The 72089-nt window shown below is 35.7% G+C and overlaps 3 protein-coding genes across 4 annotated transcripts; 1 reads left to right on the top strand and 2 right to left on the bottom strand.

Moving 5' to 3' along the window:
• Positions 1-25783: 25783 nt before the first annotated feature.
• On the bottom strand, positions 25784-29198 carry LOC141663687 (protein trichome birefringence-like 25). Its single transcript, XM_074469478.1, has 3 exons — positions 28515-29198; positions 27987-28264; positions 25784-26706 (listed from the first exon to the last, which is right to left on the bottom strand). Exons 1-3 carry the CDS (start codon positions 28840-28842, stop codon positions 25948-25950), a joined length of 1365 nt encoding a protein of 454 aa, XP_074325579.1. The 5' UTR covers positions 28843-29198; the 3' UTR covers positions 25784-25947.
• A 234-nt stretch (positions 29199-29432) lies between these two features.
• On the bottom strand, positions 29433-35042 carry LOC141665657 (uncharacterized). 2 transcript variants are annotated; one of them, XM_074471644.1, is made up of 5 exons: positions 34503-35036; positions 31599-33903; positions 30679-30739; positions 30355-30578; positions 29433-29818 (listed from the first exon to the last, which is right to left on the bottom strand). In XM_074471644.1, exons 1-5 carry the CDS (start codon positions 34615-34617, stop codon positions 29764-29766), a joined length of 2760 nt encoding a protein of 919 aa, XP_074327745.1. In that variant the 5' UTR covers positions 34618-35036; the 3' UTR covers positions 29433-29763. The 2 variants fall into 2 exon arrangements, with proteins under 2 accessions (XP_074327745.1, XP_074327746.1); XM_074471645.1 differs by lacking the exons at positions 29433-29818; positions 30355-30578; positions 30679-30739 and adding an exon at positions 30746-31231 and having other exon boundaries at positions 34503-35042.
• A 1409-nt stretch (positions 35043-36451) lies between these two features.
• On the top strand, positions 36452-37525 carry LOC141665275 (uncharacterized). Its single transcript, XM_074471257.1, has 2 exons — positions 36452-36878; positions 37002-37525. The coding sequence occupies exons 1-2, from the start codon at positions 36452-36454 to the stop codon at positions 37523-37525; spliced, it is 951 nt and encodes a 316-aa protein (XP_074327358.1).
• Positions 37526-72089: the final 34564 nt, after the last annotated feature.

Raw genomic sequence — 72089 nt, 5'->3', positions numbered from 1 at the left:
TCTCATCATAAAGTCTGATTCAGAATCATCAAGTTCTGATAATGATGATTCAGAAACTGAATGTTTACCTGAAATAGATGTTGATGAAGAGATGATGAAATTGTGTGCTCTTATAGTGAAGGGTATTACAAAGATAGCCTACGGGAAATTCAGAAGGGGAAATAAGTTTTTCAAGAAAGGTGGAAGTACTGATAAGAAGGGTTTCAGAAAATCTAAAGGCAGAGGAGGAAAGTCTGGCAGATGAGATTACTCAAATGTCAAATGCTACAATTATGGTGAAAAATGCTACATATCTCCTGACTGCAAGAAAGGAAAAAGTGACAAAGACAAAGCACTTGTCATAGAGAAGAAAAGCTGGATAGACACTTCAGATTCTGAAGATGAGGAGAACTATGCCTTGATGGCAAATGTTGATGGCAGTCCTGAAACTGCTGAATTAAAGGTATCTCAAACAACTTATGCCTTTCATACTGATGATATTACTGAGTTGAGAATATAACTTAAAACCATGTTTATTAGCTGCAGAGATCAAACTTTAACATGTGAAAGATTAACTTCTGAAAATCTTGCTTATAAGAAAAGGAATGATTATTTAGAAAAAGAGTTAGTTATGTTCCATCAAACTCAGAAAGAGAGAGATGATGCTTTTTATGTTATCGATGAATTGCTAAAATTGAATAAATCTCTCAAAACTGAGTGAGAAAAAGAAAAAGAGATTATCAGGACTTGGACTAACTCTGGCAGAAAAACTCAGAATATATTAAGTAGTGGAAACTGGAAAGAGGGCTTAGGTTATGGAGATGACAGTGAAAAAGGAACTGAACAAATTGAGTCAATTGTTGTTAAACAAACTGTTAAGCCAAAGGTAAATTCTGTTAAGTTTGTAGCTAAAACTGTAAAGTCTGATTCTGAAAAGATGAAAGAGTCTATGACAGAAGTTAAGGAGAAGTCAACTTCTGACAAATTAGAACAAGATAAACCAGCTGAAGTCAGCATAGGCTTAATGACAAAGAAGCAGCTTAAGCATAAGCTGAAAGAAATAAGGAATGTCAACAAGGTTAAGACAACTAGGAAAAAATAGGAATAGAAGGGAAGGTGTGAATAAAAACAATAACTATATGCCTGTTCCTAATGCTCCTAGAAAGAATTGTTATAACTGTGGAAATTCTAACCATCTTGCTTCTTTTTGCAGGAAGAATAAGAATATAAACTCTTTACCTCCTAAGTCAGGAGTTAAGAGTCAGTCTGTTAGGTTTAAGCCACAAAATCCTTGTTTTCATTGTGGTAGTTTATGGCATTCAATTTATACTTGTAAGGAATATCATAGTTTATACGTTGATTATTATCAAATAAAACCTTCTTTGAAGAAAGTTGCTTTAATTCCTTCTGGTGTAAAGTCTGATGCAAAGTCTGATATAAGTTCTGATAAATAACATGTTAGCATAAACTCTGATATTAAATCCGCTACAAATGCTAACAAACTTAAACAGTCCAAAGGATCCAAGCAAGTCTGGGTCCTTAAAACTAACCATTAGTGTCTTTGTGATTGCAGGGCAACAAGAGAAACATCCTAGTACTGGATAGTGGATGTTCAAGACATATGACTGGAAATAAAGCCCTGCTCTCAGACTTTGTGGAGAAAGCTGGCCCAGAAGTTTCTTATGGAGATGGAAACATGGGAAAAACTCTGGGATATGGCAATATTAATCTTGGGAATGTCATCATTGAAACAGTAGCTCTTGTCGCAGGACTTAAACACAATCTGCTGAGTGTGAGTCAAATCTGTGACAGAGGTTGTCATGTGGATTTCTTTAAAGAACACTGTGAAGTTGTAAGCAATTCTACAGGAAAAGTGGTTCTGAAAGGTTACAGGCATGGTAACATTTATGAAGCCAGACTTTCAACAAGTTCTGATGGTTCTGCAATCTGTCTGATGAGTAGAGCATCAATTGAAGAAAGCTGGAATTGGCACAAAAGACTCTCTCATTTAAACTTCAACAACATAAATGAGCTTGTAAAGAAAGATCTTATGAGAGGATTGCCAAAATCAGTATTTGCTCCTAATGGCCTTTGTGATTCATGTCAAAAGGCAAAACAAAGAAAATCTTCTTTCAAGAGCAAAGCCGAGTCATCAATTCTTGAGCCTTATCACCTACTGCATGTTGATCTATTTGGTCCAGTCAATGTCATGTCTATTGTAAAGAAGAAATATGCTATGGTTATAGTGGATGAGTTCACAAGGTACACCCGGGTGTACTTCTTGCATAAGAAGAATGAAACTGCATTTACTCTAACTGATCATGTCAGACAGCTGGATAAGTTGGTCAAAGATTCTATTAAAATTATAAGAAGTGATAATGGCACTGAGTTCAAGAATTCAATCATGGAAGAGTTCTGCAAAGAGAATGGAATCAAACAAGAATTTTCTGCACCTGGAACTCCACAGCAAAATGAAGTTGTAGAAAGAAAGAACAGGACTCTCATTGAAGTTGCACAAACTATGTTTGATGAAGCAAAGCTGCCAACCTACTTTTGAGCTGAAGCTGTGCAAACTGCTTGTTTTACACAGAATGCAACACTCATAAACAAGCATGGAAAAACACCATATGAGATGGTGAAGAAAAAGAAGCCAAATCTGAAATACTTTCATGTATTTCGATGTAAGTGTTTTGTTCTTAAGACTCATCCTAAACAGCTGTCAAAATTTGATCTAAAAGCTGATGAAGGAATTTTTGTTGGATATCCACTTTCCACAAAAGCTTTCAGAGTCTATAATTTAAGAACAAGGGTTGTCATGGAATCTATCAATGTATCTTTTGATGATAAGAAGATTACCAGACTTGAAGATTTCAATGATCACGATCAGCTGAGATTTGAAACTGAAGACTTAAATTCTGATGACTTAAACTCTGAACCTGTAAGTACTGATGTCATTGAATCTGTGGTAACGACTCCAAAGGAAAATGCACCTGTCCAGGGGGAGCAAGCTGAAGATCCTACCACATCTCAAAACTCTAAAGAAGCATCAGAACCTGACACTGCCTCTTCAAACTCTGATTCATCTAGTTCTGATGAGTTAAATTCTGATAATTCTGGAAGCTCTGATACTTCAAATCCTTAAGGATACAAGTCAAATTCTGAAGTCTCAGAGAGCATAACTATAGGGGGAGCATCAGAAAATGCTGATGGAGACAGTATGGATCATGGGGGAGGATCCAGTTCTAGAAGTCAACTTCAATCTGCAAGGAAGTGGACCAAATCACATACACCTGACTTAATTATTGGAGATCCTGAAGCAGGTGTCAGAACTAGAACTGCAACATCAAGTGAATGTCTCTATCATTCTTTTCTATCTCAGAGTGGACCAAAGAAAGTGGAAGAATATCTTCAAGATGCTGATTGGGTGCAAGCAATGCAGGAAGAGTTAAATGAATTTGAAAGAAATAAAGTCTGGACCCTAGTGCTAAGACCAAATAACAGATCAGTTGTTGGCACAAAATGGGTGTTCAGAAACAAAACTGATAGTGATGGCATAATTACAAGGAATAAAGCAAGGTTGGTTGCTAAAGGCTACTCTCAATAGGAGGGTATTGATTATGATGAAACATTTACACCGGTTGCTATATTAGAATCCATAAGGATCTTTTTGGCTTATGCTGCTCATAAAAAGTTTAAAGTCTTTTAAATGGATGTGAAAAGTGCTTTTCTTAATGGAGAATTGAAAGAAGAGGTCTATGTTGAACAACCTCCAGGCTTTGTAGATTCAAAATTTCCAAATCATGTCTACAGGCTTGACAAAGCACTTTATGGCCTTGAGCAAGCTCCTAGAGCATGGTATGAGACTTTAGCTTAATTCCTTCTAGAAAGCGGATTTCACAGAGGTATAATTGATAAAACACTGTTCTACCTCAACCATAGAAAGGACTTACTTTTGGTACAAATATATGTTGATGATATCATATTTGGTTCTACAAATGTCAAACTCTGTGAGAGGTTTGCAAAGCTAATGCAGTCAAAATATCAAATGAGTATGATGGGAGAACTCAACTATTTTCTGGGACTTCAAGTCAAGCAAAATGAAGAAGGTACTTTTATCTGTCAATCCAAGTACACCAGAAATATACTAAGAAGTTTGGAATGCAAGATTGTTCAATATCATCCACTCCCATGGCCACTGCAACCAAGTTAGATAAATATATTGGCTCACCAGTAGATATTACTAACTACAGAGGTATGATTGGTTCTTTACTCTATTTAACAGCAAGTAGACCTGATATCATGTATGCTACCTTTCTTTGTGCAAGATTTCAGGCTGATCCAAGAGAACCTCACTTAATAGTTGTGAAAAGATTTTTCAAGTACCTTAAGGGTACAGCTGATCTGGGATTGTGGTATTCTAGAGAATCAGATTTTAAGCTAATAGGTTACTCAGATGCAGATTTTGCAGGACGCAAAATAGACAGGAAAAACACTAGTGGAAGCTGCCAATTTCTTGGAGGCATTGGTTTAGCAAGAAACAGAAGTCAATTTCCACATCAACTGCAGAAGCAGAATATATTGCTGCAAGAAGCTGTTGTGCACAAATTCTTTGGATGAAGAATCAGTTACTGGATTATAGGTTAGAATTTTCTAAAATCCCTATTTATTGTGATAATCAAAGTGCTATTGCTATGACAGGTAATCCAGTTCAACACTCAATGACAAAGCACATCAGCATTAGGTACCATTTCATAAGGGAACATGTGATGGAAGGTACATTGGAATTACATTTTATTCCAACAGATTAACAACTAGAAGATATCTTCACAAAACCACTATGTGAAGCTACTTTTACAAGACTGGTAAATGAACTTGAAATGGTTTCAGGTTCTTTCTCTAAATCTGCTTAGTTTTTGTTCTCATGCATCAGACTTTATGATCCGTGTTTACAGATTGGTTTATCTTCATGTAATCTGTTCTTTAATTGAAATTCATTAAATACTGATTGTTATCCGATGTGGATCTTTAAACTCTGATAGTGTTTTGAATGTTTTGTGACTATTCAATCCAATGAGGATAACTGTGCTAGATGCTGACCTAGTAGTCTTTAACATACTAGAAATCCTATGTTTGAAGTAGTTGTTTATGTGGAAACTCATTAACACAAGCAAATTCTGATTTTGAGCTTAGTCAAGTTTACTTTGTGTAACTTATTACTAAGTCACAAACTAGATTCTTGCTTCTTATCTGTCAGATTCTGATGTCAGTAAATCTTAAGAATGAACTAAATGCTGATAAGCCTCACTTATCAAAAGAAAAGAAAAGAAAAGTCAGGTAATCCTTTGAGATCTAGAGTAAATATGTGGAAGGGAAGACCCAAGTGCATTGCTGGTATTAAGTAATATGCATTAGAAAAGCAATTAAATATTCTTGGTGACTTTTCACATTCTCTGATTACTGGAGAAATACTATGACAATAACATAAATTCTGATAATCAGTCGTGACTCACTTACACTGAGAAGCCACTGTAAAAAGAAATTTCAAAAGATGCATAAAATGAGTACAAACAGTTGAGGTGGACTCTTGCATAAATTTGTTCTATAGTAGACTTCATGATTGATGATAGATTTTAAGCACTTTTCTTAGTAACGCCTTATTTCTAAGATGTACTGAAGTTTATCAAACTTTAATCTTTATCTGATATCCTGCTGAATACACACACTTTCACTCCATATGAATGATGAAAATTATTGTGGTGATTAAGTTGTTTTTGACAAACAGTTAAGTGTTATTTACATAATTTCTGAGGATAAGTTCTGATGGAAGTTCTGATGATTACACTCTGAAGAATCAAGTCAGTATTTGTTGTGTATATGTTGTGTACTTGATGATTTCATGAACAAAACACCTTAGTAGATTTTACTTAGTGAAATAATGTAGCACTCGACGGATAAGATTTATAGTCCCGACAGATGACTCATTATAGTCCCGACGGATGATGACTTATTATCCATCGAGTGAGTAGCTTATGTAACAATAAGTCTGTAGCACATTTCTGCATTCACCATTGTATAGATTTTGTAAGTAGTATTCAAGTCATGTTGACCTTAACTAGATATGCAGAATAGGTTGATTAATTATACATAGATGATGTCTTGTAATTCTGCATAAATGAAATGAAGTCAAGTGCCAGTTTGCTACCCGACGGATAACCTACAATGAAGTCGACGGATGATCAAATAGATAACCCAACGGATGATCAATAACTCGATGAATGATCATGAACCCGACGGATAAAGAATTCAAATATCTGTTGACAGTGATAACACAGTCACATGCGTAGAGTGGATGCAAATGGAATGCGGTAGCCTATTCAACTGGGTTTTCGAGAACAAAGAAGCATTGCCATTTCCATGCTATTATGAAGATATTCAAAGATGCTGGAATAGAGTAATGAAGTAGCATTATAATAGGCTAAATAGTTTTTGTTTTATTATATTATCTTATTACTTTGTAATCGTGGTGATATATAAACCAAGTAGTAGCAACTAAGACACTATCGATCTAAGCAAGAAAGCAGAGAAATATTTGTAAGCAGGATTCTTAGCATTTCTCTGTAGTCTTAGAAGTTCAATTGTTGTAAGCAACTGTGAGCATTTCTGTAAACAGGGTTCTCTCGATATATAATATATATCTCTGGTGAAATCATTCAAATCCACCAGAAAGTTTTTAAAGACTCTTGTTTTTAATTACTTGTGTTTTGATTCACTTAAGTTTTTATTCCGCATTGTGCTAATCAATACACTTATATTTATATTTGAGTTAGAACATTTTATTTCAAGAAAAAGTTTCAAGAATTCCATTCAACCCCCCTTCTCTAATTCTTGTCATATTGTTAAGGGACTAACAATTGATATCAGAGCAAGCTCTTAACTTACAAAGAGTTTAAAGATCAAAACAATACAGCAAGATGAACAAGAAGGATGTTGGAGTCAAGATCCCTTTTCCGGATAAAGATAATTACCATCATTGGAAGGTAAAGATGCATCTTCATTTGCTTTCTCAAGATGAGGCCTATGTTGACTGCATAGAAAGAGGCCCTCATGTTCCAATGAGAGCAGCAACAGGAAACGAGCCATCAGTCCCCAAGCCAAGGCATGAATGGTCTGATCCTGACATTAAACAAGTCAGGAAGGATAAAAAGGCCATGAACATCCTATTTAATAGAGTTGATGGAGATATGTTTGACAACATTATCAACTGCAAAACTGCCAAGGATGTTTGGGATACAATACAGATAATCTGTGATGGCACTGAGCAAGTTAGAGAAAATAAGATGCAGCTCTTGATTCAGCAATATGAGCATTTTCACAATGAAGAAAGTGAGTCTCTCACTGACATTTTTAGTAGGTTTCAGAAACTAGTAAATGCTCTAAAGTTGCATGGAAGGGTCTATCAGACAAAAGACTCCAATCTGAAATTCCTTAGATCTCTTCTAAAGGAATGGAAACCAATGACAGTCTCATTAAGAAACTCACAAGATCATAAGGAGTTTACTTTGGAGAGACTGTATGGCATCCTGAAAACCTATGAGCTTGAAATAGAGCAGGATGAAAGGATGGAGAGAGGAAAGAAGAAAGGAGGATCCATTGCACTAGTTGCTGAGTTGGAAAAGGAGAAGGAAGTGAAGATGGAAGTTGTTGAATCAACTTCAAGGGTCTGTGAGAACAAGGGCAAGGGGCTTGCAGTAGAAAGTGAAGATTCTTTTAGCCAAGATGACATGGAAGACATTGATGAACACCTAGCATTTCTTTCCAGGAGATTTTCTAAGCTCAAGTTCAAGAAGAACTTTGGAGCAGCCAAGCCAAATAGAAACATGGTGGATAAGTCAAAATTCAAATATTTCAAATGTGGCTTGGCAGGGCATTTTGCCTGAGAGTGTAGAAAGTCAGATTTCAGTAAGAAAAAGTTTGAGGCAGTGGATTATAAGCAAAAATACTTTGAGCTGCTCAAACAAAAGGAAAGGGATTTCATAACACAATAAAATGACTGGGCAGCAGATGGTCTAGATGAAGATGAAGATGTCAGCTATATCAATCTAGCCCTAATGGCCAAGTCAGATGAGACAGAAACAAGTTCTTCAAGTAATCAGGTAATTACTACAAATCTTGCACATTTATCTAAAGCTGAGTGTAATGATGCCATAAATGACATGTCTACAGAGCTATATCATTTGCGTGTTACACTTAAGTCTCTTACTAAAGAAAATGCTAAAATCAAAGAAAACAATTTGTTTTTAAGTGAGAGAAATAATGTGCTTGAGTCTCAGTTCATTGATTTTGAAAAATTAAGAATTGAGTGTAAAATTGCCAAGGAGGAATTAACTGAGTCCTTGAAGAAAGAGGAAATACTAAAGAAGGAGCTCGAGCGTGAACAAGAGGTGATTAAAGCTTGGAAAACATCCAGGTATGTCCATGCTCAAATCCCCAAAGTTCAAGGAATTGAGTCTTTCTGTGATGAAGCCTGGAAAAAGAACAAAGAGAAACTAGAACCTAATTTGGTAGATGGAGTGCTAACAGATGTAGACTCGCCGGATGATGAGGATCATCCGTTGGATAACAAAAAGTATTATCCATTGAATGATGAAAATACTCATCCGTCGGCTGTGAGCAAGCCTATCAGTAAAGCCAAATTTGTTAAGCTGAATGAGAAACATGGGTCTGTTTCCAAGAACTTTGTTTCAGGAGAATCGAGTCAAGTTAAGAAAGTGAAAAAGGCTAATATTGGTCACATGACTGTCAAACAGTTAAGTGACAGACTTGAAAAGATTGAGGTAAAAACAGAGACTAAAAAGAAAAACAATAGGAATGGTAAAGTAGGGATTAACAAACACAATAACTACACACCTGATAAATATGCTCCTAGAAAAATCTGTGTCAAGTGTGGTAGTGTAAATCATTTGTCTGTTAATTACAAATCTGCCATGCCTACTTCCATGTATGTGCAACCTCAATTTCCTAACATGAATGCCATGCCTCCCATGCCTATGAATGCTATGTCTGCACAGAATATGAATGCACAGTTTGCTAACATGTCATTTGCACCTAATCCCTATTATGCTGTATTTAGTATGCCACAAATGCCATTTAGCATGCCATACTGGAATAACATGTTTACTAATAGCATGCCATTCCCTGTTAATAATAATATGCATGATAATTCTGTTGTAATGAATGGTTTCAAAGGCCAAACTCAAATGACCAAGGATGAATCTGATATCCCTAAGTCAAATGAGATAAAGCCTAAGAAACAGAAAAAGAAAGCTAACAAGGCAGGACCCAAGGAAACTTGGGTACCAAAATCAACTTGATTTGATTTTGATGTGTGCAAGGAAACAGAAAGAATCTTTGGTACTTGGATAGTGGTTGTTCAAGACACATGACTGGTGATTCTACCCTGCTCACAGAGTTTAAGGAGAGAGCTGTCCCAAATATTACTTTTGGAGATGACAGCAAGGGTTATACTGTGGGATTTGGCTTGATTTCAAAGGAAAATGTCATCATTGAGGAGGTTGCCTTAGTGGATGGTCTCAAACACAACTTGTTGAGTATCAACCAGCTTTGTGATAAAGGCAACTCAGTAACCTTCAATTCAGAAGCATGTGTTGTGACTAATAAAAGAAGCAACAAAGTGGTTCTCACTGGTGTGAGAAAAGGAAATGTGTACCTAGCTGATTTTAACTCATCAAATGCAGAATCTGTAACTTGTCTTCTCAGTAAAGCAAGTCAGGATGAAAGTTGGCTATGGCACAAGAAGCTATCCCATTTAAACTTCAAGACCATGAATGAGCTAGTGAAGAAAGAACTGGTTAGAGGCATTCCTCTAGTGGAGTTTTCTAAGGATGGGTTGTGTGATGCCTGCTAAAAAGGGAAGCAGATTAAAGCATCATTCATGAAGAAACTTGATTCAATAATTGAAGAGCCTTTGCAACTGCTTCACATGGATTTGTTTGGACCAGTCAATGTATTTTCCATCTCCAGGAAAAAAATTTGCCTAGTAATTGTAGATGATTTCTCAAAGTTCTCTTGGACGTATTTCCTAAAGTCTAAAGATGAGGCTAGTGAAATCATCATCAATCACATAAGGCAAGTCAATAATCATCCTGATTTCAAAGTTAGAAGAATCAGGAGTGACAATAGAACTGAGTTCAAGAATTCTGTCATGAGAGTATTTTGTGAGGAAAATGGGATTCTGCATGAGTTTTCAGCAGCAAGAACTCCACAACAGAATGGAGTAGTGGAAAGGAAGAACAGATCACTTATTGAAGCTGCCAGGACAATGCTTGAAGAATCTAAATTGCCAACATATTTCTGGGCTGAAGCTGTAAATACTGCATGCTACACTCAGAATATTTCTCTGGTTAATCAAGAAATATACATGACTCCCCATCAATTGTTCAAGAACAAGAAGCCAACTCTAAATTTTCTTCATGTCTTTGGCTGCAAATGCTATATTCTGAGAAATCAAACTGATCAAAATGGGAAGTTTGATGCTAAAGCAGATGAAGGAATTTTTGTTGGATATGTTGTTGGTAAAGCATATAGAGTCTACAATATAAGAACCAACATTGTTGTGGAATCAATACATGTTGTGTTTAAATTTTAATGATAAAAAGATTGAAAGACTGAAAGATGGAGATTACCATGAGAACCTCAAATTCGACAATGTGGAGATGGTTAGTGATGGCAGTGATGATGAAAGTGATCAAGAAACAGTGTTTAAGGATAATACAGATAAATCTACTACCAATGAAGCACAAAACTCAACATTTGTCGAGTTGCATAATGCTTCATCCGTCGGGAGGCAATCTGTGTCATCCGTCGGAAGACAACCAGCTTCATCCATCGGCACTCAAAATTCACCATCCGTCGGGTTATCAAAAGGAGCAGGAAGTCAAGGTAGATCACTTATAGAAAGTTCCCCTTTCTCAAATCAAAGATCCACAAACTCAGGGGGAGTTTCTAATAATCAAAACTCAATCACACATCAAGACAACAATGAGGTTTCTTCATCTAGAGCTAATCTACCTCAACAAAGGAAATGGACAAAAGATCACCCATTTGAGCTTATCATTGATGATGTTTCTTCTAGAGTTCAAACAAGAAGAGCAACTCAGGATGAATGTCTATACAACAGCTTTCTTTCCAAGGAAGAACTAAAGAAGGTAGAAGAAGCTTTGTTGGATCCTGATTGGATTTTAGCCATGCAGGAGGAGCTAAACCAATTTGAAAGGAATAAAGTATGGAAGCTGGTGCCCAAGCCTAAAGGAAAGAATCCAATAGATACCAAATGGGTATTCAGAAAAAAGATGGATGAAAATGGCATAGTAGTCAGGAACAAAGCTAGATTGGTTGATAAGGGCTATTTTCAACAAGAAGGAATAGATTTTGATAAAACATTTGCTCCTGTTGCAAGACTTGAAGCCATCAGAATCTTCTTAGCCTATGCAGCCCATGCCAATTTCAAGGTCTATCAGATGGATGTCAAAAGTGCCTTTCTGAATGGAGATTTGGAGGAAGAAGTCTATGTCAGTCAACCTCCTGGCTTTGAAGATCCAAATTTTCCAGAACATGTCTATTATCTTTTGAAAGCACTCTATGGATTGAAGCAAGCAACTAGAGCCTGGTATGACACTTTATCAAAGTTCCTTTTGGAAAATCACTTCACAAGAGGTACTGTAGATAAAACTTTATTTTTCAGAAATGTTAATGGCTCTAGTATACTTGTTCAAATTTATGTAGATGATATTATTTTTGGCTCTACAGATGAGAAACTTTGCAAAAAGTTTGCCAAATTGATGCAAAGTAAGTATGAAATGAGTATGATGGGAGAACTAACTTACTTTCTTGGCTTACAAGTTAAGCAAGTTAGTGATGGAATATTCATTAATCAAACTAAATATATTTTTGATCTTTTAAAGAAGTTTGATCTAATGGATTGCACATCTGCAAAAACTCCCATAGCCACTGCAACTAAGCTTGAATTAAACACTACTGAAAAGTCTATGGATATTTCAAGTTATAGAGGCATAGTTGGCTCACTTCTGTACTTAACAGCTAGTAGGCCAGATATAATGTTTGCTACATGTTTATGTGCTAGATTTCAGGCTGATCCTAGAGAATCTCACTTAATAGCTATTAAGAGAATTTTCAGATATCTCAAGAGAACACCAAATCTTGGCATTTGGTACCCTAGAGATTCTGGTTTTGATCTAACTGGTTATTCAGATGCAGATTATGCAGGTTGTAGAATTGATAGAAAAAGTACAACAGAAACCTGTCAATTTCTAGGAAACAAGCTTGTGTCCTAGTTCAGTAAAAAGCAAAATTCAGTTTCTACTTCTACAGCTGAAGCTGAATATATTACTGCTGGTAGTTACTGTGCACATATATTATGGATGAAAAATCAATTGCTAGACTATGGTTTGCAAGTTGAAAGGATTCCTATTTTCTGTGATAACACAAGTGCAATTGCCATCACTGAAAATCCATTACAACATTCAAGGACAAAGCACATAGATATCAACTACCATTTCATAAGGGAACATGTAATGAATGGTACTGTGGAACTATATTTTGTTCCAAGTGAGAAGCAGCTTACAGATATCTTTACTAAGCCACTGGATGAATCCACCTTTTCAAGGTTGGTAAGTGAGTTAGGTATGATTAATTACTCTTAAATCTATGTGAGTTAATTTGCAAGTTGAAATGCAGCCAAAAATTTAATTGATTTTTCAGTCATAGATGAGATTTTGGCTAAGTCAAAATTTACATCTCGACGGATGATCCTTATCCATCGAGTTTGATCATCCGTCGGTATATTATTTGCTAATAAAAATCAATTATTTTTCTGGAATATTTTATGTCTCGACGGATAACAGTTTATCCTCATCCGTCGAATTGTCTTAATCTCAGCCGTTAATTCCCTGTACATTATCCATCGAGTATACTTACAGTTTGTAAGCATAACACGACGGATAATGGGTGGAATTTTTACAGTTTATTTTTAAACGGCTATTTTAGACAATTTCTATTGGTTACTTTATTTTACTTTATTATTTTTATCAGTTATCTTTGAGATAGTATAAAAGCTTATTTCATTGCAATTGCTTTTCTTTTATCATTCTCAATTCAACTGCTCAAATTTCATTCTCTCTCAAAGCACTTACTCTCTTTCTCTTCAAGCTCTTATTCTCTAACAATGGCACCTATTGTAAAGATTATGTCTCAAACTGGGTTCATTTATTAGAAGAACAATTTCACCGCACTAGTGAACAAGGGTATTCAGCAATCTAGAGACTATCACAAGATGATGGACTTTGTGAAGAGTTGCAAGCTCAACTATGCCATCCTGGAATCACCCACAATCTTCTGTGAAGTTGTTGAAGAGATGTGGACCACTGCTACCTACAACTCTACAGATAAGACTATCACTCTAACCATTAAAGGTAAAGAATTTTGTATCAATAGTGATGTGATAAAAGCATGTTTCAAAATTCCTGATAACAATGTGACTTCACCACACACTAACACTGATATAATCAATATGCTTAATTCCATGTACTATGCACTTCCTACTTCTAAATTGAGTATTATTTGGAGAATGGGTCTTAGGAAAGAGTGGAGTTTCTTGTGTGATGTAGTTACAAAGGTTTTCTCAAGAAAGATCAGTAATTTTGATTCAGTGAATATTTCCATGCTTAACATGCTCTACATGCTAGTTACAGATAAATTCTACAATTTCAGTGACCTTGTCTTGTTGGAGTTAGGTTTTAAATTAGGAGAGTTAAATAAAAGAGGTAAGAATGTGTATTATGCTAGATTTCTTATGTTATTAGCTAACCACCTCTGTGAAGAGATTGTGCTTGAGAACCCTAACAACAAACTAAATTGTTGGGTTCAAGAGAGAAGGCTCATTGCAGTTTTGAACAGGGCCAATCATCACAAGGATGTGCCAATGTTCTATTTTCCTGTAATGCAAGCACCTCAGGTAAGTGAGGTAAGTTCACCTATCCCTACAACTATTCCAACCTCCACAATTTCTTTGAGTTCAAGTATGGCTATGGAAACTGTGTCAATGACCAAACAGTTGCCTACCAAAGCTGCCAAACCTACAATTATTTTAAAATCCAAATCAAAGAAAGCCCCCTTTAGTTCCCAAAAGATGCTAGTTGAAAAATCCACTAAAGTCAAATAGGGGAGTGTGAAGGAGGGTAAGTTAGGTGAGGGAAAGGGTGAACATAAAAGAAACCCCAAGAATAAGGTTGGAGAGTTGAGTGAATCCCAGCCTAACCACACTGCAGTGCTTAAAAAGGACAAAAGCTCGTTTCTAGCTGCTTCCTCCCAAAAGGATGTAGCTATTGAACAAAGCTCTCAACCAAGAGCACAGGCCAAGAGGGTTAGGGACACAAGCTCACCTCAAACTTATGCCAGAAAGAAGAAATCAAAAACCTTTGGGGATGCACAGGGTACACACACTGTGCAAACTGGTGCTAAAGACACAGTCATTGTACCTTCACAAATTCAGTTTGATGTGGCTCCAATAAATATGGAGTCACGGCCAAAATCTCTAGTTATAGAAGCACCTCAAACACCAAACTCACCAACAAATTCTCTGGATGTGGATATGATAAACACATCAATTCCTGATTCCCCTTCTTTAACTCTGTCGGGGAAGCCAAAATCTAGTGCAAGTGAGCATCATCTTTTAGATGATTTGTTGGCTCACTTGCCAATTCTTTCAGGAACTGTTGTGTCATCTGTGCCTAAAATATCTTCAATCAGCACAGAGTCAACAATAGTTTCTATTCCCGGCTCATTCATTTCTACTCTCTCGACGGATATTTCTCATCCATCGAGTAGTGATTGTATCCCGACGGATAAGCCTAACAGCAGTTATCCGTCGGATAGCAAAACCACTCACTAGATGAATATCACTCATCCGTCGAGTATCTCTGCACAGCTTCAAACTTCAATTATTTCAAGTGCAGAAGATTTAGTGTCGTGCAGTCACTCTTAGGATTGAGAGAGAAGAGTGTTTTGAGTGAGAGTCTGGGTTGCTCCCAGGAAAAAGGAGAGGAAATGAGTGAAAATCTGCAATCCATTTCTTCAGGATTTACAAAAGAGAGTGAGAGGAGTCCCACCTTAGTAGGTGAAGGTGAGGGTGTGAGGGTGGGGAGCCAGGGTGAGACCCTGATGTAACAAAAGAGAGAAATGCAGGTACTGGAGCAATAAGGATGGATGTCATTGCTAGTGAGTCAATGAATGTCCAGGATGTAGACAGGGAAGGACTATCTCAGCATCCTAAAGCTGTTATAGATTCTACTTCCCTTGATGCTGAGGCATTTACTCACCCTGTTCCAGCCTATCAAATTCTAGCTGAACAGGGCAATGACAATGCAGAAAGAATGCTCAATCTGATGCATACCACTCAGTCTATGCAAAGGGCTAAGGATGCCATCACAACTTTGCCTTCTACAGCTGGTGATGTGGACTATGAGACTGGTGGTTCAGCTGATTTCTTTGGAGATGTGAGCGGGGATAGTGAAGATGAAGCAATGGACATAGGGGGAGAAGTAGGCTCAAGTTCAAGGTCAGGTATGCCATCATGGGCATTCTCAAAGCACTATGATGAGCATTACTTCAGGACAACCCTGATCCAGTTAATCAATCAGACAAATACTGCTCTTCAAACCACTACCAATGCTAGCACCAAGAAGCTCCTTCAGGCACATCTAGCCTCCCTGCAACTTCAACAAATCCAGGGCTTCCAGCATGTTAGGGATGTGAACACTATAAAGAATGATATTGAGGAGATGAAAAAGGCTATTTCAGACATGATAGATTCTAAACTTCCAGAAGCTACAATGCTTGACATCAAGCGGCAATTAAGGAAAAATTCTGATCTGTCAACCAAGATAGATGCCTTGGACACAAGAATGTCAGCCATGGAAGCATCTTCAACTGCCATTCATCTCCATTAAGCCCAACAGACTGATCTACTTCAAAAACTGGTGGCTCCTCAAACCCCCTCCTCTACTCAACTTGATGATAACAAAAAGGGGGAGAAAGGACCAAGTGAGGGGGAGAGGCTTCAAATTCAAAATAGTAAAGTAATTGTACCTTCAATTACTATCTCAAAGCCATCAGTTACAAATAGTATAGATCTGATCAATGCAGCAGCAGCCAACTTAAGAATAGCTGATAAGGAAAAGTTGAGTTTAGTCAACTGGGAGAAGATTGATGAGGAAATACAGAAGAAGTTTAAACTTGTCAAGGAGCCAGTTAAGTCAGCCATCCATCACTCTCAAGTCAAGCAAATTAGTGTGAATGAGATGAGCATAAACTATCTGAAAAGAGGACAGTCTTCCTGAATCAAATCTCCAAAGGCTGAATTAATTCTTAAACCAAGGGCAAACTACTCAAAATCATCATTGAAGAACCCTTTGGACACTGTGTATGAAACACCTAAGCCTGATGAGAAGAAGCTTCTGTCAAGGTCAATTGCTTTATACAAAGATCCAACTGATTCAGCTTCCAGAAGGAGAATTACCAAGATTTTCAAAAATGGGAAAGAAATTTGTGTGGTGGCTGTACATCCTCAATTTGCTCAAGCAAAGAGAGAAGAAAAGGCTAGATTGAAGCAAGAAAAGAAGCAAGCTGCTCTAAATGCTAAAAAGACTAAACAAAAGAAAGAGCAGATTGCTATCTTGGCCAAACTACAAGCTGTAAATTCATCACAACAAATTCCTTCTCAACCATCTGAAGCTATTGAATCAAATAAGCAAGTTGAACAACAGAAGAAATCTCCAAGGAAGAAGGAATTGGCTAAAAGAACTAAAAGGAAACTGGATATTGTTGACAGGGAATTGGAAGATCAATTTCCTAAGGAATCTACACCATCTACAACTCAAGCATCAAAGCCCTCTGTGGTATTTGAAGATATCAGGGTGGTGGATCCCTACAGGAATATTCATGGTGAACCTATTGTGCCCAAGGATGAGCCAATAGAATGGGAGAACATACCAATTCCTGACTTCAATCAACCAATCCTTAGCAAGCCAAAAAGAACAAAGTCAAGAGCAGTCAAGAAAGTGAAGCTGTCACCACTCAAATCCAAATCTCAAGTCAAAGCTCAATCTAAAGTCAATAAGGGAGACTATCTGTACTTGTGTGACATCAAATAATTTTCTGATCTAAACCTCTATCTGGATGAACTAGATGAAGTGAGAGGAATTGATGCATACAGAAACCTACCTGAAAGGTTAGTGTTCAAGTACAAAGGAGGAAAGGAGATTCAGTGGCCTTTTCACAGGATCCTTCAAGAAAGCCAAGCTCTACTTATTAAAGTTTATTCATCCTTCAAGAAGAACTTTGGGTTCAACATTACTGCAAGAAGATTGGTATTGAAGAAGATTGAAGAACTAAGGAGTGTTAGAGCTAAAGATGCACTCCCAAAGACTCTAATCATCCCTTACACAGGGAGAAAAGTGCATCTAAGGCCCTACTGACTGATGAAGTTCATAGATGATAAAGGTGTGAGAAGATTCTTCAGATTAGAAGACCAATTAAACATCTCTAGCAATGAGACTCTTTTGGAAATGCAAGGAAAGCTAAATCTCTCAGAATCTGATGAACTGGAATTCGACAGGCAGCTCCAAAATCAGATTGAGGAAAACAACAGAAATCTTGGAAAGAGATCCAGACCTTCAAGAAACTAGACAAATCTGCTCAAGCTAGAGGAGCATCTTGAAAAATGACTGTGAGCAAAACTTTGTACATTTTTGTTAATTGAAGCACTTTTCAGTAATATCTACTTTCTCTTAAAGTCATATTTTTAGGGTGTTTTGTTATCATCAAGTATCTCTTAATTTATGGCTACAATTCCAGTAGACATAAATTGGGGGAAATTGTTGTGTATATGTTGTGTACTTGATGATTTCATGAACAAAACACCTTAGTAGATTTTACTTAGTGAAATAATGTAGCACTCAACGGATAAGATTTATAGTCCCGACGGATGACTCATTATAGTCCCGACGGATGATGACTTATTATCCATCGAGTGAGTAGCTTATGTAACAATAAGTCTGTAACACATTTCTGCATTCACCATTGTATAGATTTTGTAAGTAGTATTCAATTCATGTTGACTTTAACTAGATATGCAGAATAGGTTGATTAATTGTACATAGATGATGTCTTGTAATTCTGCATAAATGAAATGAAGTCAAGTGCCAGTTTGCTACCCGGCGGATAACCTACAATGAAATCGACGGATGATCAAATAGACAACCTGACGGATGATCAATAACTCGACGGATGATCATGAACCCGACGGATAAAAAATTCAAATATCTGTTGACAGTGACAACACAGTCACATGCGTCAAGTGGATGCAAATGGAATGTGGTAGCCTATTCAACAGGGTTTTCGAGAACAAAGAAGCATTGCCATTTCCATGCTATTATGAAGATATTCAAAGATGCTGGAATAGAGTAATGAAGTAGCATTGTAATAGACTAGATAGTTTTTGTTTTATTATCTTGTCTTATTACTTTGTAATCTTGGTGATATATAAACCAAGTAGTAGCAACTAAGACACTATCGATCTAAGCAAAAAAGTAGAGAAACATTTGTAAGCAGGATTCTTAGCATTTCTCTGTAGTCTTAGAAGTTCAATTGTTGTAAGCAGCTGTGAGCACTTCTGCACACAGGGTTCTCTCGATATATAATATATATCTCTGGTGGAATCATTCAAATCCACTAGAAAGTTTTTAAAAACTCTTGTTTTTAATTACTTGTGTTTTGATTCATTTAAGTTTTTATTCCGCATTGTACTAATCAATACACTAATATTTATATTTGAGTTAGAACATTTTATTTCAAGAAAAATTTTCAAGAATTCCATTCAACCCCCCTTCTGTAATTCTTGTCATATTGTTAAGGGACTAACAGTATTTGTATGAAGAATCACAGAAAAAGATATTCACTTTTTGAGTTCAGAAGCCATATTCTGATGACTGTTAAAATATGATATAAGTTAAGTTCTGATATTAAATTCTGATGGAATCATTGATGCTTACGTGTCATTATTCTTTACTTGACTTATTTATGATAAAAACTGAAACAATCATGTCAAATTAAAATATATTTGGGTAAGATAAAAACAGTCATAATCATTATGGGTTAGTGATAAACGTGTTTGTCTTGAAAAACTGCATGTGCACAGTAATTATTGTTTATTTTACGTGCTCATTAACTCTTGCTTTAACTTTTTACTGACTGTTATTATTACACATCGGTCTAGGGAGACGAGGCATCATTTATTTTATTTTCAATCCTTAAACAGTCCTCGCGTCCCTTGGTATTTCATTGGCTATTTAAACCGATTATTCATCCCAGCGAAATCATCTTCCATTTTTACACAAACTCACTTTCTCTTTTAATTCTCATCATTTTTCTTCTTCATAAACAAAAATGGTTCGTTTCAACTATGCAACAGGAGTGGCATGTCACCGCCATTCCTGAAGAGCTCTGGAACTCTGTTCCACAAGAGGTTCACACATACCTCTTGTTCTTTTTTATGGACTACCACCTCCATCTTGATCGATTGGAAGAAGAAAGGAGAGAGGCTCTCCGTCAGCAAGAACGGATCATCCGTCTTGCAGTGCTCTTTGTCAGCAGCAGAAAGAACTAGTCGATAGGTTTTCTTAGACTAGGACTAAGGCTGTTGATGTTAAGTATCTTAGAATAGGACTATATTATAATTTTTGCATGTAATCGATAAATTTAATGAAATGTACTCGTTTGATATATTAATGAAATTTCCTTTAATTGCAAAGTTTAGTCTCTGTTTCTCAAATTATGTGTCTGTGCATATTTTAATTGTAATTTGTTAATCTTTACTTCATCTATTTTTAACTTTATCCTTTGATGAATGTTTTGATTACAATTATGGTCAATAATAACTTTTGTTGATTTGAGGAAACATTTGAAGCACGGGTTCATGCATCAGAACCTGTGATAGTTGGAGCTGAGAATGTTACTTCTTAGAAAGAAACTGCAGCTCGAAGTTCTGATACTTTGAAGAAGAAATATGTAAGTTCTGAAGCTGCTAAAGCAACTCCTTCATTGGCAAGGAGATTGAAGAAAATGAAGGCTAGGAGGTATTTGGCTAATGCTCCATCAGAAGATACTGAAGCAGCTGGGGAAGGGGATCAGGAATCTCTGATCTCACAAGAACCAATTGTTATTGAAGCCCTTCCAGCTCAAGCCAAAGAAACTGCTACTGACACAGTTGTAATCCCTCCTGTCTCACCTATCAAAGCTACAGATGATGCTAAAGAACAAACTGAAAATTCTGAAACAGATATTCACAATTTGAATATACCAAATGTTCTTTATCTGGAAGCACCATCTACAGCAGCTCAGCAATTTCCAACTCATTTTCCAATTTTAAATGTTGAGATACCATTGATATCAATCACACCAGCTCTAGAGATAAATTCTGATGTTCAGAATTTAAATGAAGCTGTTCCTGAATCTCCAGTTGCTTCACACACTGTTGTGTTGTCAGAACATAATGAGTCTTCCTCAAGTTCTGAAGAAAGTGTTTCTGCTGAGACTCCAGTTCCTATACTAGGAAAGGAAGAATCGGTGAAGAAATTTGTTGAAAAAGAAGCACCTATTCCTTGGGAGGATACTCACAGAGGTGTGGAGTGGACCAAGAAGTGGAATGACACTGATTTCATTCCAAGTTCTAATATTCTGACAGAGCATATTGCGAAAGCTGATGAGTTGCTCACAAATACTGATTTAAAGACACAACTCAAGATCACTGCTCTATCTACCAAACATCTTCAAGGTCTACATTCTTCTACTCATGAGAAGGTTGATACACTAAAGAAACATGCTGATAAGCTAGATCTACAGCTTGAGCTTGATAAGAATAGATATATCATACCTACTCTTGAAAAAATTGAAGCCATTGAGAAGATTCAAGAGAAGCAACAAGCCCAAATTGATGAGGTCCTGACTAACCAAGTTTCTCAGAAAGCTCAATTGGAAGAAATCCAATCTTCAGTTGAACTTCTTCTTTCACTTTTACTTCCCGATGATGCCAAAAAGGGGGAGAAGGTAGTTAAGTCCAAATGCTCACCTACTGAAATACTGAAGAAAAAGAATGATAAAAGTGATGACCAGGGAAACTCTAATAAGAGTAGAGGTCAAGGAAAAGTTCAAGGAAAATCTTCTACACAGAACAAGTCAAGTTCTGATGCTGTGAATGCTAAAAGTCTGAAGTCAAGTTCTGATAAATAAAGTCTGATGTCAAATTCTGATATTCTGATTCAGTCAGGATCTAAAGACTCTCAGAAGTTTTTACAAACTCTGAAGCTAAAGGGAAAGCAGACTACTGTTTATTACAAAAATCCTAAAATCCAAACACTTGATGAGGAGATAGCTAGAATATTATTTCTGAAACAAAATCCAGGAATGGATTTGGAAACTCTTAAGGAGGAAGAAGTTAGATTTGTTGCTGAGAAGACAAATCTTAAGTCTAAAGCTTCTGATACAAAGAAACCTTCAAGGACTAAGGAAAAGGTATTGTGATCAGGGAAAAGTCAAATTCTGAGACTTTAAAGTTCAAGACTAGATCACAAACTGAGATTGATCCTAATTCAAAAGGGAAAGAAAAGGTTGGTGAACCTTTAAAGATTGAGAAAAAGATAAGTTCTTCCATTTCAGTCTATCAAACTACAGTGCATGATGATGATTTGATAGAAGATGAAACTGTTCAAATTCTGAAGAAAAGAAAGATAATTGAAGAATCTAAAACAACCTCTGACACTGCTCAAGTTGTTCAGAATAGAGAACAACAAGCTACAGAAGAAACAACAAATTCTGATCAAATTAATTTGGAAAAGATGACAATTGCTGATAAGAAGAAGCTGTTATGGAAGAAAGCTACTCCAGTTGAATCAAAATCCAATCTCTTGATGAATCAACTTGCAACATTTGGATTGAGATCCAAGCAACCTAGAGATAAAGCTGGATTAGGTTCTGATGAAGAAAAAATACAAACAGGAGTAGAAGTTACTCTAAGAGATCCTTTCATGTTGACAGACAGCCCATATGAACAAATCAAACAAAAGCACCTTAACAAGGTATTGTCTGTTCAAATCGTGATAGATGCTCATGATAAGGAAAATCTAAAGGAGAAACTGATTTTATTTCTCTATGATGAATTAACTTACAGACTAGCTGATACTGATGTGCTAAAGAAGTCTGTCAGAGAACTTCAACATATTCACTATCTTCTGGAAGTAAAATCTGATGTTACAAGAAGATGGTCAGAATACATTTTGAAGGCTATAAGAGATCTATTTAAAATCTCTGGTACAAAGACTTCTCAGTATATACCAATGATTACTGAAGATGATGGAAGAGAAATTTCTATGCTGAAGAATTCTGCTAAGGTGGAAGTTATTCTGAAAGGAAGATGCTTATGTTATAATGAAAACTCTTCACATCCTAGAGTTATCAGACTTGGTGATGGACTTGAAAGAACATCAATTCAAGCTCTCAGAATAGCTATTTATCAGATTGGATTCTGAGGAAAGCTGAAGACAAGATGGTAAGAGATTTTGTTAAAAATTATTATGGATTCAGATTGATCCAGTGAAGTTGGTAAAACTAAAAGGACTGTAAGTTGTAGTTAATAGTCTTATTAAACTCTTATTACATTTGAACTTAAATGTTTTTGACATCATCAAATCTATTAACTTGTATATTTTTGTACAATTTACAAGTTGGGGGAGATTGTTAGATATATTTGAGATGTCATGTCTAATATATTTCATGTTTAGTTTTCAGATCTTAACAAACAGGAAATATCAGTACTTACTGGAATCAACTTACTGGAAGTCAGAATTTAAGGATATCAGGACTTAGATTATCAGAAGATAATATCAGAAGATGGATATCAGAACTTAAGTACTGGAGGACTAACAGTTAAGGAAGGAAGCTAATTTACAGGAAAGAAGATCGAGACTAATACAAAAAGAAGTTATGCATGGAAAGAGTTAGAGGACTTAAAGAATTGTATAAGATATCTGATTGATATATTTTAGGAGACAGAATTATATTCCATATTAATTAGAAGTTATCTTGTAACTATGTACTATATAAACACAGACCTAGGTTTACACTATATGTGTTATCATTATCGAGAAGATTATACATTGTAACCTAGCAGCTCTCGTGATATTTGTTCATCACTGAGAGAGAACAGTTCCATTGTAACAGAGTTTATTATATCGAATATATCTGTTTACTGTTACCTGTGTTAGAAATCGATTTGATTGTATTATACACTGTATTCAACCTCCTTCTACAGTGTTGTGTGACCTAACATAAGTTATAAACCATTTAGACCACATGTCAATGGCTTCAGTACAGTACACATCACTACAAAACCTTCAACCTGTAAGTCAAATTCAGTGGAGAATAAAAGTTCAAGTATCAGGACAATGCGATGACTATAATAATAACAATGTAGCATATCGAGGTTTGCAGATGATACTTGTTGATGAATATGTAAGATGCTCTAAAAAATTAATCTTGTCAATCACCAAATTTATTTATATGGTTCTCATAAATCTATTCATGGGTTCGTACATCGCAATTGTATGCATGCATGGATACCGTTTGGGGAGGTAGGTCATTTTCATGGTCGAATTGTCGAAGGTCGAACTTATGATATTTCAAATTTTCATGTGACACCCTACGAGGACAATTATAAATGTGTAGAATGGGACATGCACATTATTATTTGTTATTTAACTCAAATTACTGAAGTTCCCGACACTTATGAAGATGTATTTGACTTTGTTGATCTTTCAACAGTTAATAAGGTTCACTTCCAAGATGATCACTGCATTGGTAATTGTTATACTCCATTTCCATTGTACTTTTTTGTATTACATTTTGTTATATATTAACATTTTTTATTTTTTTGGGTTGTAGATGTGGTTGGATTAATTGTTGACCGGGGAAATGTACAACAAGTTACAATAGCAAGAAATGTACAACAAAGGTATTTGGAAATGGTTATTGGTGATGAAATGTAAGAAAAACAAGTTAAATCCATCCCAATGCAAAGAATTTTCAAAATTTGTATTATATTTCCTCAAAATTGTTACTGTATTGCAGTAACAAATTCAAAGTTATTTTTTTGGAAGAAAATGTTGTACCAGCTAATAAGGCATTGAACTTCGCTGCTCTGCAATGTCTACACCCATATACCATCGCCATTTCTGGCTGCAAAATGAACCTTGATACTGATACTGGCAAGATATGGCTAACAGATGCACCTTTAACCAGATTTTACGTTAATCGCCAGAGTGCGGAAGACGGTGATTTACAATGTAGATTTAGGGTTAACAATACACCTATTATGTGAACACAAAGTATTGGTGACCAATGATCATGGTGATGTTGAACCTGGATCACAGCATGTTGCTCGGAATCATTGTATTTTGATTTTGCAGCCTGAATTTTTCCATTTCGTATTTTGTATTTGCATTATTTTTTCCATTTCATATTTTCTGTTTTCATTTATGCATTCCATATCTATATTAGTTGTATCTTTCTTTACTGTATTGTTATTATCATTAATAATTATGTGTTATTTTCAACTATGAGTCGAATTACTGTTTTTTATTAATTTTTACTTAGTTTATCATGAATTTATACTAACATTTTTGGACAGTCAAAAATCAAAGATTTTCAATTTTTTTGTTTCTTAAAATATAAAGTAATCAAAGTAATTTAATTGGCCCCATAACGCCAATTCTTACGGATTTTAGTGGCAGAACCTGTGTGTGTCATTTTTGTCCAAAAATGAATGACCGTGCCATAAAAATGAATCATTCGTCAAACGTCCGATAAAAGCGATGGGGCCAATTAAATTACTACTCCCTGCCCCATTTTTATTTTCGATTAATAAATTTATTATAGTTTAACTCTGAAATAAAAATTATTTGTTTATATTTTAATAAATTGAAAAAAAATTAATATTATATCTCATAAACTTTTTATGATATTTTTGTTGTAATTTAAATATTTAATAATATTTATTAAATATTAGTCAAAATTAAATTGGTGCGGGACAGCGCCGACAATATTGTATAAGAGCCGACAATATCGTATAAATGTCCATTTCACTGCATGAAGGACTTTAAAATTAGCCAAAATTTGCAAAGTTCAGAATCAGGTCTTACTGGAATACTATCAGCTCCAAACTCAGTGACCAATTTTCCTATTCGCGATTTTGATATCTCGCTTCATCCATTGGATTTTGATTCCAGTTGCGCACTCGACATTCTTGAAATTTTCAACTAGTACATAATTTCCTATTGATCCTAGCCACCATTTCTGTTGGAAGAGATAGGAATGTCTATACAAAATGTGACAAATGAAAACTGACATCAATCTCTCATTGTGCATTTAGCTAGTCATCTGAAAGATATTTAGTTGTAATTGTAACACCTTTGTCATATGAGAATTTCATGTCACTAATCTCTTTACACAGTTTATTTTTAAAATTAGGTACTTAAAATTATATGAACTCTCTTTTCTAATCCAACATATATGCAGAGTTTAGTTGTTTACATGCATGGTTCTTTCTACTGACAGGTGGAGGAGGTAATATAGATTAGAAGAGCTTATCTTAGATGCACCATTTAGCTAAACAAACAAACTCCATAATGCAATATACATAACCCAGTATCTTAAACACAAGATGTACTTCTATATTTATCAACAAATAAACCAGCTTGTAATTAAGCATGCAATTAAGCATGTACGATTACAAAAGGCGACAAAATACAACTCTACCTGAACACTTCAATCATCCATCAGTGTTTCCATCATTAAATCATTCCAAGAGTCTATTGGCCCTGGCAAGCACCAATGCAAGCAATCTAACTGAACCTTTGCATTTTTATCTCTCGAAAATGGTTGATATGTCCTGTATGGTCCTGGATGTCCATCTGGCCTTAACAATGAAAGGTGAGTTGTGTCAAATAGTCTCAGATTCAACCCTTTGTCTGCCTTTTGAAACTCTTCCAACTCAATGTCATGCATTGTTTTGTCCACATCGATTAAATCAACATCGCCTTCTTTGAATGGCATAGTCCTGTTACAATATCCACCAGTGTTCCACTCTCCATTCTCAAAGTGATCAGGCGTGGAGGTTCTAAAGATTGTGTAAGCCTTGTGCTCAGAACTAGTGATGAACTCCAAGGCTAAGTTTATTGCTTTCCGATATGCATACTCAAATCCCAGTTTTGTGATGTTCTCCTGAGGGCAATTATGACACCCTACAACTGTGTTGTTTTCATAGTAGATTGCCGTTTTGAGATACCATTTTCCACCACCAAGCTCTATGTAATCAAATTTTTTGTAATCTTTGATCCATTCAGGATCAAGTTTGTCAAGATTAAGCTTAGGTATATCAGATGAAACTCCATCGATGTTTTCAAAGATAGCCGCTTTTATAAGAAAAGGAGACCAGATTACTGAAAGAGTGAAGTTGTATGAGGGGAAGTACCATCTTCTGGATGCATATTTCTCATCGTGATACACATCAACAGCTTCTTGCACCTGCACCTCACTTAAACCACAGACTATTAGATAAGTAGTCATGCAGAAAGTATAACAAATCATCTTACGGAAGTAAGATAGAGAACATGATCCTGTTTTTCTAAACACCAGATGTGCAACTATAAGAAGCCTTTACTCATTTAGGTTGTCAGGTTGCGTTATAACTTATTAAATTACTTACATTCAGAACTGTGAAATATGAAAAAAATTTAATTGTACAAGTTTATGATAGATAATTAAAACTAATGAACTTCTCTAGCCTCTCACATTTAACACAACTTCTTTATATAAATTTCCACACTAAATGTTCCGTAGGGTGGTAGGATTGGAACTAATGTAGCAAACAAAATTGAAGGGTGAGAAGAATGGAAAGGGGAAGAGTTGAAATAAAATGGAAGTGCAGATTTTGTATGATGAGGCTCGTTAAGAGAACGAGTAGGAATGAGGATGATTCATTTTTAAATTGGTAAGTCTGAGCTCTGCTGTATATTGATAGGAATAAAAATTATATACATTTATCTGAAAATATTACTAATTTCATTACATTCTATTCCTTTCTAATTTCATTCCCTTCAACCAAACCAAATGTCTGGAATATGAGAGATAAGTCACAACTATAACAATAACGCTAAGAACTCAACTATTCAGGTTCTTTCATCATGAGACCTTCAGTCAAAGCATTCCAACAACGCAAGGGAATTAACATATCAACTACTGGATAGTGAGTACTAGAGTTTAAAAATAGATAGAATGGAGGGTGCGTACAATTTTGCTAATGATAATAATAATAATAACTAAAAGCCAGTTATAAGGCAGGCTCTCTTGATAGTACACTCAGAACAATTGAAGTTTGGTGCTCGTGATCTATCGAAAGAATCAACGAAGGAAAAAGCAAAGCTATTAATTACCAAATATGAACCTCATAGGCGCCATGGAAACTTAGAAGTGAAACAAATATCTAGAGACTTCTGGAAAGGACATTTGGAACAAAATTGAGTGAAAATTGACCTTTGAACTAATTTTGAAAGGGTGCTGGTAGGGTGGTAGCTTTTATCATCAAGACACACCAAATGCAAATGATACTGGTTCCCCACATGCCATTGTGACATAATTTCAAATTAAGTGGATACAATTGGCAAAGAAGCCAGAAGACGACAGCTACAATTGGATCAGTGTAGTAGGCAAGCTAGAATAAAACGTAGATTATATTTTGTCGTATATTCAGAAGAATATCGCATAAGTATCTACAGAGTTCCGACAAAAAAAAACCGTAAATATACCTGTGAGAGAGTGCAAAGTAGTGATTGGACGTGATTACGCGAGATTGAATCACCAATAAAGGCCATTACTTTATTTCTCATCAACTGGAGAAATCTTTCCGGATTAAACTTGGGTAATTCACAGTGCTTGGGAGTCCACCTCCAGTAAATATAGCCGGAATCAGGCCTTCCATTTTTCATACAATTTTGATGTGCTTCAATGGAGTGGCAGCTGTGGTTAGTGTAAAATGGACCATTCTGATCAGGTACCCATTCTCCGGTAAAAATATCACATCTTTCTGTATAACAGATTATGCAACTATGAGTAAATATTTGATCATCAAAAGAAACATCAGAATCATTAAAAGGACACAGTTGAGTGAACCAAAAAATCGACTAATAATTAATTAAAGCTACTACCTAACAAACATTAAAAACACTACCATTTGATATCTAAGGAACAAAACTTGCAAGGTTCAAGTTAAAATCTCACCACAAGTTCCTATAACAAGTATGAAGATGAATGGGAAAAAAATGATATAAACTTACCATCCTGAGAACCTTGGCTGTTATACGTTTCGGGTGAGCTTGCTTGGCTCTCGTTAACGGCTGGAAAATCACCCAATTCTGGCAATAGAGCCACTGGTGGCAGGGTTTTGTTTACAAAAAAGTCGGTTTCAGTTTCAGAGTCCAAAACAGGAGATACCAGGGTAACACCAGGGATATAAAAGCAGTACACAATACCAAAAAAAACAAAACAAGCTAAGAATGCAACAATCCTTTGATTATTTCTATAAAATGAAGAAAATGGGTAGCAGCAATCAGCATTATTGGTATGATTCCTGAATTTATAATCGTCAAATCCCATTGATTTCATTTTTACGATCAACAAAACTCGAAAATATGCAGACTAACACATGAACAAAGAAAAACAAAAAGAGAAAAAAAATTGCAAGCTGCTGCTTCCTTAAAGTCGTTTGTTACCGGAAAACAAGGAAGAAAAACCCACGTAAAGTATTTTTGGACAGATATACACATGAAGAAAATATTGAAAGAAAGGATAAGAGCTTCAAGAAAGATGATAGAAGTATGAAACGTTTAAAGAGGTTGGCATTTAGTGTCACGAAGTTGACGTGCTGTGTGCACCATTTGCAAGTAAATGCAGCCTTAACTTGTAAGCAACACATTTCAGCATTTCACTGTACAAAATACTAGTACTATTGGTTTTGTGAAATTAAGTAGGTGAGACATTTACTTAGTTTCAGATATGTTAAGCTTTATATATAGACTATACTTGTATTGTATAGACATCAATCATACAAGATCCTACTGGAATTTAAAGCAACTTAAGTTCCTGATTACAACTGAAATTTTAGGTAAATTTAGAAACTAAAGCAGATCGGCAAGAAATGTGAAATTGCGATTTTTAAACTGAAACATTCTTGATCTGATTGACGAAACTCGGAATTTGAGAAATTACACATTTTTTCCAAAAGTAAAGCTACAAACTTTAGTCCTATCAAATAAACAGTATATGCCTTGCATCTACAATCACAGCTTAAACCATATATCATACACATTTCTATTTGTCAAACACATTTATAAATAAGCTACAATGATGAGAAAACAGCTCCAGTTGATTTGAGGACGAATAATGCAAGACCTTCCTCGTGATGATTAAAGGTCGGTGTTGTACTGTTGTACCTGGAGTCCGACATGCAAAGATTGAATTGAATGAAAGGGTAGGGTTTCAAAGCTTCAATGTTGATCAGCTGTCTAGTTTTGGAAAACCGAGAACTCATGCAGTCGTTCTTGGTGGTTTCATCCCAAATCCATGCTTCGCCTTCTCAACACTGTAAAAAACTTTCTGTTACTAATACAGTAATGCTTCATTCCATATCTTTATTACAGAGATCACGACAACATGCAATCAAATATTCATATTCATTTTTCATTATTTACGTAATAATAATGACAAGACATTATCAGCTGAAAAGAAATAGGCGTTAGGAAACAAAAATGTTCCACAGAAGTCGGACTTTCTACAACAGAAAGCTCGAGATACAGCTATGTGTCTAAATAAATCTAAAAACTTTAGGCACATGGACACCGGAGAATAATCCAAAAAAAAAAAAAAATCAATGTGTAAAATCTTTTTCTCGGGCTTATAATGGATACTGTTGGGTTCAAATATAGGAAATCTGAGACGGACAAAAAGGAAGTAAGAATATTCTTGCAATGAAACTGACCCTGTTAAATAAATTTTCATTACCCTCCTATACTAATATCTAATTATTAACGATATATAAGTTTTAAATGTCCAGCAGCAAAACTTTTGTGAAATTTAATAAACTAACATAATATATTTAATTAGGGATTTGAAACTAACGTCGGGGCAAGTTTGCCAAGGCTATCTAGCTCTTCACCAGAGTCTTCATCCAAGACTCTACCAGACATCTCAATGATGTATGATCTATCTCTTTCAGTTGGAAGTCCTCTGTTTCCAAGCAAAATCAGGTCTTTCTGGTGAAGCTCTCTACCATTTACATATACACCAGTATTTCCACCAGCGCAATCCTCTGGTATGGGATAGCTAAACTCTTCAATAAATGGCTGCCACAAAATTGAACAAGATATCAGTTTTAAATTGAGAAAAATATAAGCTACCATAAACGTAGATCTATAATTCTTTGTCCATGCAAGTAGAACTTACAGGAATTATGCCTAGACAAGGTCCACCCATGATACCCCAAAATCCAGCTCGGGAATCATACCTGATGGGAAGAGTAGAAGGAGAGCGTTACTGTTAAAGGTAAAGTAGGAATTGTCCCGAGTAGAATATTAATAGAAATTATCACAAGAAACATTATGAGAGATATAATTTTTTTTTTATCGTAGGTAACCCGCAGCCGCTACCGTTTGGGTGGGTACGCAATAGCCTGCAAACCACGTGAACCAAGGTAAACCGCATTTAAGCGAAAGGCTCTGACTCAGGAGACATAATCATAAATTCTCCTCTCGTGGGATACGAACCCGTGACCAAGAGGATAGTTATCCCCTCTTTAACCAACTGAGTCAACCATTGCGGGGTTACGAGAGATATTTGCAACCATGAAATATGCTCAGTATTCATGGAAACAAAATGGATGTGAATCTAGCCTTGAAAGCATGAATGAAACATGATTGAGTGAAGTATATACAATTCAATTCCAATATTCAGCGGAGGTATCGAACAGGCTTACTGGCTTAGATTGAGAAAAGTAATTCTGAAAACACACAAAAGCATAGAGATGTAACTATCATAAAGGGGCCAAACACACAATCTATAATCAAATTTAGTGTAACTCATTTTGCCCGCACAAAATCAGTGTTATACAAAATCGTCAACGGGACCTGCTTATACTCAATGTTATTATACAAGACTGGGCATGTATGATAAAGATTAGAGACTGAATTTTTGTTCTTTTCCCAAATTAGTGTAGCATTTAATTGCAATAAAAATCCAGTTATTCATCTTTAGAATTAAGTAAGATTACTAGTTATTTGACTTTTATGCATATCAAGATGCTTTACATTCTGCATAGTTCATAATTGCAGAGAAAAATGCAATTTTTTGTAAAAGTATGTGCTTACCAGTACTGTCCAGGTTGGATTGGTCCAGCTACCTTTTCAGCTTTCTTAATCAACCGATTTGGTATAGGATGTCCATTAACTGCAACACTGCATCTTTCCTGCTCGGCAATTTGACTAGATTTAAATTTGTCTTTAAAGCTTTTCTTTTTGATACTTGTCAAGAAAGACAAACCCCCTTTCTTCACTCTCAGTTGGTCCTCTTCTCTACTTGCATCCCCTGAATCCATTGAAACTCCAGTATTGCCGTACTCATTAGATGATATGTCCAATTCAGTTGCCACTGGTGCATCTTTTATGGAATTTTGCCTTGAGGTAACCTTCTTGACAGTGACTCTCTCTGGCTCTGACCGACCACTTCTGTTTCCCTTTCCGACTCGGTTGACCATATTATATTTACCAGAATAATTAACTGGATCTTGAAGTGGAGAACCTGAAGGTGGTCGAGAGGGGTCAGTTCCTGCTACAAGTTCATCAGACTTGGTTTCTCTTGTTGTACTAATCAAAATGTCCGGATTATCTTCATCCTCAGAAGGACAAGAAATTGTAGAATGAAAACTCCTCATATCAGCAGACTGATTCGAGCTCAAATTCTGACCTATCGTTGATGAAGCTGGTTTTTGATCCATTGACTGGAAATCATAGCCTGTGTTATCATAGTCATCTGAGGAGAAATCCATGCTACCCCAGTTTGCTCCCTGATAACTTGAACTATCTTCTTTAGCCGCCATATTGGAGTTATCATCAATCTTTGCAGGAATTCTCTTTACACCATCACTTAGGGAGAAAACAAGTTTATTGTCTGATATTACTAAGAGGATGACCTTAGAGCATGCTGCACATCTCAATTTCTTTTGACTTTTCTTTGTCTGTAAAATTTTCTTTGGTAGTTGGAGCAGTTCAAGACAATTGTAGCATGTAATGAATGGAGCACCACCAGCAACAGGGCGGCAACGACTTCCACCAGTTTCTAACACTACCCTTTGATGCCGCTGACGGTTAACGCCCACCTTCAAGTTCAGATCAGTGGCCAGCATTGTATTCAAGAGTGGATTATGAGAATCACGGGAAGCAAATCTTGGATTATAATCAGGCGGACCAAAAGCACCAGAGTTTTCGCGATGATAGAATATCGGGTTGTGCGGGGCACCAGCATACCTTTTATCATGGAAAACAGAAGGTTGATTTGGTTGAAGGACATGAGGATACTTGTTATAGCAATGCAAACAAGAGCAAGATGAAGGATGAGGCTCTATGTTATGAGAATATGGTTCAAGCACATCAAAATTCACTACATCATTGTTCATATACCGTCCAGGGAAATACTGATGAGCTGGATGTTGTAAAGGATAAGGTGCCTGGCTCGTATGTGTCCGTAGCATTTGGGACCTAAAAGGATCCTCAAAACCTGGCAGTTGACTTGGTGTATGCATGGGAGTATAAAAGTTATGCATTGCCATTTCACGGCTATTCATGAATGGACGTGGCTCAGTATAATGACTGACATAAGAAGGTCCCGCTACATGCTTATCAGGAGCTGAATATTGCATTGATGCCCTTTTCTGCCCCAAAGAGCCATCAGGGAACCAATTATCACCGCCATATGGATCCTGATGAAAAACCTTCCTATCTTTCATAGGAACCTTTTCTTTGGGACTATCCACCATTTTTGTTCTGCTAAGTTGGTCCTTCAGCTCATCCAGCTTTCGCAAAAGCTCAGTGCGATCTTGTTCAAGGTACTCAGCCTTCTTCAACTTATCAAAGTCATTCTGATTCTTTACACGTTCAGCTGCTACAGTTTGGTCATGATTAGATCCAAACTGGTAATTTGAAGGAACCTCTTCCGAGTACTTTGAAGTCGAATACCTCAAACTTGCAACATCAGACCTTTGGTTGCTGAGGAACCGCTCCGTTTCACTTCTCTCACCTGCTCTCCAGTCTGTTAAACGCCCGGAACCTCTCGATCCGCCTGCATTTCCAATATGGGGATTCAAGTCTGCAGAATCTTTACCTATATCGTCTGTGTTTTCATTCATCTCGCCATCAATCGTAACAACCTTTTTATCCCCTTTGGTCATTAAACTATTCCTATTCTTCGCAGCTCTATCAGCAATATTTTTCTTTCCACCGCTAGTAGAAGCACCATTTGGCCTAAGACTGTTTAAAGACTCGTCACTCAAATTCATTACTGGTTCCTCTCCATGCTCAGAGTTCTCTGGCGCCTCAGGAAAACTTTCCAATGCACCTCCTACTCTTTCTTCATCTGGATTCTCTGATAAGGTATCCACCTCATCATCTTTCTCCTTTGCTGCAAAATTTAAACCAGAAACTTACAATTATCAGACAACACACCAATGCCAAAGAAGCAGATAATATAGCCTCTTCATTTTTCCATAGAACTTTTCATAAAACAAATATACTCCACATTTTTGCTAAAGAATATACTCAACTTTAACCCAGCAACATATAAGTTACAACACCAATCATAAACAAAAACAATAATTTTAGCTTAACTAATTACCACATTAGCCATAAACAAATAAATTAACTAACTTAAACCCAAATGCCAACCACATTTAGTCATTTACCATCCTAATATACCAACCACCACAGAGTTGAGAGTACTCTATCTCTCTCTCTCTCTCTCTCTCTAAACAACTTACCCTCATTAATCATAAATAAAAATGCTAACTTTGAACCTAAAACATACTACATTACTCATCACTAGTTCAAAAATCACAATCCCATATTTCTCCAAACAAATTAACAACATTTATTGAAATGAAAAAGCAAGAAAATGAGAGCTGTCCTAAACATTAGCAATTCTTTATATGTATGAAATGTGAAAAACATAAAAGGGGTTGAAAAACATATGAAATAGAAGAAAAAGAAAAGAAAAGGAGGTACCTGTAAGAACAGTACCACAGCCACCACACTGATAAACAGAGTAATCAGGAAGCTCAGGGAGCAAGTTTTCACATTTTGGGCAACGAACCAACCTCACTTGTCCAGCCTCAGACATTGCACAAAACAACCTACTAGCTTTCAACAACCAAAACACTGTACCAGGTAATAAATAATCAAGGCAACAAACATACTACAAGTATTTTCAAGTAGTAATAAAGGAGAGATACAAAAGGGTCACACCAGTAAAGAAGATTGGAGGCATAATAGTTGGAATTAAAGGCTGTAAATGTTTCGAAACTTGGGCTTACAAAATGCTTTTTTTTAGAGAGAGAGAGAGGGAGGGAGGGAGGGGAAAACTAAAGAGAAAAGAAAATCTAGTAATATGAGAGAGAGAGAGAGAGAGAGAGAGAGAGCAGTAGGATTTGTTGTATGAGAAAAGCTTAAACGCGGTGCAAATGCAAATGGGATGAAGAAGAGGAAAAGGAATAAAGAGGAAAAAACTAGGGAGTGTCTTTTGTAGATTTTAGCACTTTCGACAAAGATCAAATTGGGCGTTTCTCGTTTCCCACTTTTACTTTTTCTTTCTCTTCTTTATTTTGTGCCTATTCCTGTTTTTTTTTTTTTATGTTCTTTAAATTCTAATTATTATATTAATATAAATTGGAGTAACCCAAACTCCAAATGTTGTGTTTATCTAATTCTACAAGATACTAGTATTACCCCTACTTTTAATAATAAATGTGTTGAGATAATGAGACAGGGATGGTTGTGTTAGTAATGATGGTGATTATTAAAATAATACAGCTGGGGAGACACACGTTGAATAAGGATTAAGTAACCAATCTCTTTTTTTTCCTAATGGAAGTTTTTTTTTTTTTTTAAAACTTCCTAGTGGAAGTTAAAAGAATTCATTTCTTAAACACCATTATAAATTGGATATGTTTCTATATATGCATACATAGAAATTACGTGTACTGTACATTACCTAAATCTTAGACTTTTTAAACCGTTTGCAGTATTTAAATCTTTTAGATGGTTACGGTAAATAATATAATGTGCATGTACTTATATCTTATAATAACGCATATTTTTTTTTATATAGTATAAAATATGATATTATAGTTTAAGATATAATATAGCAATATATAATACAGGAAAGTGCAAATAGTCTATATAATGCATAAGATTTAAGTATTTTGTGTAAAATACAACTCTCTTACATATATGTTTGTTTAATTATAGATTATTTCGCCAATGTTTAATGGGTTGTTTCAGAAATGAGATTTTGTTGTAAACTAGTTAATTTAGGACAAGTCCAATTCTAGAAGCATAAAGATCCAGAAAATGTTATTTTCAGAATTATATTTTTATCTCAGAGTAAAATAAAAATAAAAATATAAAATTATCCCGACATTTACAATTAAAACATGGAAAAAAATGAATGTAAGAATATTTGATTCTTTTATACCTTTTTGTTCTACAAATTAAAAAAAAGACTCTCAAACTAACATTTTTCTTAATTTCTTACGACATTTGTACTTCTAAGCATGTCAGATGTGTCTATAAAGAAGGGAAATAAGAGCAACTACAACGTAGACCCAATTCATGCATTGGGCCGCGTGAAATGTCCCTGGCCTGCTGAGTTTACAAATCACAGCGTTGTATGAAACCACTTCTTGGTGGTCAGTCCCACTTTGGTGGTCCTTCCCACTTCCGCGGCTTTTTATTTTTTTATATTTGTTTTACAGAGAAATGGCGGGTGAAAAGGTGAGGCATACATACTGTTGTTACCTATTAAAATTAATAATACTAACGTTACAATCACAACGGATATATAACGTATATATTTAAAACGGTAACATTTTACTCTTATAAATAAAGATTTCACACCCCATTTTTCATATCTTCACTTCCTAAAAATATTTCTCAATTTTTTCTCTACCAAAAAAATGAATCCAAATAATCCCCCATCTTCAAATTCTCAAAATTCAAACCCTCAATTTTCATATCCATATCCAAATCCTTATTTTCCAAATTCGCCAAATTTTAATTTTGCTTCTCAAATTCCGAATTCTCAATATCAATTTCCACAATCTCAAAATTCTCAATTTCCATTTTCGTATCCTCCAAATTCTTCATATCAATTTCCATTTCCTCCATTTTCAAATTCACAATTTGGAACCCAACAAACACCGGTCAATATCCAAAATTCTCCGGAATCGCAAGTGCCAGCTTTTGGTCACGAAAATATTATTGACCTAAATGAAGATTGCGAAGAAACCGACGATTTACGAGAAATTACCGGTCAGTGGAGGTGGGTCGAAGATAAACTCTTAATAAGTGCATGGTTGAATGTGTCAATCGATCCACTAATCGGTACTGATCAAAAAGCAGATGCATTTTGGAACCGAATTCATCAATATTGTGAAGAAGATAATCCCGGTGTCATTAAAAGAGGAGTTCTGGCAATGAAAAAAAGGTGACAAAGAATAAATGAAGGTGCTCAAAAATTTGGTGCGTGTTATGATGAGGCTCGGCGAAAAATTGGGAGCGGTTCAAACTTGGACAACATAATTGAGAAAGCTCAAGAAGACCATTTAACTAATTATAAGAAGAAGTCTAACTTTGAGCTTCATTGGCGTGAGTTTCGTAGGCATCCCAAGTGGAGAACTCCTCCAACTAGTGCAAGTTCTAAAAGAACTAAATTAAGTAGTTCTGGAGCTTACTCTTCAGAAGGAAATAATAATACACCAACATCTGAAAAATTTGAACCGGTTCGTCCTAAAGGTACAAAAGCTGCAATTAAAAGGAGGGGAAAGGGGAAGGCCACAGCTGCAGAAGTTGATAAATGGGAATCGTTACAAGTTAATCACGAAAGAAAAATGGACATAATGGAAAATTTAAATGAAATTCGGCTAAGGGAGCTTGAGGCGAAGCAATCTGAGATGGATTTACAAGTGATTATGGCAGATACTAGTAAAATGAATGACGCTCAGCGAAAGGCTCATGCAAAAATTGCTTGAGAAAATTATGGCAAGAAATTAGAGTTTATCTTTTCTTATTTGTTTTTATTTGTTTGTAAACTAGCAGTTGGAAGCTAGTAGTTGTTTTAATTTGTTTGTAAACTAGCCGTTGGAAGCTAGTAGTTGTTTTTATTTGTTTGTAAGTTAACCGTTAGAATATATTCGTTTTATCTTCTATATAAACTAGATGTAGAAGTTCTTTCAATTCACACCAACATGAATCAAACACCTACACCAGAAAACTACACTAAAGAATTCATTGAAGAATTTATAGAAGAGTTTAGCGATGACACCGAAGACAATCGTCGAGTCGAGCTCTTTCATAAAATATATGGTCAGAGTTCAACATCCACGCCTCGAAAAAGTATTTACAGAGATCGTGAAGCAGGCCATCATCGTCTAGTGAATGATTATTTTGCACCGAATTCAGTTTACCCAGAAAATATATTTCGACGAAGATTCCGTATGGGAAGACATGTCTTTCTTCGTGTTGTGGATGCTGTTTCAAATTTGGATCCATACTTTCAACAAAGAATTGATGCAGTTGGAAGAAAAGGTTTATCACCTTTACAGAAATGCACTGCGGCTATGCGTATGTTGTCATACGGTGTATCTGCTGACGCGGTTGATGATTACGTTCGTACTGGAGAGACTACTGTGGTTGAATGCTTGAAAAAATTCGTCTCCAATATAATTACGATATTTGAGGCTGAATACTTACGAAAGCCTAACTCGAATGACGTGCAGCGTCTGTTGCAGATGGGTGAGGCTCGTGGATTTCCTGGTATGATGGGAAGTATTGATTGTATGCACTGGCAATGGAAAAATTGTCCAAAAGCATGGAAGGGAATGTTCATGAGTGGTCACAAAGGAGTTGCAATAATTATATTGGAAGCGGTTGCTTCATCTGATCTATGGATATGGCATGCATTTGTTGGAGTTGCTGGATCAAATAATGACTTAAATGTTTTAGATCGATCACCAGTATTTGATGATGTGCTATAAGGTCGTGCTCCAGAGGTAAATTTTACTATCAATGGAAACAATTATAATATGGGATATTACTTAACTAATGGAATATATCCTGAGTGGTCAACATTTGTTAAAACGATACCGCGTCCACAAAGTGAGAAAAGAAAATTATTTTCAAAATATCAAGAAAGCCAAAGAAAAGATGTTGAACGAGCGTTTGGTGTGTTACAGTCCTGTTTCGCAATTATACGTGGTCCTGCACGCTTTTGGGACATAGCAGATCTGGGGAGAATCATATGAGAGCATGCATCATAATACATAACATGATTGTTGAAGACGAGAGGGACACATATGCCACTCAATTTGGTCCACTACCAACTTATGATGATGCAACAAATGGCTTACCGGAACCAAACTTAGGTGAAGAACCTTTTATCCCGTATGAAACATATGTTCCGAACATATGCAAATGCGTGATAAAAGGATACATCGTCAGCTACAAAATGACTTGGTTGAGCATATCATGCAGTTCCATAATAATCGTTAATTTCTTTTATTGTAACGTTTAAATTTAATATTTTCTCGTGTGATGTTTTATATTTAATGTTTTTATATAATATGGTGCATTTTATTTACTTATTTTTAATTTTAATTACATTTTTAAAATTTTAATCACTTTTCTATTATTATAATTTTATTTTAGAATTTAAAATTAAAAAGTCAAATTATTTTATTAGTAAATTGAATGAGTAGCATACTACTGAATTGTACCCATATTAAGGTTAGTAAATAAATGTAATAGGACCCACATAGTCTGAAAAAATTCCATTAAAAACCGTGAAATGGGCTTACCCATTGTATGCACTCGCCCAGTTTTTTTTTTAGAACTTCTTTTGCTTATGTGGCCTGTGCAAGTGGTCGAAATATAAAAAAAAACCGGTCTCAGCGCTGCTGGTGCTCTAACAGCTGCGGTTGGTATATAAATTTAAGGAATGTAAAGACAAGATGAGTAATTTATATATGTAGTGTGGTGTGTTATGTGTATTTAATTACAATAGTGATTTAATTAATAATAGTGATTGAACACGATCAGTGGCGAATCTAGTAAAAAAAAATTACCCAGAGGTACAGTTTTTTTCACTTACAGGCTCAAAATTACAAGTAAATAATACATCATTTAAATTGAGCTCTACGATCTCCGGTGGACTCGAAGTGATCAATTAGAGCTCCGAATCAACATCATCAACATATTCTTTTTTAATGTGAAGCATCATACAACTTGAAAGATATTCGTCTTCTATCTTATTTCTCAACCTTATTTTAATAAATTTAATTGTCGAGAATGCTCGTTCAGTAGTAGCCGTGGAAACAGGAAGCGTCAAAACTAGACGAATCAATATATCAACCAATGGAAAAGGCTTGTCTAAACAAGTTTTAACTAATTATCTACATAGTTGTGCAAGAGAAGATAATTCTTCAAAAATTTTATGAGAAGCTACTTGACACCTATAATGCTCTAATTGTAACTTTAAAGCTCGTACCTCTGATGCATCAAAATCTTCCGGATAAAATTTCTCTGCAAGTACACAAATCTGGTCGATATCAAACTTCTCAAATTGATTTTTTGGATCCAATACAGAACTTAAAACAAGTAGTTCTATACTTTACTCCGTGAACCGGTCATTTAGCTCCGCCAGTTGAACATCAATAATCACATTAAATATGCTAAAATGATAGTGATGTTCATTTGTAACTAAATCATGTTGTTGACAACCACGACCAGTCCCTATTGAGTAGTCCCTATTGAGTAGGCTGCATCCATTTTAGGCATTTCAAGACCGTGATCTTCACCAAATTGATTGACACTTAGAAAAAAATATTTCAACCATATTCTCTTAATTATTCTCTTAATTCTTGAAGAAATGACTTTGTACTCTTTTTTTTAAAATAAACCGAATTTCATTAATTCAATAAAGCATATGACAAAACAGTCTCCAACAAACACAGCGGAGGAGACGACATAATAACGAAGCTATTAAGCTCACAAGGAAACTTAGACAATTGATGGGCTACCCTGTTTGCCTGCTTCCTATCATAGACTACCGAAAAACCAACTCTCCTATTAATAATACTCTTACAATGTTGTACCCACGATCCAAGCTCCAGATAGTTTTGGTAACTCTTATTGATAGCATTAACACTCAACAAGGAATCACTTTCTATGACCGCTGTACTCACCTGCAAGTCCTCCAACCAAGAGAGAGATTCAAGAATGGCTATAGTTTCAGCTTCAACGACCTGCACCGTGTTGGATTTTAATCGCAGCGGAGGCATGGCAAAACACTTTCGCACATATAAAATCCAAATAAAAGCATACAGATCATGAATAAAAATTCGAGGGATCGAATCTAACCTTTAAAATAATTTGGAGACAACGATCAGAGATCCTTAGCAGTTGCTCCTCAAGTGTGAAGCACTCCACCGGTATCCACCAAGAAAACGATGTTAAGGAGGAGGAAGGAGGTGGAGAGAATTGGATTTTCCAAACTTTTTGGGTTTTGGGGTTCGAATAAAAATAGGGTCTATAATAGTATATTTATAGGCAAAATTTTCAGCTGAAATTTTCCCATAAATATTATTATTATTATCCCATTTATTATTCTCATTAATAATTAAAACACCTTTTAATTATTAATCCTTTTTCTAAATACTTTAGAAATAATTCTCTCTCTTGATTTAATTTCCAAAAATTAAATCCTTAATTAATAATATTAAGAATTTTTCTTAATTAATTTATAATCAATTAAATCTCATTTAATCAATTATTAAATTTTCCAATTAATTATTTATTTCATAAATAAATAATTATTAGCCATTATTAATTAATCCCTCCACCATAAAATCATTCTCTTTTTATGGTGTGACCCTGTAGGTTCAATATTAAGCCGGTAGTAGAAATAAATAATAATAAAACTATTTTATCATTATTTATATAAATTCTCTAATTTATTAAATATGATTAATTAATTAATCACATTTATTCTACATCGTGAGAGATACTTCTCAGCATATCGCGACTATCCGGATAATATGAATTCACTACTTAAAATACCAAGAACCTATTCAGTGAATAGTTACCGTACAATAAACTCCTTCTACCCTACAATGTCCCGATTAAATACAAGGCATGGATCTCGTGTCAAGCCTATCTAATTCAATCTTTTGCTTACCATTTACTATGCTTAGTTCTATGCAAATTAGAAACTCCTTTCTAATTTCATTCACCCTGGCCAGAGATTCCTGAACTAGCATAAGTGGATCAGTCTTGAACATTCGCTTCCTTCACTGAAAGGGGTAGATCCTTTATTGATCATACACTATCTTCGTGTACAAATTTTTATACCCAGTAGAGCCCTAATAATTGTCCCTGGAGACTAAGAACTAAACCAAAGCATAGTTCAGTGTACACAAGATGACTATGATGACCTCAAGTCTAAGGATACTTGTACAACTATCACTATGTGAACAACTGTTGATACGTGAGTGAACTCCATCAGTTGTTCAGCTGGGCGAGTCATGTTCAGTGAACGTATTCTATAATAAGCACCTACATACTAGCTATAGTGTCACCACACAAATGTCTATGAGAACAGACATCCTTCATAATGAAGCAAGCATAGTATGTACCGATCTTTGCGGATTATTAATTACCAGTTAGTAATCCTACGACCAGGAACTATTTAAGTTTAGAGTTATCATCTTTTAGGTCTCACTATTATGATCTCATCATAATCCACAAAAAGCTTTACTCTAAACTATGGTATATCTTATTTAAACACTTAAATAGATAAAGCCCGTAATAAAAACAAAACAAGTCTTTTATTAATATCAATGAAATCAAAATATATTACATAAAAGTTATTCCTAAATCCTCATACATGATTGGACTTAGGACATATTCCTTTCAATCTCCCACTTGTACTAAAGCCAATCACTCTGGTATCTAATACCCATCTTATCTTTATGACGATCAAAGTGACTTTCATAAAGTAGCTTTGTGAGTGGGTCTGCTATGTTGTTATGTGTGTCAACTCTAATTCAATACAATACAAGCAATGTTACCGCGCTCCCACTAACCCTTTTGTAGACGCATGGTTCATCTTCATTTTTGATAAAATCAAACTCTTTGATTGTCTCATCAAAACGAATGTTCCATCTTTCGAGAAGCTTGTTTTAACCACATATGGTTTGCAGCAGCTTACACACTAGGTTTTCATTTCTCTTGGAAAGAAAACCATCTGGCTATTTGCCAGATCTCATAGTCGTAGTAAGCAGCAATCGCAAGCAAAATCCGAACTGATTATAACAGGGCTACAGGTAAAAGGTTTCATTAAAGTCAATCCATTGCCTTTGTTTGAATTCTTTTTCCAAAAGCCTGACCTTAAAGGTCTCCACCTGGCCATCTGCTCTAATCATTCTTTTGTATCCCGTATACATAGATTTCATTCCGGATTTCATGGCACTATGCCATTTCTCTGAGTCAACACTACTCATAGCCTCATTATAGGTTACAGGGTCGTCATCATCAATGATCGACAACTCATTGTCATTCTCAATGACAAGGCCATATTACCTCTCAGGTTGGCGAGACACTCTCCCTGATCTATGAATGGGCTGTTCCACAAAAGGTTGTTCAGTCAGAACAGGTGTTTCCACTCGATCTGTAGTAGTTTGTGCTTCTTGAACTTCATCAAGTTCAATTTTGCTCCCACTGTTTCCTTCAAGGATAAACTCCTTTTCCAAGAAGGTAGCATGTCTGGAGACAAACACCCGATGATCGGTGTAAAAGTAATACCCTAAAGTCTCTTTAGGATATCCCATAAAACTACATTTTACGGATCGATATTCCAGCTTATCTGGGTCAACTTACTTGACATAAGCTGGACATCCCCAAATCTTAACGTGTTTAAGACTCGGTTTCCTTTCTTTCCATATCTCATACGAAGTTTGAGGAACAGATTTTGGAAGGCACCATATTCAGTAAATATGCTGAGGTTTCCAATGCATAACCCCATAGGAATACTGGAAGATTTGCATAGCTCATCATGGACTGAACTATGTCTAACAAAGTTCGATTTCTCCTTTCAGATACCAATCTGGAGGAGTCCACTGGGAGACTATACCATTTACTTTGAGATAATCTAGAAACACTCCATTAAAGTATTCACCACCTCGATCTGATCGAAGAGTTATAATACTATGTTTGGTTGTTTCTCCACTTCATACTTATATTCTTTGAACTTTTCAAAGGCCTCAGACTTGTGTTTCATCAAACACATATCTGAATCCAGATCTATCATCTATGAAAGTAATGAAGTATGAAAATCCACCCATGGCTTGCGTAGACATTGGTCCACATACATCTGTGTGTACCATTCCTAGCAAATTTGCAGCCCTTTCTCCATGTCTACTAAATGGAGACTGCAGTGCCACAATGAAGTGAGATTTTCATCATCCCTTTTCTTTTATTAGTTTGTTCAATCTGAAGTAAATTATGTCACATTTATACAGACCATTATTTAAAGTACCACGTCCATAAAGAATATTATCTCTAAGAATAGAACATTCAATATTCTCAATAATAAATGAAAATCCAGCCAAGTATAACATGGGAATAATATTCCTCACAATCGAGGGAACAAAATAACAATTATTTAAAATAATAGTCTTGCCCGTAGGCATATGTAAATGAAATGATTCTACATCTTCAGCAGCAACTCTTGCTCCATTTCCCATCAGTAGAATCACCTCCTCTTCCTCAAGAGTCCTACTTCTCCTTGGTCCCTGCAACAAATTGCAGATATGAGAACCATAGGTGGTATCTAATACCCAAGTAGAAATTTGATTTAATGACATATTCACTTCTATCATGAACATACCTGAATCAGAAGCGGTAGTCTCACTACCCTTCTTCTTCTTCTTCTTCAATTCTGCAAGGTAAACCTTGCAGTTCCTCTTCCAGTGCCCCACCTTGTTACAGTGAAAGCAAACAACTTTGCTCTTGGGGTCTTCAGCTTTTGGTGGAACCGGCTTTTCATCACCTACTTTCTTCTTCTTGGAAGAGTTCCTCTTCCTATTCTTAGGATTGAAACCTTCACCAATTAGAAGAACAGAACTCTTCTTAGGGGAAAATTCGATTCCGCAGTCTTCAACATGTTGTGGAGTTCAGGCAGGCTGACATCCAACTTATTCATGTGAAAGTTCACAACAAACTGCGAGAACGAACTCGGAAGCGATTGCAAGACCAAGTCTTGGCTCAGCTCCCCATCCATGGCAAAACCAAGTTGTCCAAGACGTTCAATCAAATTGATCATCTTAAGTACATGGTCATTCACAGATGATCCCTCAAACATCCTACAACCGAACATCTCCTTCGATATCTCATATCGAGCTGTCCTCCCCGCCACATCATACAACTCTTGTAGATGCATGAGGATAGTGTGAGCATCCATATGCTCATGTTGCTTCTGTAGCTCAATGTTCATGGAAGCTAGCATGATGCATTGAGCAACATTTGCATCATCTATCCACTTACGATACACAACATGTTCATCATTATGCGCATCGCTAGCAGGTTCAGTAGGCTTAGGTGAGTCAATCACGTATTCCAGCTTCTCAATCCTGAGAACAATTCTCAAGTTTCGAAGCCAGTCAGCATAATTAGGACCAGTCAATTTGTGAGCATCCAGTATGCTCCTGAGTGATAGTGCAGAAGACATAACGTACAAAGTAAATTTGTAAATGATAAACACATAAAAACACTTAGCAAATATTCGATTTCATTTTAAAACACTATATGAATCAGGTCTTTATTCATAAGTGGCTCCCACTAGTTTATCTAATTTATTCAACCCCCTACGTGAAAAATAAGCATTCATAATGCTAGTGGGAATAGGGATCCTACATTCCATTACACAACCCCGGCTGTGGCACGAAACGCCATGTAAGGTTCAATAGGCAGAAAACTCTTGTCAATTACATCTAATGTTATTCCCTAATCAAACTTTAGCCTCTTGAATAATTGAGTCACGGCTGTGGCACGACAAACTCAATATTCTAAGTCAAGTCTAACCCAACATTCCGTACAATTGAATCAGTCCCCAAAGGCCCACGGTTGTGGCACGTAACGACCTTTAGATTCTTATTCAATGTACACATCTCTATGTAATAGACAAGTATTTCTTACTTCGAAATCAAAGCCCTCGGCTGTGGCACGAAACGATAATGATTTAAAAATAAGAACTACTTTCTATCATGTTGGAAGGCTATGACCGACACAAGCCCGTTGTATCATTGGCCAATTACTACTTGATATTATTTAATTTTAGAGGGATTATATTACGTTAAAATCATAATCATATTATAAAGAAATTCTTCCTTTTAAATTAAATATTTCAAATCAATAATCAATAATCAGATGATTCCCAGATCGGGTGGAGCATTGTCAAGAGGCGTCACTTAATAACCCTTTCTTACAGATAGAAATCTGTGTTTGACAGAATCATTCTTTCTCTCATATCGAAAATTCATATTCAATTACGTGTTTCATAAACACAAGAATCTCATGATTGTATTCATAATATTATTCTTAAGGTTATGAAACAATTTCACTATACTAGGTTGTCTAACAAACGCCTTATGTTCATTTAAGTTCACCTAAATCTATCATCGCATGATAAACTAAACATATATCACATATATCAACATGAATAAACATCAAGGTGGGCATGTTACATCATCTAGCATATTAGTCTAAGCATTATACATCTCTATGTATCACATGAAGCATTTAAAAGCAATTAAAAACAGTTAAAAACAGCTTTAAAACACTTTCGGAAATATAAACAGTTCAAAACTTTTATATAAACTAAAATTTGATTACACCATTAGATCCGTCTTGGAAAAACGAATCCAACGGTATATTGCACGCCTAAAACGGAGTTACAAAACTCCCTATAAATCAATTTTAATGTAAACAGTCGGGCTGTAACGCATTACAGGAACGCGTTACATGCCCTGTAACGCATTCCGGTGATGCGTTACACCCCTTTTAAGCCATTAAAAGGTGTAACGCATTCCGTGAATGCGCCACAGGGTGTAACGCATTCCCGGAATGCGCGACACCCCTTTTATTTTATTTTATTTTTCTTTTGCAGCAGCTGCCGACAGCTTCTTCTCGAACAGCGCCTGACAACTCTGTTCTTTCTCCGTACAACAGCAGACAAGCAGATGCAGATAACAGATGTATAGCAGAGCAGATATATACATACATACTTACAAATAATATATATATATATGTGATTTATTTAATTACGAATTTAATTGTAAGATCTTCAAAAATTCATAATAAAAAATCTATACATCCCAAAATTATAAAAAAAATACCCAGACGATCTACAACACTTGTAGAACCCAGATCAACATTCAAAATTATTCTGAGAAACGATTTCTCATCAGACAAAATTAATCCATGATATAACTTGTAAAAATCATAATTAATTCATACAAGAACATAAAATTCTGAAATTTTTACCACAGATCTATATGCATAAAACCTATGCTCTGATACCATTGTTGGATTTTAATCGCAGCGGAGGCATGGCAAAACACTTTCGCACATATAAAATCTAAATAAAAGCATACAGATCATGAATAAAAATTCGAGGGATCGAATCTAACCTTTAAAATAATTCGGAGACAACGATCAGAGATCCTTAGCAGTTGCTCCTCAAGTCTGAAGCACTCCACCGGTATCCACCAAGAAAACGATGTTAAGGAGGAGGAAGGAGGTGGAGAGAATTGGGTTTTCCAAACTTTTTGGGTTTTGGGGTTCGAATAAAAATAGGGTCTATAATAGTATATTTATAGGCAAAATTTTCAGCTGAAATTTTCCCATAAATATTATTATTATTATCCCATTTATTATTCTCATTAATAATTAAAACACCTTTTAATTATTAATCCTTTTTCTAAACACTTTAGAAATAATTCTCTCTCTTGATTTAATTTCCAAAAATTAAATCCTTAATTAATAATATTAAGAACTTTTCTTAATTAATTTATAATCAATTAAATCTCATTTAATCAATTATTAAATTTGCCAATTAATTATTTATTTCACAAATAAATAATTATTAGCCATTATTAATTAATTCCTCCACCATAAAATCATTCTCTTTTTATGGTGTGACCCTGTAGGTTCAATATTAAGCCGGTAGTAGAAATAAATAATAATAAAACTATTTTATCATTATTTATATAAATTCTCTAATTTATTAAATATGATTAATTAATTAATCACATTTATTCTACATCGTGAGGGATACTTCTCAGCATATCGCGACTATCCGGATAATATGAATTCACTGCTTAGAATACCGAGAACCTATTCAGTAAATAGTTATCGTACAATAAACTCCTTCTACCCTACAATGTCTCGATTAAATACAAGGCATGGATCTCGTGTCAAGCCTATCTAATTCAATCACTTGCTTACCATTTACTATGCTTAGTTCTATGCAAATTAGAAACTCCTTTCTAATTTCATTCACTCTGACCAGAGATTCCTGAACTAGCATAAGTGGATCAGCCTTGAACATTCGCTTCCTTCACTGGAAGGGGTAGATCCTTTATTGATCATACACTATCTTCGTGTACAAATTCCTATACCCAGTAGAGCCTTAATAATTGTCCCTAGAGACTAAGAACTAAACCAAAGCATAGTTCAGTGTACACAAGATGACTATGATGACCTCAAGTCTAAGGATACTTGTACAACTATCACTATGTGAACAACTGCTGACACGTGAGTAAACTCCATCAGTTGTTCAACTGGGTGAGTCATGTTCAGTGAACTTATTCTATAATAAGCACCTACATACTAGCTATAGTGTCACCACACAAATGTCTATGAGAACAGACATCCTTCATAATGAAGCAAGCATAGTATGTACCGATCTTTGCAGATTATTAATTACCAGTTAGTAATCCTACGACCAGGAACTATTTAAGTTTAGAGTTATCATCTTTTAGGTCTCACTATTATGATCTCATCATAATCCATAAAAAGCTTTACTCTAAACTATGGTATATCTTATTTAAACACTTAAATAGATAAAGCCCATAATAAAAACAAAACAAGTCTTTTATTAATATCAATGAAATCAAAATAGATTACATAAAAGTTATTCCTAAATCCTCATACATGATTAGACTTAGGACATATTCCTTTCACACCGACCCTATCAACTTCCTCGTTTTACCCACAATAAAATGCCCCTGGTGATCTCTCAGCACTAGACTCACCGAAAAGTAATGCTGGCCTTTTCTAACAGTCGTGTCCACGTTCATTTTAAGAGTACCTACGCTTGGTCTTTTCCACCTACACCTCTGATGCTGCAGGCTACTACTTGAGTGAGATACTGGCTGCAACCTTCTCATGTTAGCAATACGCCACTCCTCTACTTGCTTTATGCTCCAATCAACAGCAACTCTTGGAGACAAATATTTATTCTCAGAGATGCGTTTGTTTCTGGCAAACCACACCCCCCATAATACAACTGAGATTTTAATTAAGTTCTCCTCAGATTCATTCCCCAACATGTTTAAGAGCCACTCCGGAGCACTTTCGACCTCCGTCATATTATACACCAGCCCTACCCTGTTCCAGCACTCTTGAGCAAAATTACAGCCAAAAAATAAATGGAGCAGATGCTCCACATCACCTACGCACATAGGGCATGTACTAGGGATCTATATACCTTTACTCCTTAGAATGTATCTGGCTGGAATATTATTACGACAAAATCTCCACAATAATATTTTGAGTTTATGAGGAACCTCTAGACTCCATAATTTGTTCCATCCCTTAGATTGATGCACTCCACAGTCACCAACATGATTTTTATGCCACTATTGATACCCTGATCTCACAGTGTACTGTCCATTACAAGAATGGATCCAGGCTACCATGTCCTTAGCACATCCCTGAGGGATACGAGTATTAATAATAGCATTTGCATCACTTTGGGTAAAGTACGATCTCACCGTGCTAACATTCCATTCCTTCTTTTCTTCCAAGAAAAAATCACAGACCTTCATGTTACTGTTTACAACTCCATTATGCTCATCGGTACAGAAATCCGGCCTTCCCCTTAACCACCTATCTTTACTAATATTTATTGACTGTCCATCACCAAACACCCATCTTAGACCCATTTTCATCTCTTCCTTTGCTTCCCAAATACCTGACCATGTGTAACTAGATCCTCCAGTTCTTCTAGCTTGAAGCAGGTGACAATCCGGTTAGTATTTGGCTTTCAACACTCTAGATACCAGAGCTTCCAGCTTAGTAAGTAAACTCCAGCACTGCTTGCCCAACAATGATAAGTTGAAACCATGAAGGTCCCTGAAACCTAATCCACCACGCTTCTTTGACATACTCATCTTGTCCCATGACAACCATCTGATTGGCTTAGTAAAATTAGAGCTAGTCTTCCACCAAAAGCCATTCATTAATCTCTCAATCTCCTGACATAAAGTTTTGGGAATTAAAAAACATGACATAGTGTATGAAGGTATCATCTGGGCCACATTCCGGATCATAACGGCTTTTCCCGCTCATGAGAGTAACTTAGAGTTCCAGCCTTGAATTTTTTGATAAACTCTGTCTTCCAAATACCTAAACACAGTCTTCTTTGATCTTCCTGTGAGAGATGGCAACCCAAGATATTTACTGTTACCAATATCAGTGTGCACCCCCAACACATGTTTAATTTCCTCTTGCTTATCTCTACGCACATTGGCACTAAAAAACACTGCAGATTTCTGATAATTGACTGTCTAACCCGAAACTGCTTCATAAGAATTCAAAACTGCCTTTATAGAGTGGGATTCAGCAGATGTAGCTTTGAAAAATAAGAAGCTATCGTCTGCAAATAGCAAGTGTGTGACTGATGGAGCCGAGTTACAGATGCGACAACCTTTAACACTTCCATTTTCAGCAGTTATTTTTAAAGCTATAGATAAACCTTCCACACATATAAGGAAAAGATACGGAGACAAAGGGTCCCCTTGTCGGAGGCCCCTTTTCGGCACAATAGGACCTATTAAAGATCCTTGAAACGAAATTGAATAAGAAACTGTTGTTACACAGAGCATCACCCACTTTATCCATTTCTTGGAGAAACCCATATACTGTATTCGACTTCTCAAATAAGCCCAACTCACCTTGTCATAGGCTTTTGAAATGTCAAGTTTAAGAGCTATATCACCTCCTTGGCCCCCATTCTTTCGTTTCATATAGTTTAGAAGCTCAAAAGCGACTAACACATTATCTGTAATGTTCCTCCCAGGCACAAAAGCCGACTGCTCCTCAGAAATTATAACTGGAAAAATCCTTTGAAGCCTATTAGCCAAAACTTTCGCAATGATTTTATACAGCACATTACACAAGGCTATAGGTCTAAGATCCTTCACTTCCTCAACAACATCTTTCTTAGGAATAAGAACTAAAGTGGCGTCATTCACAGTGCTTGGTAATTTACATTCAAAGAGCCATTCTTTACAGCTCTGAAAGACTTCCTTTCCAATGTGCTTCCAGAAATGTTGAAAGAACGCCGGATTTAGGCCATCCGAGCCACTAGCCTTATCAGGATGCATACACTTTAGAGCCTCTGTGAACTCCTCAAACTTTAACTCTGATGTGAGCAGCTCATTCTGGGCATCTGAAATAACTAACCCATTTGAGGAATCCACAACATCTACTCTCCCAACAATGGATCCTCCAGAGAACACATTATTGTAGTAATCTTTAAAAGATTGCATATCTGGGTATGATCTGACACCATCGAGCCATCATCAGATTTCAACGCCGAGATAAAATTTGCCTTTTTTCTACTCGAAGCTGATGCATGAAAGAATTTAGAATTGGTATCTCCTACCTCCAGCCAAAACGTCTTTGCCCTTTGCTTCCAGTAAAGCTCTTCATTAAGAAGCATCTCATTTAGTTTCTCCTTTTCATCAAAATATAGCTGAATACCATCATCATCTTCTTTGTCTTTAAGTTGATCAATCAACTCCTTTTGCTTAATGACTTTGTCCCTGAATTTATGAAAGAAAGTTCTACCCCATTTTGCCATATAATTTGAACCTTAAATAAGCTTGGGCCAAAGATGAACAACAGGAAGGTTGCGCCAATACTTAGCAACATCTTCATGAAATCCTTCCTCCTTCAACCATGTATTTTCAAACCTAAATCTGAACTACTTTTTAGTGATCGAAGTGTTAACCAACTCTAATTTTATTGGGTCATGGTCTGAAGCCACAACATGGAAAACAGAAAGCGTGCACAAGGGAAACATCTGCCACCAAGACTCACTACCAAATGCCCTATCCAATCTTTCTCTAACCCAATCAGTAGTACCCTTACTTTTCTCCCAAGTATAAGCTCCCCCTGACAGCTCAATTTCAGCTAGAGAGCAGTCCTCGATCGCCTGCTTAAAGCCAGAAAACAGATAATGAGGACTAGGATGCCTCCCTTTTTTGTCAGATGCATAGAGTAAGTCATTAAAATCGCCAAAAATACACCATGGTAGTTGCGATTTACTTGCCAAAAATCTTAGGAAGTCCCAAGACTGTTGACGTCTTTCTCGCTCAGGGAAGCCATAAAAACAAGTTAAACGCCAAGCTACATTACGCATTTCCTCAATAGTGATGTCAATATGATTCTGAGAAGAATCCATCATAACAAAGAACATTATTCTTCCAGAAGACAGCTAAACCACCTCCTCTACCTTGTCTATCTACTGAATAAAAATTAACAAAACCAATTTTTGAAGCAAGAACTTCAATCTTATTGCCTTCTATCAGAGTTTCAGAAAGAAAAAGAATATCGAGCTTATGAGACTTCAACATCTCCTTAAGAGTGTAAATTGTACGAGATTGCCTAAGACCTCGACAGTTCCATCCTAGCAGAATCATTTTTGGCGGCTGGCTTGCAATGCAAGCTCAGCCAAAACATTTTTGTTAAGTGCTGATAAATCCATTTCAGAAATAGCAGTACCTGGGTTTTTTTGAACTGGCAGAGGATCACCAATCTCATGGCCCATTTCCGTATCAGTGAGGCCCACTTCCTTCTCACTCCTCCTTCTTTTATGCTCTTCTAACTGAAGTCCAATATTTTCATCTTCACTGGGCCCATATAAGACATTTTGAATAGTGGTAAACTCATGAACTTTAGCTGAAAATAACGGACTTGTTTTGATAACGTCCGGCCTTGTGTCACGGCTAACTAAATCCCTAAGATTGCTCCCCTCATTTATCTCTTTCCCTTTTTTCGAAAATTCCCCCCCGAATACTGCTGGTTGTTACTGCTTCCACCAATCATGGCTTCCCACGTGTCATCATTTTCATCCCTGAGCCACCTGTTTTGGTTCTGACTTACCACCCTGCGCGGAGGCGCTCTTAACCAGCTTCCCCATTCCTTAACTCCTTCATCTCCACCCTTAGCAATAGCATTCCTACAGAACCTGTCAGTATGCGTGATCATTCCACAAGAAAAGCAGAATTCCCCAAGACGTTCATATTTGCATGCTACAGTAAACTCCTTGCCATCTTTCTTTAGGATTTTATTTTTACGCTTGAGAGGTTTCCTGGTATCCAATCTGATTCTCACCCTCATGCACTCCCTCCATATAGAAGTATTATTCTTTGCATCATACTCTAAGAACTCGCCAAAAAAATTCCCAAGCTGCTTACCAACTGTCTCCATCATATAGCCCATAGGTAGATTATGTAACTGAATCCATATGTTTACGTACCAAGTTCTTACTTCCGTTGGGTTTTCACCTGCCGCCACCGTTTCTAGAGCCAACATCACATTGTCAAATGACCAAGGGCCCCCATTCAACACCCAGTGCATATCCTCTCTCCTGTAAAATTGAAACAGATACACATTCTGCTCCAGATCTTTAATACTAATTCCCATGGCTGGCTTCCAAACGTCCGCAAACTTTGATTTCATTGCTCTGATGTTTATGGTCTTCTCCGTTAACAATCTTCCAACAAGAAATAACTCAAATCTGTTCACATCCTCCTCGATATCCCCCTCCAGCATGAAACTCTCATTCTCTTCATCTTCAATCCGTAGCCCTGTTATACGTTGATCAATGTTGTCCTCCATAAATACAGACTAAAAAGACTCTCACAACTATCCTTAAAGATTAAGAATATGGAGAGAAAAACCAGACTCTCACAAATACATGGAGAGAAAAAATATATTACATGGGGTAGTTAGCTTATAAATTGATAACCGATAAATGGGGTACTTGAATCTAAATTCATAGCATTAATAATGTCTTGTGATTGTCTTTGCAAATCTTGAGAAAGTAAGTCGGTTATACCCATGATTTTGTTTGTGAGTAGCAAACAAAAAACAAAATCAAATGCCCTTAATGCCTTAAGAAAACCTTTTTACATCACCTCTTATACTTCATGTAAGTTCTTTGTCGACCATCATACTTTGAAGAAGCTCGGTAACTTCTTTAAACAAATGAACTAGAGTATTCACATAAGCAAAATGAGAGCCCCACCGAGTCATACCTGCTCATTTCAAACTACAAGTTTGATTAAGACCCGTTCATGTTTCAAGAACTCCATCAGCCAAGCTTTCTGAGTATTTTGCTTCTTGAATATCTTTTAACATATTGGTACGTTTTGATGAAGACTCGACAAAATTGACAATTGAGCTTAGCATTTGAAAAAATATATGTATATCAGGGACTTCTCTAGCACGAGCATTCAAAACTAATTGTAGTCGGTGAGCAAAACAGTGAACGTAATATGCACTTGGACAATCTTGGAGAAATAATATCTTTAATCCATGAAACTGACCTCGCATATTGCTAGCCCCGTCGTACCCCTGACCACAGATATTCTGCACTTCAAGTTTGTTTGCGGAAAGAACAAGGCATATATGATTCTTGATGTAGTGTCTTTAACACTAACAATTTCAAAGTACCTTTCTCTGACAACTCCTCCTTCATCAACAAATCTGATAATAATTGCCATTTGCTCCTTATGGGATACATCAAGCGACTAATCAACTGGAATACAGAATTTGGCATCTCCGATTTCTCCAGAAAATTTTGTTTCGAATTTTAGTAGCAATGAAATGTCCTCTACTACTTGAGTTTAGAGATTCGTCATGACCATTAAATGGTAGCCCTTCTTTGCCAATATACTTTACAGCTGCTATTGTCGTCTTTAAACGCAACCTATATTGCTTTACAATTTATGGCGGAAACTTATCAATCACTCTATCAATGTGCTTCGAAGTTCTTGACAAATCAGCCCAATTTTGAACATTCTTCTGATGAAAATAATTTAATTGTCCAACATGTTGTTCACAGATTCCTTTCTTTCCGGCTAACATTCTGCTCCAATTATTACATCCTTTAGTAGTGAACACATGCGAATTTGGCGGATTTTTTTTAAAACAAGGTGTTAGGTCACACACATTGTAGAGGGGGTGAATACAGTGTAAAATACAATCAAATCGAACTTTTAATATTTTAAGTAACAGAAAACAAACTTTATTGAAATAATAAACTCTGTTGCAGTATGGAACTGTTACCTCTCAGTGATGAACAAATATCACGAGAGCTGCTAGGGTTACAATGAATAATCTCTTCGAATATGATAACACTTCTAGTGTAAACCCTATGTCTGTGTTTATATACTACACAGTTACAAGATAATCACTAATTGATATGGAATATAATTCTGCTTCCTAAAATATATCAATCAGATATCTTTTCTTCCAAGTATTCCATTCTTCACGGAACTCCTTCTTCATGCATATCTCTTCTTATGTTTATCTCGATCTTCTTTCCTTTGATCAGCTACTATCTTTATCTGAACATACTTCAGCACTTAAGTTCTGATATCCATCTTCTGATGATTATCTCCTGATAATATAAGTACTGATATCCTTAAGTCCTGACTTCCAGTAAGTACTGATTTATCCTGTTTAAGTAAGATCTGAAAACTAAACATAAATCATATTAGCCATGACATTATCAAATATATCTAACAATCTCCCCCAACTTGTAAATTAGCATAATATACAAGTTTAACAGATATTTGATGATGTCAAAAAAATTAAGTACAAATGCATGAGAATTAGACTAGATAACTACAACTTACAATCCTTAAAACTTTACCAATTTTTAACTTCTAATAAAAACTTCAGTCTGTACAAATATCAGAATTTAAGCAGTTGTAGATCTTGACTTGGCTTCACTTTCTGATCTCTCTGATGTCAGGAGTTGTTCTGAGATAGTTCTTCAACAAAAATCTCTCAGCATATCTAAGTTCATCAATCATTCTCCTTTTAGCATCTTTAAGCTCTGCATTATCTTCACCAATTTGAAAGTTTGCAGCCCTGAGATCATTAATCTTTGCTTTTCTTATATCTTGATCCAGTCTGATCAAATAAGCTTTATCAGACTCAAGATTGAATTCCACAGCCTTGTAACCCAGAAAGGTAGTTATAATTTTAGCAGTGTTGGGCTTCATTTCAACTATATCACCCTTGTGATCTCTGTACTTTGGAACATATGTGCTGTCAGACTTAACATAATAAAGTCTTTTCTGTCTCTGAATCTGATCCTTCAAATAGTTTGCAGCACTTCCTGTCAATCTGTCATCCACTTGAAGTAAAAATAGTACATGCTCCAGTTCTTCAAAATACTTCAATGGAATGTCATTTTGCCTTATATGATAAACCCTACCATCTGTCATAAAGTACAACAAGATGTGTTCTTTCAAGTAGGTATGGTAAACCATTTGTACAGATTCTTGTTTATTCAATCTCTCAGGGGTTGCTCCAATACCTGGTTCACTCAAGGAAGTTGGATCATTGGTAGTGTTCTGTATTCTTCTTTCATCAGCACTTCCCAATCCAGTTTTATCTCTTGCTTCCTTTCCAGTAACTACTCTTGCTTCAAAACCACTTGCAGCAGTCTTCAGAGGTTGAGTCTGTTTTGCTTCAGTGAATCCTGGTAGGAGTTTCTTTGGTCTATCTTCTGATATCAAGTTAACTTGAGCTGTGTCAGAGGTTACTTGCTTTTTTGGAATATCAGAACTTACTGTCTCTTGACTCTGAACAACTTGAGCCATGTCAGAGGTTGTTTTAAGAACTTTTCTTGAAGTCAGAGCAAGATCATCCTTGTCATCAGTGATTTCTTCATTCTCAGGAGGTACATAAACCTTGATAGGTTCACCAACCTTTTCCTTACCCTTGGATCTTGGATCTATCCGCGGTTGTGATTTAGCCAATGTTGCTTCAGTATATGTCCTTTCTTTTATCACAATGCCTTTGAGTTTTGGAAGTGTCTTTTTACCAGAAGCTTCAGATTTAGATGTGACTTTTTCTTATTTAAGTCTGGCTTCTTCTTCCATTAAACTCTCCAAGTCCATTCCTGGATTTTTCTGAAGAAATAACTGTCTTGACATTTCTTCATCAAGATCTAAAAGTTCATCAGAACTTATCCTTTTACCAGCATCAGAACTTATCCTGTGACTTGTGATTTCAGCTTTTCTTGATGAGAAACCTCTACCTTGACTATGACCTCTACCCATTCCAGGGTTTCCTTGATCATCCTTTTCATCATCCTTCCCTTTCAGTGTCTTGTCAGTCTTGCATTTGGACTTAATTACTTTCTCCCCCTTTTTGGCATCAACAGGTAGTAGAAGAGAGCAAGCAATTCCACTGAGGCTTGGATTTCAGTAAGTTGAGATTGCTGAGCAGCTTGATTTTTCAGAATATCATCAATCTGAGCTTGTTGTGTTTCTTGAGTCTTCTCAATATAAGCAATCCTGTCAAAGGTAGGTTGGAAGAACTTTTTCTTATCAATCTTGTGAACTTGTTCTTGCTTCATTAGTTCTTCCCTTAAGAGATGTAACTCTGCATTAGTATTTGAATGAAGACCTTGTAAATGTTTAGTACTCAATGCAGTGACTCTAAGCTGTGTTTTGAAATCATCAGTATTTAACATCTCATCAGCTTTTATCAATTGCTCAGCCAGATTCTGTGCAGAAGGAGCACAGGTGACTGAGTTCCATTCCTTAGTCCACTCCTGTCCTGCAGGAGTTTCACTCCAAGGTACTGGTGCTTCTCTTGTAACAAACTTCTTAACAAGTTCAGATTTAAGAACTGTTTGTTGAGGAGCATGTTCTGAAGGACCTGCTTCATCAGCATCTGCTTGTAGAGCAGCATCACCAGTATCTCCAGCATTTGTAGCATCAGAACTTACAGAATCAGTATCTTCTAATAAAATAACAGTGTGAGTAGCAATGGAGGCTTCAGCATCCTCTAACTGCTGATCTGGTTCTAAGTTCTGATCAACAACCATATCCTGATGCTCACCGAAATTCTGATCATCAGCATCTAGATGCAGAGAAGGTGTAGTAGATAACTTTATAGTTTGAACAGCATCAATAACAGGTGTTGTTGAAGGATTAGTTGTAGTTGGAGCTTCTAAGAGAATTACTTTAGGCACAACCAAGGTCTGAATATCAATATCAACACTTGTGCCTGGATCAACAGGAGATACAGATTTTTGAACAGGAGATATAGATGGTGTGGTGGCCTTTTCAGTAACAGCTTCCTGAGTTGGAGTTGATGGAGAAGTAGAGACTGGAGCAGATTCCTTTTCTTGTGAGAACAGAGATTCCTGATCCCCTTCCTTAGCTGTTGCTTCTTCATCATCTGAAACTGGTCTTTTTGCCCTCTGTTTCTTGTATCTCTTTGTAGATATGGATTCCTTGGGAGTTTCAGGAACAGTCATTCTTCTAAGCCTCTTGAGAAGCCTAGATCCCCCAATTCCAGAATCCTTCTGAGAAGTCACTTTCTCAGCTTCTTTAACAACAGGTTCTGAAGAAGGAACCTGTTCCTCAGTATCAGATTCATCTCTCAAAGCAATCCTCCTTCTCTTTTGAGGTGTTTGAGGAACAGTCTTTGTCCTCTTAGGCTTAGAAGATGAAGGGTTCACAGGAGGTTCTGAGGATGAGGGTTGAACTGTCTGTGAAGTTGAGAGATATGATCTAAGATATTGCCTTAGTGTAGGTTGAGTAGTATGGGTGGTAGGTGCTGATGGTTGTTGTGGTGTTTGGGAGGTTGTTGTTGATTGGACATCGGGATAAACAGATTTATAAGTATCAGGATCAGCATTTACTAAGATCTGTTTTACAGACTGAGGAATCTGTAAAGGTCTAACCACTGGTTTCTTAGTGTCAACATTTATCAGGTCATTAAAGTATCATTTTGCAACTTTAAAAGGTGGAGTTGAGGTACTAATTAGTTGAGGTTCATCAGTACAAAAAGTATATATAAGTTGACAGAATCTATCAAAGTAGATAACATTCCTATCCTCTGTCATCCTATCCCCAATAAAATCAATTATAGCCGTTGCAAAATCAAAATGGGTTTGGTTTATAATGGCATACCCGATGTGCTGACTCATTATGGGGATGGCATCAAAATTCGAACACTTGTTCCCAAAAGCTTTAGTGATGCAGTCGAAGAAGAAGCTCCATTCCCTCCTGATATGAGCCCGTTTCAACTGCCCAAGCTTTGCCAAACTCTGTTCATATCCCAAACTGGCCATTAACTCCTGAAGAGCTGATTCCTCTGGAGTTGAAAAAGTACATCCTTCTGGGAGATGTAGAGCCTTACGTATTGTACCAGGAGTGACTGCATATGAAGAATCACCCACTTCGAAAACAATACTAGGAGTACCATTTGGACCACCATTATCAAAGTTTCCAGTCCTCCAAAGTGTCAGAACTTGTTGACTTGAGAAGACGGAAGGTTGGGTCAACGCATACCCGATTTCACTATGTGCACGAAGATCTTGCACAAAATGCAATTCAGATGGAGCTTCAGCATTATCAAGAATAACAACATAATTGTTTGGAACAAATTTAGCTCCATCAATGATTAAATCCTTTGGTGCCATAAAATTAATCGAGATGTGTAAGTGCCTGTTAGGTGTTTGATAGAATGTCTATATGAAGAAGTAAGAGAGCAAAAGCAAATAGAGAGAAAAAGTGTGAAAGGAAATAAAAGATTAAAAAAACCTCTCTCTGTTTTACTTATACCTTTAAAAAAAATGTAACCGTTGGACACCTGTCAGACATGCAGTAATAACGGATAGTTACTGGGCTCGAGAAAACAGTAATCATTACTTACCCACTTGCAGTTTTTCAAGGAAAAACCGTTCCACTTACCCAGCTATTCCATTAATCAAGGTGAAACAGTTTTCATTCAAAATTGAAACCGTTCCCACTTATTTAATTATTTATCACTGCAACATCAATATTCTAAAAAAAAATTCAAGTGAAAATGACCATAATAAATCAGATGAGCAAGTACTGATAAAATAAAATCAGAACTTAAGTTAAAACAGAATTTATATGGTCATCAGAATATGAATATATATCAGGATTTATCAATGCATTACAAAATATCTCAGAGACAAGATCTTGAAATAAAAACAAATTTCATTAATATATCAAGAGAATACATTCATTAAATTTAAATTACATCAGAACTTGTACAAGATTTCCCTAAGCTGCTAAACCTAACGTCAACAGCCTTTGTCCTAGCTCAAGAAGCAGGGCAAGGCTGATGATGAAGAAAACTAGGAAGAAGAAAATAAATCATTTCTTCTTCCTACTCTCGACAAACAGAATAGCGAGTCGAATGATTCGCTCTTGCTGGCGGAGAGCTTCCAGCCTTTCCTCCTCCAATCGCTCCAGATGGAGATGGTAATCCATATAGAAGAACAGGAGGTGGGTGAGTACCTCCTAAGGAACAGAGTCCCATATCTCATCAGGAATGGCAGTGACGTGTCATTCCTGCTGCCAATCAGCACAGCTCAGCTCCATGTTGAAAGTTTCGTAGTTCAAAAACATATTGTATCTGACCATGGTGTTTTTGATATAAAAAGTATGAAGGTGAGTTTGTGAGAAGAGATTTGATGGGAAGGCTGATGTGAAGTTTATCAGCACTTAGTTCATTCAACAGGTTTACTAGCATCAGAACTTAACAGATGAGCAGCATTATTCTAGTTTGTGACTTAGTAATAAGATAGACAAAGTAAACTCAACTAAGCTCAATTATCAGAATTTGCTTGTGTCAATAGATTTCCATAGAAATAATTACTTCTTACATGGGATCCCTTGTTTATTGAAGACTACTAGGTCAGCATCTAGCACAGTTATCCTCATAGGATTGAATAGTTACCTAAACAGACATATCACTATCAGAGTTTAGAAACATTGATCAGACAACAGTCAGTACTTAAACATATTTTCATTTATGCTCGGAATACACAAAGAGATTGAATTCTGTAAATACTGATTATAAAGTCTGATGCAGCAGAACAAAACTAAGCAGGTTTAGAGAAAGAACCTGAAACCATTACAAGTTCATTTACCAATCTTGTAAAAGTAGTTTCACACAATGGTTTTGTGAAGATATCTGCTAGTTGTTGATCTGTTGGAACAAAGTGCAATTCCACTGTACCTTCATCTACTTGTTCCCTGATGAAGTGGTACCTGATGCTGATGTGCTTTGTCATAGAGTGTTGAACTGGATTACCTGTCATAGCAATAGCACTTTGATTATCACAGTAAATAGGGATTTTGAAATATGTTAACCCATAATCCAGTAACTGATTCTTCATCCAAAGAATCTGTGCACAACAACTTCCTGCAGCAATATATTCTGCTTCTGCAGTTGATGTGGAAATTGACTTTTGTTTCTTGCTAAACCAAGAAACCTATCTGCCTCCAAGAAATTGGCAGTTTCAACTTGTGCTTTTCCTGTCAATTTTGCAATCTGCAAAATCTGCATCTGAGTAACCTATTAGTTTAAAATCTGATTCTCTGGGATACCATAATCCCAGATCAGCTGTTCCCTTAAGATATTTAAAAATTCTTTTCACAGCTGTTAAGTGAGGTTCTCTTGGATCTGCTTGAAATCTTGCACAAAGACAGGTAGCATACATGATATCAGGTCTACTAGCAGTTAGATAGAGTAGAGAGCCAATCATACCTCTGTAATCAGTAATATCTACTGATTTACCAGTATCCTTATCCAGTTTTGTTGCAGTGGCCATGGGAGTGGATCAACTTGAACAATCTTGCATTCCAAATTTCTTCAGCAAGTTTCTGGTGTACTTAGTTTGACAAATAAAAGTGCCTTCTTCATTTTGCTTGACTTGAAGGCCCAGAAAATAGCTAAGTTCCCCCATCATACTCATCTAATACCTTGACTGCATCAGTTTGGCAAACTTCTTGCAAAGTCTGTCATTTGTAGACCCAAAAATGATATCATCAACATAAATCTGGACCAAAAGTAAGTCATTTCCATGGTTGAGGTAGAACAATGTTTTGTCTATTGTTCCTCTGTTGAATCCACTTTCCAGAAGAAACTGAGCTAAAGTCTCATACCATGCTCTAGGAGCTTGCTTAAGTCCATAAAGTGCTTTATCAAGCCTGTAGATATAATCTGGATGTTTTGAATCTACAAAGCTTGGAGGTTGTTCAACATATACTTCCTCCTCCAATTCTCCATTGAGAAAAGCACTTTTCACATCCATTTGAAAGACAGTAAATTTTTTGTGAGCAGCATAAGCCAAAAATATCCTTATGGCTTCTAACCTGGCAACTGGTGCAAATGTTTCATCATAATCAATTCCCTCTTGTTGAGAATATCCTTTTGTAACCAGCCTTGCCTTATTCCTTGTAATTATGCCATCACTGTCAGTTTTGTTTCTGAACACCCACTTTGTACCAACAACAGATCTATTCTTTGGTCTTGGCACTAGGGTCCAGACTTTGTTTCTTTCAAATTCATTTAACTCTTCATGCATTGCTTGTACCCAATCAGCATCTTGAAGAGCTTCTTCCACTTTCTTTGGCTCAGTCTGAGAGAGAAAAGAATTGTAAAGACATTCGTTTGAAGTACCTGTTCTAGTTCTGACACCTGCATCAAGATTTCCAATTATCAAATCAGGTGTATGTGATTTAGTCCACTTCCTTGCAGATGGAAGGTTTTCTCTAGAACTGGATGCTCCCCCATGATCCATGCTGTCTTCATTTTCATTTTCCGATGCTCCCCCTGAAACTATGCTCTCTGAGTTGGATTTTTCAGAATTCAGATTTTTAGAACTATCAGAACTTGGCTTGTCAGAACTTGACGAATCAGAACTTGAAGAGCCAGATGTATGTTCTGATGCTTCTTGAGATGTGGTATGTTCTTGAGTATGCTCCCCCTGCATATGTGCATCTTCCTTTGGCGTAGTCACCACAGTTTCAATAACATCAGAGTTTAATCCATCAGAGTTTACAGTATCAGGACTTAGACTGTCAGGATTTTCAGTATCAGAACTTGAGTCTTCATTTTCAAATCTCAGCTGATCATGATCAATAAAATCTTCAAGACCAATAATATTCTTGTCATCAAAAGAGACATTGATAGATTCCATGACCACTCTTGTTCTCAAATTATAGACTCTGAAGGCTTTTGTGGAAAGTGGATATCCAACAAAGATTCCTTCATCAGCTTTTAGATCAAATTTAGATAGTTGTTCAGGATGAGTCTTGAGAACAAAACACTTGCATCCAAATATATGAAAGTACTTCAGATTTGGCTTCTTTTTCTTCACCATCTCATATGGTGTTTTTCCTTGCTTGTTAATGAGTGTTGCATTTTAAGTAAAACAAGCAGTCTGCACAGCTTCAACCCAGAAATAGGTTGAAAGCTTTGCTTCTTCAAGCATTGTACGTGCAGCTTCAATGAGAGTTCTATTCTTCCTTTCAACAACTCCATTTTGCTGTGGAGTTCCAGGAGCAGAAAATTCCTGCTTAATTCCATGGTTTTTGCAGAACTCTTCCATTACCAAATTCCTGAACTCAGTGCCATTATCACTCCTTATGGTTTTCACAGAATCTTTGACCAATTTTTCCAGATGTTTGACATGATCAATCAAGATAGATACAGTTTCACTTTTTGTGTGCAAGAAATACAACCATGTGTATCCGGTGAACTCATCCACTATGACCAACGTATATTTCTTCTTTGCAATAGACATGACATTCACTGGACCAAATAGATCAACATGTAGTAGATGATAAGGCTCAAGAATTGATGATTCAGTCTTGCTCTTGAATGAAGATTTTCTTTGTTTGGCCTTCTGACAAGAATCACAAAGGCCATCAGGAGCAAATACTGACTTTGGCAGTCCTCTCACAAGATCTTTCTTGACTAGTTCATTTATATTGTTGAAATTTAAATGAGAGAGTTTCTTGTGCCAATTCCAACTTTCTTCAATTGATGTTCTACTCATCAGACAGATTGCAGAACCATCAGTACTTGTTGAAAGCTTAGCTTCATAAATGTTACCACGCCTGTATCCTTTTAGAACAACTTTGCATTTGGATTTACTTACAACTTCACAGTATTCTTCAAAGAAATCAACATGATAACCTCTGTCACAGATTTGACTTATACTCAGCATATTGTGTTTAAGTCCTGAGACCAGAGCTACTTCTTTAATGATGACATTCCCAAGATTGATATTGCCATATCCCAATATTTTTCCAATGTTGCCATCTCCATAAGAAACACTTGGGCCAGCTTTCTCCACAAAGTCTGATAGCAGGGCTTTATTTCCAGTCATATGTCCTGAACATCCACTGTCCAGAACTAGACTATTTTTCCTGTTGCCCTGCAATCACAAAGACCACTAATGATTAGTTTTAAGGACCCAGACTTGCTTGGATCCTTTGGCCTTATCAATTTTGTTAACATTTGCAGCGGATTTAGCATCAGAGTTTATGTTAACATTTTTCTTATCAGAACTTACACTATCAGACTTTGAATCAGAATTTACACTAGAAGGAACAATGGAAACTTTCTTCAAAGAAGGTTTTAATTGATAATAATCATAGTACAAACTATGATATTCCTTACAAGTATAAATGGAATGCCATAAACTACCATAATGAAAACAAGGATTTTGTGGTTTATATCTAACAGACTGACTCTTAACTCCTGATTTTGAAGGTAAGGAGTTTATCTTCTTATTCTTCCTGCAAAAAGAAGCCAGTTGGTTAGAACTTCCACAGTTATGACATGTTTTCCTAGGAGCATCAGGAACAGGTTTATAATCATTGCTTTTATTCACACCTTCCTTTCCATTCCTATTTTTCCTAGGTGATTTTACCTTGTTTGCATTCTTAACATCTTTCAGCTTATGCTTAAGCTGCTTCTTAGTCATTAAGCCTATGTTTACTTCAGCTGTCTTTTCCTGTTTTAGTTTGTCAGAAGTTAATCCCTCTTTAACTTCTAATTTATCATTATCAGGCTTTACAGTTACAAACTTAACAGGTTTTAACTTTGGCTTTTGCTTAACAACAGGCTTAATTTCTACAGTTCCTTTATCATTTTTATCCTCTCCATAACCTAAGCCCTCTTTCCAATTTTCACTACTTAGCAAATTTTGAGTTGTTCTGTCAGAGTTAGTCCAAGTCCTGATTATCTCTCTTTCCTTTTCTAACTCAGTTTTTAGAGATTCATTCATTTTTAGCACTTCATCCCTAACATAAAAAGCATCATCTCTATCCTTCTGAGTTTGATGGAACATAACTAACTCTTTTTCTAAGAAATCATTTCTTTTCTTAAAAGCAAGATTTTCAGAAGTTAATCTTTCACATGTTAAAGTTTGATCTCTATAACTAACAAACATAGTTTTAAGATATCTGCTCAACTCATCAATATCATCAGTATGAAAAGCATAAGTAGTCTGAGGTACCTTTGTTTCAGCAGCTTCAGAACTGCTCTCAGCACTTTCTTTATCAACATTTGCCATCAAAGCATAGTTCTCCTCACTTTCAGAGTCTGAGGTGTCTGTCCAGCTTTTCTTCTTTATGACCAGAGCCTTGCATTTGTCACCCTTCACTTTCTTGCAATCAGGAAATATGTGGCCTTTCTCACCACAGTTATAGCATTTGACATTGGTATAATCTCCTCTATCAGAATTTCCTCCTCTGCCCTCAGATCTTCTGAAATTCTTTTTATCAGAACTTGTGCCTTTCCTGGAAAACTTCTTTCCCTTCCTGAACTTCCTGTATGCAATCTTTGTGATCCCTTTCACCATAAGAGCACACAGCTTCATCATCTCCTCATCAGCATCAGTCTCAGGCAAGCTTTCAGAATCTGAGTCATCATCACTTTCAGAACTTGATGACTCAGTATCAGACTTTGTGAAAAGAGCTTTATCCTTGTCTTTTCTTGAGGTAGCTTCCTTGAGGTATTCTTCTTCAGCCTTAAGAGCAACTTTCCTTGACTTTCCTCCTTTCCTCTTGCTTCTTTGTTCCATCTCAAGTTCATGAGTCTTGAGCATTGCATAAATTTCATCAAGAGTTATTTCATCAAAACTGTAGTTGTATCCTATTGTTGTTGCCTTCAAATCCCAACATTCAGGAAGAGCTAACAGGAATTTAAGGTTTGAATCTTCAAGATCATACTCCTTATTAACCAGTGACAGATCATTCAAGAGTTTGACAAATCTATCATATAAATCAGTCAATGATTCATTAGCCTTTGAGTCAAAGTGTTCATACTCTTGAGTGAGTATTGTCTTCCTGTTCTTCTTAATTGTATTAGTTCCCTGACACCTTGTTTCCAGAGCATCCCATATCTCCTTAGCAGTCTTGCAGTTAATTACCCTATTTGACATTACATTATCAATGACACTATGCAATAAATGTCGTACCTTAGCATCCTTAGCAATTGATGCGATATCTTCAGCAGTATAATCACTCTTCTCCTTTGGTACGGTCTTTGTTGCTTCACCTGCAACTGCAACAACGAGCTTGGTTGGTTTGTGAGGTCCTTCCTTGATTCTATCAAGATATTCTGGATCTATAGCTTCCAGAAACATGGTCATCCTCACCTTCCATATGGCATATTCAGATGGTCTCAGTATGGGAACTCTGATGGTTTCATACCGACTTTGAATTTGTGTCTTTGGAGGTTCTTCAGTTTTGATAAGCTTAGTTGGAGTTTCTGTGTCAGACATGATTGCGTTTGGATCTTTAACTGTATGTGCGTTAACAGATAGGCTCTGATACCACTTGTTAGGTCACACACACTATAGAGGGGGTGAATACAGTGTAAAATACAATCAAATCGAACTTTTAATATTTCAAGTAACAAAAAACAAACTTTATTGAAACAATAAACTCTGTTACAGTATGGAACTGTTACCTCTCAGTGATGAACAAATATCACGAGAGCTGCTAGGGTTACTACGAATAATCTTCTCGAATATGATAACACTTATAGTGTAAACCCTATGTCTGTGTTTATATACTACACAGTTACAAGATAATCGCTAATTGATATGGAATATAATTCTGCTTCCTAAAATATATCAATCAGATATCTTTTCTTCCAAGTATTCCATTCTTCACGGAACTCCTTCTTCATGCATATCTCTTCTTATGTTTATCTCGATCTTCTTTCCTTTAATCAGCTACTATCCTTATCTGAACATACTTCAGCACTTAAGTTCTGATATCCATCTTCTGATGATTATCTCCTGATAATATAAGTATTGATATTCTTTAGTCCTGACTTCCAGTAAGTACTGATTTATCCTGTTTAAGTAAGATCTGAAAACTAAACATAAATCATATTAGCCATGACATTATCAAATATATCTAACACAAAGTAAGGAAAACATAACACCTTATCAATAGCTACCAAATGCTCCAACCATGAAAATAATGAAAAACACCTATGTTGAAAACGACGATTATCACGTCCATCAAATATTGGTGGATAATTTTCCAACTTAGGCTGATAAGGGCCTAATTGTATATACTCCTTCCGAATACGGTCTTGTTGATTCACCGAAAATTTACAAACTGCCTTGCATAAACCAGGATCAGTTTCAACCCACGACTTTTTTGAAATATCAACAGGAATTTCCACTTCACTTGTAGGCAAAGAATTAGGGGTTGAATCAGGCTCATCAGTCATGTGAATATTTGATGTAGGTGCTTGTACATCGCTCTCTTTCTTGTAAAAAGAAAAGAGCGACTTCATACGTTTCTTGGGTTGTTGATTACACATCCTTAAAATCTATTCAATTGTCAAATGTTTAGCACATAATTTGAACTGAAATCAAAAAAATTTCTTTTGGGTATTTTATCAAAACACTCAGAATACATATATTGTTTCAACAAATAATAAGTTAAAATGATTAGAGAATTTACCTTCCAAATTCCAATGATGAATAAGAGAATGAATGTGAATTCGAATGCTAGACCAGATGTCCTGATGTCCAGATTGTCCAATGCCAGTACTAGTAGGTTTGTATCTGTTAAACTTTGTTGTTTGCTCGCTCTGTCTGTCTCTCATCTATAACTCACAAACTAAACCAATAAAACTGAAATTTTTATTTTATTTTTATTTTACTTTTTACCCAGCGATACTTAAAAAAATTCACTCAACTAAAGCTGAGCCCACTTACTAAAGCATTCGCCTCTGAACACGATTAAATAATTTTAAATGTTAAGAACTGTAACGAATTTGTGATAAGATTATCGTCATTTATCTCTAATAATTATTAGAATATGTATCTATTTAGATGACATATAACTTTAATTAGTCAAGAAATTAATGATAAAGACCCATAACGTAATTAAATATGTAAACTAAAATGAGCCTAATTAGTAAAAAAATTAATGATAGGGATCATCCAATGTAACTAAATACGTAAACTAAATTGAAGCGATTAATAAATTTGTAAGTCATTTTTTAAAGTCGGAAAAACCCTACTTTTCTTTCTCTCTAACCTCCTCCTCTCTGTAAGTATAATCGTCACCGAGGTTTTTCCGGTTTTCTCTGGTGAAAATTCCCATTATATTTATTTTCTTTCATTATTTTTTACCTTTGTTATTATATCTTGATTTCTATCATTTTTTTTTCAAAATTAATTCTATGATAAAAAACCATTTGATAATCCGGATTTTTTATCTTCTCCAATTGCGTGTGGTTCTTCATTTTTAAGGGGTTCGGGTTATCTTATTTTTGTGGTTTGTTTTGTGGATACGAGGCTTGCTTTTATTTCATAATTTCAATTTGGTTGTAATCCTTCCTTAATGAGAATTTTGGTATTTCTCTCATTTGTTTGTGAGAGTATAATTTTTGATTTAATGATAAAAATTTATATTGAATTACAATTATGGTTGATAACTCAAACATGATTAGTTTCAACCGGATGTGGTGAAACGGGTACATGTAAATGTATCATTTTGAATAAATAGTGTGATTGTATTTCCAAAATAGATGGATTGAATAACTATCGTTTCTATTTTATATTTTTTTGACGCGATTATTTTTGTAGATGTGATATGACTTATATTTATTAAATTATTTTTCTTACCAAAAAAAGGTCATTTTTTAACTTAGTTATATCTGAATTTTTAATTGAACTCGAATTATTTAATTTTATTAAAAAAGAGGTGTATATAAACAGATACTACATGCATTAGGCAAGTGATTGTGTCATTGTCACACAATGCAGTGCAGTGAGCACTACATGCAACTGCTGTAATCCAAGTTAACTTTATCAGAGCAGAGCACTGCCAACACTAAAGTGGAGTCTTGTCATTGTTATTTTCCTCCGCACAGTTTCCGATATCTATTTTACCCTTTTACCTTTGTCTTTTCTTATTTATTCACTTTCCATAACCACTTCCTTATAATCATCCTTTTGTAAAATTCGGAAATTAATGGATCCAGATGAATCACGAATTAATTTTATTAATTTTTTTAATAATATTTAATACATTAACCCTGTTTATAATTAAAAAAATATCCTCAAATTATAATTACTGTACTTAATCTAATTTTAAACATTAAATTAATGAAATATTTCTTCAATTAATGGATTCTTTTTTAAAAAAACTGGGAACATTTTGAACGCACCAATGAGATGTATAGAATATAGAATATAGATGATAGAGCCTATTGGGCTGAGTGCTTAGTTGATCATCCCCTCCTTTTTGGGCCGACCCATTAGCTAAAATATAAACTGAAAAACATGCAAAGGCCAGTGGTGTGTTGAGAATAAGATGGTGCCCAAATAGCAAGCCTACGTCAGACAGGCAACTGTTTTTATTTTTTGCCGGTAGCCCACCAATTCCGAGAGCATAAATTTTGGCCTAAATTTGGACCAAAATAACTTTTCATTTAAACGGTTCGTTTTAAATTTTGGTGAAATTTATATATTAATATTTTATTTTTTCAACTATTAATATATTGTTATTTTAATGTGTTGATATTAATTCACATACTTATTAATTCAATTGGATCCGGAACGAATAAGATCATATTAATTTCAAACTTAATAAATTTATTTAATTAAAAAAATATTACACTTAAACAAGAAAAATAAAGAAATATTAATATTATATTTAATTAACTAAGAGAAAAATAACAAATATTAAACTACTCTGGATTAGTATATTACTCCCACAAGTGCTCGATTAATACATCTCGAAGAGTAATATGAACTTCTTTATATTTTATTTTTTCGATATCGTCTAAGAAATTGTTGAAATCGAGCATTGTTAAATTAAAACAATTCATGGTGTTTAATATATTTTTGTTAAATAACTATTATATATACAAGTGAAAATTAAAAAATATAACTAAAAACTACTTAATATATATAATAACATTCCATCAACAAACTAATGAATATATAAATCATAAAAAGTTAATATTTTATCATTAAAAGATTTAGGCCGACATTATTCACCGGTCTAAATTGGAACATGGTAATAGACCACTGTCGGGTAAATTTTGACCGAAATTAGTCCAAATTTAGGCCAATAGGCCGTTTTTGAAGATGGCCTTATAGGCTCCGTTTCGTATTGTTGTTGCAGACAGTTACAACACTTTTTTTTTGAAAAAATATTAGACTGGTGTTAGGTAAATTTCTAAAAGCCGTTATTAGCAAAAACGTGTCCCCACGTCACGTTTTTAAAAAAAAACTGTTTTCAGCTTTTTCAGGAAGTGGCTATAAATTTCACCATCGAAACATCTCAAAAATATTATTTTAATATATTATATTTCAAAATATGTATAAATTAAAAAAAATAATAATATATTAAAAATTATAAACTGAACAGAGAAATAGAGCACATTGGTAATTTGCGTGGTAAAGAAACAAGTAAACAACGTACCAACAAGCAATTCTCATGTACATGATGAATAGTGTAATGACGATATAATATACAAATAAACTATTGTGTTCCACTTTTCTTCAGTTCTTCGTTTGCCTTGTTACATTTCTTCATCTTTAGACCATCTTTTACCTCATCTTTCAACGTCTTCTTCCGCACATACTTGCTCACAATTTTACTCCACACTTTTACGACGACAGACCTAACCTTTATCGAAATTTTACTCTTTTCCGACATCGAAATCATCATGGCAGGAAACTCAGCTGATGCAGATGCTGATACTGCATTACTAGTTGTGGATAGGGACGAAAGCCTTCTGGATGATCCGAAAAATGGAAACTTCATAATAAAGCTGTCAAGCTGGTTACCAATTGCAACAACATCATATGTATCATACAAACAACTGTTCAAGTGGCAATCCCATTTGGTTATATCTTCACTTTCTTCTTTCTCATCCATTTGGTTTGTTGGACAAAACAATAAAACATGTTTCTCTTATATGTCTCACCAAATATATTAATGTAGATGAAAGTTGCAGTTGCAACCTCAATCAATAAAAATCATTTAGTGTAAACCAAAGTACTGCACTACCCCTTGTATTTGGAGAGCTAAGAGGTGATTAGAGTGAGTAAATATGTCATTATACATTCATTACATGGGTAGTGCTCTATCATTACATGAGTCCACACTTAAGTCCAAACTTTGTTGCAGAAACTGACAGATCTGAGCAACTAATCATTGATTTTATTAGTGGAACTTGACTATAAATATTGCGAGCCATGTATATAAGATCACCGCCAATCCGAGAACAACCATGTAACATGTTTGCTTCAAAATTCTCAATCCATACGCCCGGGTTGATTATTATTCAACTTCGAAATCTTTAGCTTAGTTTATTCCGGAAGGACGAGCTAGCAAAATCAAACAGGTCACCTATTATATACAGCATCTTGGCATTGGTCACTGGACAGTAGATTAGGACCTCATCATATTGTTACAATTTTATATACAAATGCTGTTAAGTTTATTACAAACTTTCAATTCTAAGTGGCACGCACCATTTGACTTTAGCGATGTTATGTTTTCTTATATATAGTTATCTTCAAAGTGTAAAAACATGTAGTATCAAACATAGAATTTTAATTATTGTGTGTTTTACATGTTTTATCACTAGGCTTTGATATTTATTTCCGGCAGA

This window comes from Apium graveolens, chromosome 6, assembly GCF_009905375.1.
Source record: "Apium graveolens cultivar Ventura chromosome 6, ASM990537v1, whole genome shotgun sequence".
Classification (NCBI taxonomy): domain Eukaryota; kingdom Viridiplantae; phylum Streptophyta; class Magnoliopsida; order Apiales; family Apiaceae; genus Apium; species Apium graveolens.
This window is presented reverse-complemented; position numbering and strand designations above follow the sequence as displayed.

Excerpts from the sequence above, each read along its gene's own strand:
- LOC141663687 (XM_074469478.1), bottom strand. The coding sequence starts at position 28,842 with ATGAAATCAATGGGATTTGACGATTATAAATTCAGGAATCATACCAAT. Across the intron at positions 28,265-28,514 it reads CAGCCAAGGTTCTCAGGATG|AAAGATGTGATATTTTTACC; the intron begins GTAAGTTTATAT and ends TCTGTTATACAG. Across the intron at positions 26,707-27,986 it reads TACTTTGCACTCTCTCACAG|GTGCAAGAAGCTGTTGATGT; the intron begins GTATATTTACGG and ends AGTGAGGTGCAG.
- LOC141665275 (XM_074471257.1), top strand. The coding sequence starts at position 36,452 with ATGAATCCAAATAATCCCCCATCTTCAAATTCTCAAAATTCAAACCCT. Across the intron at positions 36,879-37,001 it reads GTCAATCGATCCACTAATCG|GTGCTCAAAAATTTGGTGCG; the intron begins GTACTGATCAAA and ends GAATAAATGAAG.
- LOC141665657 (XM_074471644.1), bottom strand. The coding sequence starts at position 34,617 with ATGTCTGAGGCTGGACAAGTGAGGTTGGTTCGTTGCCCAAAATGTGAA. Across the intron at positions 33,904-34,502 it reads CTGTGGTACTGTTCTTACAG|CAAAGGAGAAAGATGATGAG; the intron begins GTACCTCCTTTT and ends TAAATTTTGCAG. Across the intron at positions 30,740-31,598 it reads ATCCAACCTGGACAGTACTG|GTATGATTCCCGAGCTGGAT; the intron begins GTAAGCACATAC and ends TCTTCCCATCAG.